General features: G+C 35.6%; 5 protein-coding genes and 1 pseudogene across 9 annotated transcripts; 4 read left to right on the top strand and 2 right to left on the bottom strand.

Annotated features, from left to right (window-relative positions):
* Positions 1–7,741: 7,741 nt before the first annotated feature.
* On the bottom strand, positions 7,742–16,267 carry LOC132620297 (protein SPA1-RELATED 4-like). 2 transcript variants are annotated; one of them, XM_060334968.1, is made up of 7 exons: positions 13,488–16,259; positions 13,217–13,374; positions 11,386–12,319; positions 11,164–11,310; positions 10,722–11,033; positions 10,363–10,422; positions 7,742–8,294 (listed from the first exon to the last, which is right to left on the bottom strand). In XM_060334968.1, exons 1-7 carry the CDS (start codon positions 14,247–14,249, stop codon positions 8,106–8,108), a joined length of 2,562 nt encoding a protein of 853 aa, XP_060190951.1. In that variant the 5' UTR covers positions 14,250–16,259; the 3' UTR covers positions 7,742–8,105. The 2 variants fall into 2 exon arrangements, with proteins under 2 accessions (XP_060190951.1, XP_060190952.1); XM_060334969.1 differs by lacking the exons at positions 7,742–8,294; positions 10,363–10,422 and having other exon boundaries at positions 10,876–11,033; positions 11,118–11,310; positions 13,488–16,267.
* Positions 16,268–26,061: 9,794 nt separating this feature from the next.
* LOC132620364 (probable serine/threonine-protein kinase At1g54610) lies at positions 26,062–33,215 on the bottom strand. The gene is made up of 8 exons (XM_060335029.1): positions 31,762–33,215; positions 29,483–29,767; positions 29,052–29,369; positions 28,689–28,916; positions 28,306–28,406; positions 28,031–28,145; positions 26,664–27,134; positions 26,062–26,580 (listed from the first exon to the last, which is right to left on the bottom strand). Exons 1-8 carry the CDS (start codon positions 32,143–32,145, stop codon positions 26,374–26,376), a joined length of 2,109 nt encoding a protein of 702 aa, XP_060191012.1. The 5' UTR covers positions 32,146–33,215; the 3' UTR covers positions 26,062–26,373.
* A 12,982-nt stretch (positions 33,216–46,197) lies between these two features.
* LOC132617235 (glutamyl-tRNA(Gln) amidotransferase subunit C, chloroplastic/mitochondrial-like) lies at positions 46,198–46,827 on the top strand. The gene has a single exon (XM_060332197.1). The coding sequence runs from the start codon at positions 46,280–46,282 to the stop codon at positions 46,670–46,672; it is 393 nt and encodes a 130-aa protein (XP_060188180.1). The 5' UTR covers positions 46,198–46,279; the 3' UTR covers positions 46,673–46,827.
* LOC132619364 (glutamyl-tRNA(Gln) amidotransferase subunit C, chloroplastic/mitochondrial-like) lies at positions 46,672–47,774 on the top strand (annotated as a pseudogene).
* A 7,660-nt stretch (positions 47,775–55,434) lies between these two features.
* On the top strand, positions 55,435–63,702 carry LOC132617112 (probable hexosyltransferase MUCI70). 4 transcript variants are annotated; one of them, XM_060332020.1, is made up of 11 exons: positions 55,435–55,699; positions 56,529–56,693; positions 56,932–57,481; positions 58,445–58,684; positions 58,869–59,082; positions 59,198–59,307; positions 60,185–60,384; positions 61,528–61,631; positions 62,578–62,765; positions 62,843–63,042; positions 63,257–63,702. In XM_060332020.1, exons 3-11 carry the CDS (start codon positions 57,226–57,228, stop codon positions 63,461–63,463), a joined length of 1,719 nt encoding a protein of 572 aa, XP_060188003.1. In that variant the 5' UTR covers positions 55,435–55,699; positions 56,529–56,693; positions 56,932–57,225; the 3' UTR covers positions 63,464–63,702. The 4 variants fall into 4 exon arrangements, with proteins under 4 accessions (XP_060188003.1, XP_060188002.1, XP_060188001.1 ...); XM_060332019.1 differs by having other exon boundaries at positions 56,927–57,481; XM_060332018.1 differs by lacking the exon at positions 56,529–56,693.
* Positions 63,703–64,431: 729 nt separating this feature from the next.
* Positions 64,432–67,757, top strand: LOC132618387 (cytochrome c oxidase copper chaperone 1). Its single transcript, XM_060333447.1, has 2 exons — positions 64,432–64,558; positions 67,120–67,757. The coding sequence occupies exon 2, from the start codon at positions 67,132–67,134 to the stop codon at positions 67,456–67,458; it is 327 nt and encodes a 108-aa protein (XP_060189430.1). The 5' UTR covers positions 64,432–64,558; positions 67,120–67,131; the 3' UTR covers positions 67,459–67,757.
* The last annotated feature ends 4,332 nt before the right edge of the window (positions 67,758–72,089 follow it).

Raw genomic sequence — 72,089 nt, 5'->3', positions numbered from 1 at the left:
AACCCACCATCTCTCAACTCTGGGGGAGCTGGATTCGGTCAAGTCCGATGCTACGAGCATGGCCGAGAGGTATCAGTTGCTTGAATCTAAGAGTGCCCGGTACAAAGAGCGTATGAAGGTGTTTGAGGAGAAGGCAGAGAACAGGGCCCGGATATGTGATGAGCTAAAAACCGAGCTCGAGGAGACAGTCGATGCTAATGACCTTCTTAAGGCCGAGCTTGAGTCGGCCACTCAAATGCAAAAGGTCCTCGAAGAAGATCGGGACGTACTGGTGGCAAAGTTAGCCCAGGCCGAGACCGATTTGGAAGAAGCCCGTAAGAGCGTGGAGGCTGCCGAGGCTCATACTACTATTGCTATGGAGTATGAAAAGTGGAAGTCTCAGAGGATCACCCTTGAGCAAGACGAGCATGGTTTCACGGATCTTCCGGCCCTGATACTCGAAGCTAAAAGGGTCGAGGAAGAGGCTAAGGGAGCCCTCGGGGCTGTACTTAGCTTTTTGTTTTTTGTCCGACGACTCTGAGCGGACAGTGTCCGAACACTCCGGATCCAGCCATACCGGATAGACCAGGGCCTGTACTTAGCTTTTTGTTTTTTGCCTTGGTAGGGGTTTCCGATGTAAAAAACCTTCGTATAAATGGAACATGCATTTTTCTTGATTTTCTTTATTCTTTTGTTTGAATGTTAGTTATGACTTTTGCCCGAATTGTTGGTCCGTTTTAAGGACAAGCAGACTCGGAGTCGTTATTCCGCACTGTGCCTAAATTTTGGCTTTTTCTCTTCGTCAGGTACGTTTGTCCGGGGATTTGATCGAGTTTTTGCCCATGGGACTTATCTTATGCTTTGTGAATCTAGACGTCTCCGAATCACGAAGGGCATTTTTAGGGCCGGTATTTTTCGGCTATGTTTTAGGGCCGGTATTTTTCAGACACCTGAATCCCAGCCTTAGCAAAATTTGATATAACAGTCCCCATTCGTGGGAGTTTAAAGATTTTGGCTTGGTTCACTATGACCTTGTTGCCTTTGTCGAATTTCGACCGTACTTCCCGGAATAGGGTATACGAATGAAGCGATGCCAAAATACGGCGACAATCACCGGGGTAGGTGTTTTAACAAAAAGATGTTCGAAATATCGTAATCCGAATTTTTGATAATTTTTGTATTGCAAGTATTTTGTACATACATGATATGATAATTTGTTTCCTTCTGCTTTTGCCATAGCAAGTACTAAATGGACGTGATTCATTCTAATCGTTTGGTCCTTACATCGAAACCTAATGTAGAAGGTCCGGCTTTGATTTGTTGAGTTCCTCCGTTTGCTACTAACCGGGGTGAACCTCGATATGGGTACAATAGTCCCCTAGTGCTTATCCAAGCTGCAAGACCGGGTAAGCGCTATTAAGTCCCCCACTCATAGGATGTGACCCCGTATTTCTGGGCATTTGTCCTTGTCTTTGTCAAGTAACACGTTGTACTCGTTGCCTCATTAAAAACCTTGTCAGAAAACCCATTTTGCGACAAAACCGTACTAAGGAAAAGAGTGCAACACGTGTTTTCAGACCTAGATTCTAGCTTTACTCGGTGCTCGATTTCCTGCAAAAAAGAAGGGTTAACAGTAAAACACGAGGTGTATATACCTTAGCAGGTATCTCTTCAAATGAGCCACATTCCAGTTGTTGCGCAACCGTTGCCCGTTCATGGATTCCAGCTGATATGATCCTTTTCCCGTTACCTCGGTTATCTTGTACGGTCCTTTCCAGTTCGGACCCAATTTTCCTTCGTTGGGATTCTTGGTGTTCAAGCTAACTTTCCGAAGCACCAAGTCCCCAACTTGGAAATGCTGAAAATTGGCTCTCCGATTATAGTACCTCTCCATTCTCTGCTTCTGGGCTGCAATACGGACCAACGCGTTTTCGCGAAGTTCATCCGTGAGATCGAGTTTTACGACCATGGCCTCCTCGTTTGACTCATCGGTGGTATACCTGAACCGAAGACTCGGTTCACCAACTTCTACGGGAATGAGGTCTTCGGCCCCGTAGACCAACGAGAAAGGTGTTCCCCCGTACTTGATTTTGATGTGGTTCTGTAAGCCCACAGTACCTCTGGTATTATTTCACTCCAGTGATGCTTTGACGCTTCAAGTCTTTTCCTCAGATTTTGAATTATTGTTTTATTCGTGGATTCCGCCTGTTCGTTCGCACACGGGTGGTATGGAGTTGATACGATTTTCTTGATCTTCAACCCTTCGAGAAAATCATTGACTTTGCCGCCCACGAACTGAGGACCATTATCACAAGTTATCTCGGCCGGGATGCCGAAACGACATATGATGTGGTCCCATATGTAGTCAACAACTCCTTCTCTCTAATTTTTTCGAAGGCCTGCGCTTCAACCTATTTGGAGAAGTAGTCAGTCATAAACAGAATAAAACGGGCTTTACCTGGTGCCCATGGCAATGGACCAACGATGTCCATTCCCTACTTCATGAAAGGCCAAGGTGACACAACCGAATGCAGCAACTCCCCGAGCTGATGAATGATCGGGGTATGTCTTTGACACACGTCGCATTTTCGGACAAAATTCTTCGAATCTTCCTCCATCCAGTTCCAGTAATAACCGGCTCTGATAATCTTTCGGACCAGGGCTTCAGCACCGGAGTGGTTGCCGCAGGTCCCCTCGTGCAACTCTCTCATCACATACTCCGTTTCTCCAAGACTCAAACACTTGGCCAGGGGTCCGAAGAAAGACCGTCGATACAGTTGGTCGTCTACCAAGCAGAAACGCACAACTTTTGTCCTTAGTAACCGTGATTCTTTTGGGTCACTCGGGAGCTTTCCATCTCGCAAGTAGTCGATGTACTTGTTGCGCCAATCCCAAGTTAAACCCATTGTGTTTATTTCAGCATGTCCGTTTTCTATCGCCGAATTCATCAAGTGCACCATAGTCCCGGGGTTGATCTCTTCCCCTTCGACTGAAGATCCCAAATTGGCCAATGCATCGGCTTCGCTGTTCTGATCCCTCGGTACATGCTGCATGGTCCACTCTTTAAACCGGTGTAGTATCACTTGGATTTTTTCCAGATACCTTGTCATCCGTTCGTCCTTGACCTCGAAGACGCCATTCACCTGGTTAACGACCAGAAGGGAATCACACTTTGCCTCGATTATTTCAGCCCCCATACTACGGGCTAACTCCAAACCTGCAATCATAGCCTCATACTCGGCTTCATTATTAGTCAATTTAACAGTTCTAATGGATTGTCGAACGGCATCCCCGGCCGGGGTTCTAAGGACGATTCCTAGCCCGGAACCTTTGAGGTTCGAGGCTCCGTCCGTGTATAGCGACCAAATACCCGAAGCTTTTTCCGAGGTTAGCAGAAGTCCGCCACAAAATCGGGAACTTGATGACAGGGGTGAAGTCCGCCACAAAATCGGCCAAGATCTGGGACTTGATGGCCGTCCGAGGCTTGTATTCGATATCATATCCGCTAATTTCTACGGCCCATTTAGTTAATCTACCCGATAATTTCGATTTATGCCTGATGTTTTTTAGGAGATAAGTAGTCACTACACATATTGGATGGCATTGAAAATAGGGCTTGAGCTTTCTAGAAGCACTTACCAATGCCAATGCTAATTTTTCCAAGTGGGGATAACAGGTCTCCGCATCCCCCAAAGTTCAACTTACATAATATAGAGGGAATTGTGTACCTGATTCTTCTCGGACCAAAACGCCACTTATCGCTACCTCGGAGACAGCAAGGTAGAGAAAAAGCTGCTCGTCCGCTTTTGGTGTGTGCAACAGCAGTGGGCCGGACAAGTATCTTTTTAATTCTTGTAAAGCTCTTTGACACTCCGGTGTCCAAACGAAGTCGTTCTTCTTCCTCAGTAAGGAGAAGAAGCGGTGACTCTTGTCCGAGGACCACGATATGAAACGACTAAGCGCCGCTATCCTTCCGGTGAGCCTCTACACTCCTTTGACGTTATTCACCACCTCGATATCCTCGATGGCCTTGATCTTGTCCGGGTTGATTTCAATTCCCCACTTTGACACCATGAAACCCAAAAATTTGCCAGACCGGACACCGAAGGCACATTTTTCCGGGTTGAGCTTCATGTTATACTTTCGGAGTACATCGAAGGTTTCCTGCAAATGCTTTAAATGGTCCTCTGTTTCCAGGGACTTGACCACCATGTCGTCAATATAAACTTCTATTGTTTTCCCTATTTGTTCTTCGAACATCCCATTAACTAGGCGTTGGTAAGTTGCACCGGCATTTTTTAATCCAAAAGGCATGACATTGTAACAGTAAGTCCCATATCGGGTAATAAAGGATGTTTTCTCTTGATCCTCCGGGTGCATCCGGATTTGGTTATACCCGGAGTAAGCATCGAGAAAACTTAACATCTCATGCCCGGCTGTTGCATCGATCATTCTATCGATGTGAGGCAACAGAAAAGAATCCTTCGGGCATGCTTTTTTTAGATCCTTATAATCAACGCACATTCGAAATTTATTACCTTTTTTCGGCACCACTACTACGTTAGCTAGCCAGTCCGGGTATTTTACCTCCCGGATAGAGCCTATTTTTAAAATCTTTGTTACCTCGTCCTTTAAGAATGCGTGTTTTGCCTCTGCCATGGGCCTTCTCTTCTGCTTAACCGGGGGAAACCTCCCGTCTAAGTTGAACTTGTGAGTTGTTACTTCCGGTGGCACACATGTCATATCTATATGGGACCATGCGAAGCAATAGACATTAGCTCAAAGAAATTCAATTAACTTGTTCCTGAGCTCCGAGGTTAACCCGGTGCCCAGGTATACCTTTCTGTCCGGTAGATATTCGAACAAGATGATCTGCTCCAGCTCCTCTACCGTTGACTTGGTTGCATCCAAATCATCCGGCATGACGAATGATCTGGGTACCCCGGATCCAACCCCGTGTGATTTGATTGCTATTTGGTGTCCTTTCCCCCGGTTGAATCTTCTTCCTTTTGATCTGATTTTTTGGGTTGAGGTGTCGCTTCCTTGACCGCGAACATCTCCCTTGCAGCGGGTTGTTCACCCCGGATGATTTTTATCCCCTCCGGGGTCGGGAATTTCAGCATCTGATGCAATGTCGATGGCACGGCCCTCATGCTATGTATCCAAGGTCTACCCAGCAATGCATTATACTTCATATCTCCTTCGATTACATTGAGCACCATTTGCTGGATGGTGCCATCGATGTTTACCGGCAATGAGATTTCTCCCTTTGTGGTTTCGCTCGCCATGTTGAACCCGCTGAGTACCCGGGCTACCGGTACGATCTGATCGAGTAGCCTTAGTTGTTCGCCCACTCTCCACCGAATGATGTTGGCCGAGCTACCTGGGTCAATCAAAATACGTTTAATTTGAGTTTTAAAAATTAGAATAGAGATTACTAATGCATCATTGTGTGGTTGAATGATGCCTTCTGCGTCCTCGTTGATGAAAGAGATGGAACCCTCGGGTATATAATCCCGGCTGCGCTTCTCACGCACAATAGAAACTTTGGTTCGTTTCATCACTGACCCTCGTGGGGTGTCGGTACCCCGATTATCATGTTAATTATATGCTGAGGCTCTACCGGCTCGGCCCTTTTATAAGTCTCCCTTTCCTTGTAATGACCTTTGGGTCGTTCACTTAGTAATTCTCGGAGCTGGCCATTCTTCAGTAACCGAGCTACCTCCTCTCTTAGCTGGTGACAATCCTCAGTTCTGTGTCCATGGGTTCCATGATATTCACACATCACGTTCGGGTCCCTTTGACCCGGGTCTGACCTTAGTGGTCTCGGCCATCTTACGTCCGCGATACAGCCAATAGCCGAGACGAGGTCCGAAGTGTTGACGTTGAAGTTGTACTCCGATATCCTCGGCAAGTCTTTGTTGCCAGCCGAGCTTCCGGCATCGCTCCTGAATGAGAGACCTCGACTGTTCGATGGGCGCTCAACCTGTTTATCACCCCGACCGGAGAAATGACTCGAGCCAACCCTTGATTTTTCCGACCTGAAGCTCGGTTTTTTCGAATGAGAATATGGCCAATCCCTTTCCCTCGATGATCTGGCCTCCGGTTCGTAATTCTTCCTTGGTCTCTCCAAACTTTTGTTCATATTTACGGGCCCCGGGGGAAGCTCGAGTTGGTCATCCTCCACCCGAATCTTTGACTCGTATCGGTTATGGACATCCGCCCAAGTCACAGCCTCATATTCCAACAAGTTTTCCTTTAATTTGAACGAAGCCATCGAGCTCCGAGGATTGAGCCCCTTTGTGAAGGCTTGTGCAGCCCATTCCTCCAGAACCGGAGGGAGCTCCATTCGTTCCCTTTGGAATCGGTTGACAAATTCACGCAGTAACTCATCGTCTCTTTAGGCTATACAGAAAATGTCTGCCTTACGGGCCTGCACCTTTTTGGCACCGGCGTGAGCTTTTATGAAAGCATTGGCGAGCATTTCGAAAGAAGTGATCGAATGCTCGGGCAGATGATCGTACCAAGTCAACGCTCCCTTTGACAGAGTTTCCCCGAACGTTTTTAGCAACACGGACTCAATTTCATCCTCTTCCACATCATTGCCTTTTATAGCGCATGTGTATGAAGTCAAGTGTTCCTGAGGGTCCGTTGTGCCGTCATATTTCTGGATATCCGGCATTTTGAACCTCTTCGGGATCAATTTCGGAGCCGCACTCGGAGGAAAAGGCCTTTGAATGTACCTCTTCGAATCCGGTCCTTTCAGAATAGGCGGAGCCCCCGGTATTTGATTTACCCGAGAGTTATATGTTTCCACCCTCTTTTCGGTCGAGTCTACCCGCTTCGCCAATGTTTCGAGCATTCTCAGTACCTCGGTGGATGAACCAGCTCCGGACCATTGCTCTCAACCATCCGTGCCTCATCCCTTCTGGGTTCAGCAACACCCTTCGCCTTCTCGGGGGTCGTTTTATCTCTTCTGTTTTGCAATTGGGCTATTGCGATTCCTTGTTTGACAATCGCTACTCTCTGTTCCTGCAACATTTCAAAAATTAAACGTAAGTCAATATTATCATCCGGGGTATCCGGTTCTGTCCGGCCCTGTGTCTGGGACAAAGTAATTGAATTGTGAGTATTTAAAGGATCGGTGGCCGGCTGGGCGGCATTCTCCTGGTTCACGGTGTTTTGCCGGTTGAGGCCCTCCCTCGAATTAATGGGGTTTGGGTTCGCAGGGTTTGCTGGTAATCCTCGTGGCCCGCTGTCTTCATTTTCGGCCACAATAAATTTCTTAAGTCACAAAAAAATAATTGCATTCATCAAGTGAAAAAAAAAAAAAGGAGGAGGAAACGAAAGAAAAAATATATTTTTAAAACGGTTTGAAAGAAAGAGAAAGTAAAAAGTGAATATATACATTAATGGTGGTAACTCTTAAAATTGAGTATTATTGATATTTTAGGAATGTAAGAAGTTGTATTTTGGTAATTAAAAAGTTAAATTTTTGAATAAGTTGTATTTATGTAATATTTATAAAGTAGTTGTAATCTTTTTAATTACCATTTTTAAAAAATTGTATTTGTGTGAGTTTTCCAAATGTTCACCCATCACAAATAAAAATAAGAGCATCTCTAAGAACAACCAATGAATTCTCAAAAACATAAGTAAAAAAGAACTCTTTTAGCTATTACCAATGCAGGTTATTGAATATATTTTCGAAGAATCGATCGAGCAGATGAGATCAAGATATAACCAATATGAGACACATGGATATCTAAATGCTGCTTGTATTCTTCTTGAGATCACATAGTTCCTTCTAAAACTACATTCGAACTCTGGAAATTACAGAATATACAGAGCAATTCATATTTGCATTGCATCTTTCCCTTTTATATACAGCATTTCACAATAAAACCAATATATGTTCTCATATTTCCAGTTGAGTTTACTTCCCACTATATGAATTACTAACAAAAATCTTGGTTACTTGATAATGGCAATTTCCTCGTTCTCTATGGTATCCAATCTAGTTGACCTCTTCGCAGCAAGCCAGCCAATCACCAATGCAGAACCCTTATCTTCATGTCTTTATATCCCTAAGGCAACTCCCAAACCTTTGGAGAACATGAATCACATCAAACCATCTCCAACAGCTTGATATTTCCCATAGAATTCGCAGCAACTAAGGTAGAGGACTGACCACGCCAACAAACAGATGAGATAAACTGTGCTTGGTCATCCACTACATCACCAGAAAGCGGATCTGTGCTATTAAATTTAAATGATAATGCAGGCATAGGAAAAGCTTTGTGGTAGACGAAAACCTGCATCACAATCCAGGTCACGCCGTTACATAAATACGAAAAACTCATAGCTTTTAGCTATTTGTAGAACAATACATAAAAGTATTAAGATAGTTCTGGAAGGATGGCCGGAAATAGGAATACACAAGCTATGCAATGAGCCAACGATATAAGACTCGATATATAATCATTTAAAGGAGATACACCGGAAAGTCATGCCATTTTCAAGGTTCCTTCACCACCTTTTTTCTTTGATAAGGTATATTTCACCCTTCTTAAGTACTCCCGTAAGCATCTTATCTATAGGCACTACAATACTCTTCCTTTCTATAGTATTCCCTTGTGCCATTTGTTCCCAGGTTTTCTAATTATTGGTGTTTACCAAATATGACCAGTAGAATGCGGGCACGGTGAATATCAGCTAATTAGCAGTAATATATGATAGGCGAACGGAGAAAGGAGGATTACCTAAGAGATAGTAGAAGCAAGTTTTGCAGGAAATTGTCTTGGTATCAATTGAGTCATCCTAAATTATCTAGCTACTTTATAATCAACGTCGTTTACTAAATTAATCTAGACTATCAAAGGTAATGGCCAGAGACTTATTGCTAGTTGGCAGCATGCCAAAATGATCTCCGAGTTCTTAGTATGTATATCTTTGCTTGTCAAACAGAGTTCAAATATTATACCTCTTAGAAATATTTCATTTTTCCTAAATAGTTATTGAGGAAAGAAGTGTTGCTCCAACTAATGTTGGAGTTGATGCTTAGTTGATTGATTGATAGTGTTCCCAACAAGTTTTCCTAACTGCTAAAACAGAAATAAGTGTGCTTGCAAACACACAGGTATGTATGTATCAAGCGGACTTCATCCGCTCCCCTATAAGGATAAAAATGCAGAAATAGTGCTTAGTTTTTCTTTTTCTTTCTTAACTACTACTGTTTTTGGGACGGAGGTGGGGGAATGTTTCATCTTATGAACTCTGCATCAGCTCTTCTTCAGTGTCCCAAGTATCTAGTTTTGTTAAACCACGATCGGATCCTCAGCTCTGCTATTCTTCAATTTATTTCAGAACTAACTAAGAATATACTGAGAAAAGACAAAGAATGGAAGACAAGTTTTAACACAAAACACAAACCAATTCATATGCACCTGCACAAGAAATGTAGTATGTTGCGCAACTCACACTTTGTGGTACGTGAAACACAAATCTGTGCCGAGGGCGTCACGTTTCATTCTGTATGTAGTTTAAGTGAATGTTTTCCGCAGTCTATGCTTTCTATTAATTCTTTAATATTCTGTTTCTACTCTTAAAAACAGTTCCCTCTCTGGATGCACCTTTAAAATCAACTAAATGTACAAAACACAGCTAACTCAAGAGCATGAGTCGTGAATATGATAAAAAATGTTGGGCGTACCCTACCTTGAATTAAAAAACTGCTGCATCACAAGTCTATCTACTTGGTCTTAAATTTCTACAGGAGCAGAGTCTGTTTAATTTAAGCCATTTGGATGATAATTTGGTAGTTCTTTAATCATATGTTTGTATTAAGATCCAAGGTTCTATTGATCCATTAGAACACCCTTTCATTGCACAATTAAAATAGTAAAGAACTTCCATTGTACATGAAGTGGATTGTTTCTAATGAATCAGCAATTTCATAGCGCTATAATGTAATGTTTTGTGACCAAATGGCAATAAAAGACCATGTTTATGTTTTCTTCTCAAACAGATAAGGGCAGTAGCCGATTGTTTGTCACAAATGTAATGGAACATCTTTTATACTCATAAAATAAGAATCTGTGAGTCATTCATTTGATTATTTACAAACAACATTAACCAAAATGATTAGACACAACTAGAATTTAGAAATATTTTTGACAAATAGCTTGAACTTAGAACATTGAGGCAACCCCATGTCTCCAGCCTAAATGCATATGCTCAATTTAACCAGTATCCAGAACTATTTTTTCCTCAATGCAGACTGGACAAACATTTTTCATCACAATGTAACCATTACTAATGACTCATCTACGATGAAATCAGTAAGCAGGTAATAATAGCGATATATGTGATAGTAAATCATACCTCATTTGTCTCCGATCCAGTAGCAATGTAACCTTCAGATACAGATAACCCAACAAAGTTCTGAAATGCGAGAATGTTTTTATCAGCAAGAAAGGATTTTCAACCACACTTAATGTTCCATCTCATTCACAGTAAAAGCACATCTAAACACAACTGAAGTTCAATCTCATTTCTAAGAAATTATTTCAGGGATGATCTTCTATGTTAAAAGGCTATGGATTGATTAAGCATTTACAAATCATATGCATTTAAATTTATATTTACATTTGTACGACAACCCATCTTTCTGACTGCAGCAAAGAGTACAGTGAAGACATTAAAGCCAATCTTCTTCAGGTGACAAGAATAAAGAAAAATACCTTTACATTCATGTGTCCAGTAAATGACTGAAGAGGCGAATCAAGAATTCGAGATCCGCAAATTGACAAATCCCATAGCTTTAATGTGTTATCTGTAGATGCAGACACAAGCGTTGTGGAATCTATGAACTTGACATAGCTCACAGTCTTGTTGTGCCCGATTAATGTGCATAGAGGCATTTTTGAGTTACGTAGATCATAATAATATATCTTGTGATCTGCTGAACCAAAGGCAAGGGAACGACCAGAATCAAAGGGGAACTGAACGCAGCAGACATTGGCTTTTGTTTTAATGGTTCCAACACTTACTCCCTGCAGTACCAACCCAGGTAAGAAAAACAACTTATTATACACAGGTTTTATCTACACATCAACATAACTAGATGACTTTAGTACGTTTAGTTTCAAAGCTGACATCCACCAAGTGCAAAAATAGAATTGCCTGATTGATATTCCAAAGCTTGACAGAACCATCATCACTCCCGCTGGCCAACATGGTTGGATCTGCTACAGAAAAGTCAACAGACCAGACGCGTCTTTCATGTTCTCTCATTTCCATGAAAAGCTGACTTCTTGTGACGTCCCATATCTGGAAAATAATTCAACAAACTTCATCCCAATTAAATTAAACAGAAAATCCACCATGATCATGAATATAGCTCACCTGCACCACACCTTCAAAGTTACTTGAAGCAATCTGGCTTTTAATATAGCCATTCCAACATATGCTACTCAGCTTAGATCTACTAGCCATTTCAACAACAGGATAGTGGATATCGCGGTCCTCATTTACAATTGAATTATATTCAAAAACTTTTATCTTCTTATTTACACCAGCAGTTGCAAAAAATTCATCATCACGATCAAAGCCTAGAGCACATACAAGATTGGAAGAATTTAGAAGATCCCCTTGCTTCAAGTCGGCCTTCACTTCCAGCTTGCTATAAGATAGATACTTGCACAGGCCCTCCAGGAATGAATTGATTGATCCACTCTGTCTATCCTCATGGCCCCCCTCTTTTGATGACAAATTACTGAATGAACTTCTTTCGGGTGCTGTAACAGAAGTTCTACAATCCGTACTTACCTGAGAATATCTATTCAATGGCTTGCCAGTTGGTTTGATAACCGTACGTCTTGTCATGAAATAAGCAGCCTCCAATTTTCTGAAGTTCTTCATCAATCGGGAGTTCTTTGCCAAAATGCTCCCTTTGTTTTCATCTAGATTGCCATCGGATTCCTCAGTTATGTGTACAGAAAGGCCTGGCCTAAATCTCTTTCTAGATCCAGAACTCCCAGAATCATCATCTTCACCAATATTTATCTTCCCCGAATCTGAATCCTTTACTGGCTCCTGATTTGATCCCCCTTTGACTTTAAGGGTCTTCTGCATCTTTGAGACCTCTTCTATGTCAGACGATAAAATTGATACAATCTCACGCAAATTGTGCATAGCCTCCTGCTTTCGCTGTTGAAGCAGCAACAAGAATTCCAGCAATAACTCTTGCTCCTCTATTTTTTCTCTAAGCTCTATTGCTGCTTCACGTTCTTCAAACTCATCCCTTGGAGCATTAAGGAACTCACTTTCTAGCAACTCACTGTCATTGATATAAAAAATAGAATCAGAATAATGACAGAGAGACAGGGACATTGCTGTTAAAGACAAAATGAATTAGGATGGAAGTGACAGTTCATTCTTGAAGTGAATCATTATTGACGCCTGAAATGAATCTGATCAATAGGTAAAAGGGCTACCATTTAATGCAAATTAGTAGAAAACTTTGCTCATTTCTATTTATTTCTCTCTCACTAAGTCTTTAGCGCTATTTTTCCATTCTCTTCCTTTTACTCCTAACACAGTGCAGGAAACATTTTGCAGTAACTAATTAAGGTTCAAACAAAATTGTGCAGGTAAACTGCATTAATATGGACAAATTGCCATAGCAACAAGCTGATCAGACATTTCAAAATGCCACTGACGAGGCACGGAACAGAATTATGCAGAGAGAGCCGCAAAGCTGTTGATCAGTTAACTAATGGTTTTGCCTGTAGAGGCAACCAGACCCCGCAATACCCCTACTGAGTAATGACATAAGGGAGTTGCACATCCAAGAAGTAACCTTGGGTCATCTCAGCAACCAAAGAGAGAAAAAGGAACAAGTTCATGCTGTTGCAAGAAAGGCAAGCATGCTTTGCCACATTTTCCTTCTTTCCCGTGGTACGAATTATTCATACATGCACAAAACTTAACATCCCATGATTCTCCAGATAAGAGAGTGCGTACCATAAACTCTATGACAGTGTACTATTTTATATGTCAACAGTAACAGCTTGGAAAATCAAGGATTACTGGAGTATGAGCTGCAGATTTTAACTAGGCATAAGAAGACTGACAACAAATCGATCAGGAATGAAACAAATGAAGTATGAATTGCTGTAGGGGAAAATTAAGGGAGGAAAAAAAGATCCGGTTGACAGGTAAGAAGAATGCTCACCCCATTTTCGGCCTACTGCTTGGTTCCGGATGCAGTAACCATAAGCAATATGAAGCTTCTTTAGGCCATTTTAATAGCAACGGAGGAGGGAGGACACGGTGTCTCAGACTATTCATAGCTGCGCATTTCTCTTCTGGCGAGCTGAAGGTGCAGAATAGCTGCTCACAATTATAATAAGATATCATTAAAACACAAAATTTCATCTTTGCAGGCATGAGAAATATAACTCAGCAGAACCTTTACTGCGACATGCTAGCTAACAGTTTCTAACCTCAAAGAGGAGGACTCCAAGTCGATAAATGTCTGAAGCACAAGAGCTTGGAGCACCATCAATCTCTTCTGGACTAGTGTACCAATTGGTTTCCATGAGCAATATTTGTTTCATTGGGAAGGTATGCTTCTTTTCTTCATCTTGTCGGTTCTTATTAGCTTCAGATACTTCTATCGAAGCTTTTGTGCAAATCTTTTCAAGCTGAGAACTCTGTCTCCCCAGCTCATCAGATTCACGAGGCAAAACTGAGGATGAATCCTTTAACTCAATAGTTTGGCTGTTTAAACCATCTTCTGATGAATCTGACCCTGAATCCGAGCATGATGCGGATTCAATAAAAGCGATACGTTTGAAAGAGGACATGACAAAACATGATGGTCGTGCATTATGAACAACTATTCCTTGTGAATGTGCCAGGTTTACAATCTCCACAATTTGGGTGAATATGTGAAAACATTCAAGAGCATCAACAGCTCTATCTGGGTTATCCAGCCACTGCCTCAAACTAACATCACTACAGTCTATTTTACGAGTGAGTCGATCCTCTATAACCCCACCTTGGGCTTTAAGGCGATTTATGGGAAGGGACTCAATTCTCTCCCTCCCCTTTCTACCTGGAACCAATTCAGAATCATGCAACACATCATCAGAAGACCTAATGCTACTTGTTTGAAAGCTAGGATTCCTGTCCACAACAGCTGAAGAATTCAAACCCCTATAGCTATCTGATCCCTCCCAGCCAGATTCAGATGAACCCTCCATTGTTATCTAAGTATAATTTTTAGAATCCTAGTACATCCTTTCACTTCCACCATAGCCATATCCAATCAAGAATACATATTTTTCACTAAAAGGCAGGCCAAACAATCATCTCAGAAGTGTCTCAAGTTCCTTGTAATCAAGGTATCAACCTATTTAGCAAAGAAACAAGCAAAAAAGGCAATCTAAGGTCTTCCTTAAAAGAGACAAACTCACCCTAAACAAAAATCAGCAGACAGAAACTCACTCCAATGGCTCATCAAAATGTACAAGGCATGTTATGCTACACGTTTCCATTTAGGAAGATAGATATTACCAAGAAGAAAAGCCGAGCATTTATTTCAACCAGAGCAAACAAAACAACAAGAACCACACACCAAATACATCAACTTTAAAGCAAAAAACCAAAAAGAGGGTGTTTTATTCTAAGGAAACACCACAGCCTCACAATATAGCCAAAAAAAATAATTTTCCTCTGCAATACAAAGTGAACCCAAAAAAAAAAACATACAGTTGTTGTTCCAGACCTGAAGTTACAAAAATGGGTAACAACTGATTCTGTTTTGGATTACTCTAAAAAACAAAAAAAAATTGTTTCTTTGCAAAGACACTAGGTTGGGACAGTGGAAAAAAGCTACCATTATCTATAATCCACTCGTTTGCCTCTTCTATTCTTTTCCATGTACGTGGCACATTCACATCCTCAAAGGTTTTCCAATAAAGAAGAAAGGCAAAATGGTATTTTTAGTCACAAAAGAATATCTATATTAAAAGGTGTGTTGTTTTTATGAACAAGAAGGATCTTCTTTTTCCAACAGTCATCCCCAGATGAGGATCTTGAATTAACCAATTAATTTTTCCATTTTCGGTATAGAATCAGGTTATGATTACTTAAATCTTTGTGATCTTCTTGGGAAGTATAAAAATAAGCATAAAATAATCAAAGATTGTGTAATTTAATATTATGATACACAGTGATAAAATGAATTAACAAATACAAGTGCTTACATCATTATCAAGATTCGACGCTTCATCAACTCGAGAAAACCCTAAACATTATGCAATTCAGTAACATTAAAGTCCTTAGGACCCGTTTGGCCATTAGAATTATTCAATTTTTCCAAAAAAAAATCCTTTATTTGAAAATCAGCCTTTGATCATGAAAATTTTAAAAACAATTAAAATTTTATTTTCACTTTCATTAGAACACATTATTAATTTGTAAAAACTATAATCAAACACAACTCCATCCTCAACTCTAATGTCAAAAATTTCAAATAAATTGAAAAATATTTGGTTTGTAGGGTCAAACGCCTGTGAAATCATTTATTAAAATTATTTTTAAGTCAAATCACTGATTATAGCATTTCAAAGGGATCAGTTTAATGGATTGAAAATGGGTTTTCTCAGTTTCAACTTCAGATTTGACAAACTCCATGAAAATGACAAGCTCAATAGACAATACCCAGATATCATTGTTTAATGTAAAGTACAAAAAATTAACTATGACGATCATAACAGAACCGACCCAATTACTTTCACGTAACTAATCAATTGAATAGGTACTCAAATTACAATACAAGCAATTTATTGGCTTTATATATATTGAGAACTAAATATAAAAAATATATTGTCTGATGGGAATAGAATCTAGGACTCTAGAGATAATTTTAAATAACCTGAACCGCTTGACCTAATCTTTTGCATTTGCTCAGGTTATTCAAAAGTTAATATATATACATAAACATGGTAAAACTATCCTATCTATGCATAATAATTTTTTGCCGAAGGTGGTCGGGTGAAGACTTTGCCCCCTTTAAATCCGGCCCTGGTCGTAGGTAGAGCTAAGAGGTGAGCAAGTGATTGATTTTTGTGGCGCATTGTAAAATAACGTGTGCAAAGGAGAATCAAACAGTTATTCCGAACTTTCAATAGACTGAATCTTGATTAATTGGGCGGCTATTCATGCTAATACAAACCAAACCGTCTTTTTTTTTTTTTTTTTTTTTTTTGGCATAGACGAGTAGAAATACGGTACAGTGGAAGAGAGCGCCAAAAGATTCCGCCATAAATTCAGAAGCATTTTTGTATAGCATTGAGAAAGAGACAAAAATCTCTTGTTTAATCTTGAAGTAAACGTTTTTAACACTCACAACGGAATAAATACCATATTTACCTTGTTCTATCCATTTCTATGTGGTATTATTTATTTATAAGTTCGTTTAAAAAAATGTGAAAATAATTTAATTCAAAAAAACAATTATTTTATTTTTTAATGAGAAATTTTCATAGTTAAACAAATTTTATCAAATGTTTAAGATGGTAAATTTTAAAAGTTTTATATCATACAAATCTTATGACATATTTATGTCTATAATTTTTTTAAAATGTTTTAAAAAAACTATACATGTTAAAACTTTGCACATAAATTGAAACACGAGATAGTAATTTATCAAAACACTAAATATAATATATTAAGCACCAACAACAGCAACAACAACATACCCAGTATAATCCCATCATGTCGGGTCTAGGGAGGGTAGAGTGTACGCAGACCGTTTTCGATAGATCCTTGGTTCAAGAGAAGGTGCCGATACAACAGTAATACTCCCCAGTCCCATAATAAGTGTCACCTTAGCCAAAAATATGCATATTAAGAAACCAATGATGAAGTGTAAAGTTTACCAAATTACCCTTATGTAAAAAAAAAAAAAAAATCCTCCTGATGATTAGAGCATGCACAAGTAGTCCATCTTTTGACATTGAGAATTCAACCATCATTATTTAGAGTACTACTTCTTTTGCCTCATACTAATCTTATTTTCCATAGGCCAAAACTTTCATTTTTACGTGAAACCTAAAATTTGATATTGTGAATCCAACTTTTGGTCTTGAATAAAGAAACTTGTCATTTTTTGTCCAAGGGCAAAGATGGAAAAAACTAGTCAATATATGCATTGGTATCCTAAGATGACCCTTATTATGGGAAATTTTTTTGGCTAAGGTGACATTTTGTGGGACGGGGGAAGTAATAGATAGTAATAGCAACATATAGTAAGATAAATGCAGTGAAAGAAACAATCATCTTGTATTAGAGATTTAAAAAATAAGCAAATGAACAACGATAATAATACTTCTAATACGGAAAAGAAAGGGGCCTTTCCTTTCCAGCTTAGGTGGAAGGCGAAGAAGGCCTCCTTCCGGGGGGCCACCTACTATACCTCTACCCTGATACTCGACCTTGACGCCCTCCTATCAAGGGTTATGTCCTCAGTAAGTTGAAAAAATATGCTTATATTAAGCGTGTAACACCTGAATTTATATAGTACTCCAATAATTAGTGTAGTTTATACTAGTGGTAGAAAATTCTAAGAATTATTTGTTTTATTTTTCAAGAAACATACACTTGTTTAAGTTGTTATTATGTTTGCTTTATGACATGATAGAAGAGCTATCAAAACGGGTTGGCCCAGCCCATTCGGGCTAGCCCACGCGGCTTTAGAATTTGACGGGCCAGGTCAGGCTAGCCCAACCCATCACTATGTGGCTGCGGGCCTAGTCTGGCCAGCCCACCTATTTTATAAAATATTTTCATAATTCTTTAATTTAAATTCTAATATAAAAATGTTGACATAAATATTTACATTACTACTTGCTAACCAAGTCTGAAATACACAAATAAAATTATTCTAATAGTGCTTATTAAGTTTGGCTTCACGTACATTTGATTGTATGGCTTCGTTATGAAATCTCTACCATTCTATGCAAATATTTTTTGTACAACTGAACAAGAAAACAATCTTTTGGACCAAACCTTCTGTGAAACTGAATAACTTTTGAAATTGTTAACACTTAACATATTAATAACTGATATCACTAGAACCAAATAGAGATATTAATAGCAAACTAAACAGTTATGAGTAGCAATACAACTAACTAAATAGGAATATTAACCTAAATAGGAATATTAACCTAACTTTGTTCCTATAGATCTCAGTAAAACGCAAAAGAAAATGACAATATTTCATCCTTTCAAAGTACAAATAAACTTATCAAAGAAACTTCTATGACACTTATGACGTATCCAATACCAGCAGGAGCGGAGCTAGGTGGAGGGAAGGGGTTCCCCTTTCGTCGGAAAATTAAGCCATATATCTAAGGTCGAATTTGAGTTTTGTCGATATATACACTATAATGAACCCCTTTGATACAACTGAGAAGCTTAGCTCAGCGGTCAAGGGGGTTCAAATTGACCCTAACGCCGCATGGTCGATCCCCGATAGAGCACTAAGAATCCTTCATCTTTCAAATAATGGAGCTCATTCGGTCCCAACTATTCTATCTACAACTAACAATGTATACGGTAAAAATCGGGTCAATGTGTGACCGGTGTGACCGGTGAGACCGGAGCCGAGGATAAGTCCAAACGAGCACGAGCATATTCGATCTTTTCTCCACACCGCGAGTGTCGTACCGGATGTAATTGGCCCGAGACAAGATAAGTGTGTCCGTTGGTCCGAATAGACCGAGCCTAAATCAGCGTATCCATTGGTCCGAATAGACCGAGCCAAAATCAGCGTGTCCGTTGGTCCGGATAACCGGTTGTGAGGTTGCCACGCGTCATGAAACCGTTCCGTCATTTGCGTTGACGATCGTACGGGTGTCATACTCGGTCTAAATCAGCGTGTCCGTTGGTCCGGATAACCAGTTGTGAGGTTGCCACGCGTCATGAAACCGTTCCGTCATTTGCGTTGACGACTGTACGGGTGTCAGACCGTACGGACCAACCTTATCTTTTTTAGGGTTTTCTATTCATAAAGGCTTTTGTATTGTATCCATGGCCCATGAAGCATACCTATAAATAGAGGACATTCCTCCCCTTCTTTTTGTTAGATCCCTCTTCATATCACAATATTGTAATCATCAAATATATAAAAGCTCTCTCTCAAAGATATTGATCCGGATTTTGTGGTGTTCTTCCTTACCTTGCTTATCCTTTCAATATTACTTAATATATTTGACATAAATCATCAATCACAGTACACATACATATAGCACAAACACGTATTCATAAAGATATAACTACAAACAAATCCATTGACACTTCACACCAACCAAATAGATTAAAGTTCATCCACATATCCTATACCTCACTTACAAATCTAATTGTTACCCAAAATTCGAGGTTAACAAACAATATATTCCACCTTCCATTAAAGTTCATATTCTCTAGAAAAAGGAAAAAAAAAGAAAAATTAATTGCTCAGCTAGCTCTTCCGAGTTGGTCTTTTTGTTTTTAACTTTTTAAAGTTGTTGCAAACAAGGCTTCATCAACTTTTAAAATTCATCATTATAAAATAATAAAGGCTTTATCAACTTAAAAAATCTGGGCACATAAGATTTTGCAAATTGATTCTGAATGTGGTTACTTTTACGCTATTGTTAAAAGGAAATCTCTTTGAATTATATTGAATGGTTAATCTTATCAACATGACGCATTTGTGGAGTACTTTTCCTATTTACTTATTTTTTATTGGGTATTGTATTATAATATTAGAAATTCAATTCTTACATATTTTTTAGAAACCTTGGCTATTTTCAAAGTAATATATAATTGAAAGGAAACTTATTCAAAAGAAAAAAAAAGAGTTTAAAATAAAGTAGAACACTGCAAATTGACAAGGAAAAAAATAAGAAATTTTAAGAAGAGCTCTACAGTGCAGGGCAAAAGTAGGAAGAGATGTTATATGAGGCATGACAATGCGAGTTAAAATTAGCGGGTTAAGATTAGTCTTGCCCTTCGCTGCCTCGCGTTGTTTTTTATCCTTTAATTTTCGCGTGCTTACTTCTTCATATTCTGAACCCCCTTGGTGAAAATTTTGCCTCCGCCACTGGACACCAGCACATCATCTTCATTAAGCACATCTGAATTTGCTTAATATAAGGTTGTCTTAACATATTCACTTTCTTTCTATTTATTTTTATTTTTTATTTGGCTCACGGGCCGGCCCAACCCTCGCACTCTCAAGCCCACGGCCATCGGGCTTACTCGGGTCGGGCTAAAAGGCCTCGTTCTTAAATGAGCTCCAAAAATTTAAGCACAGCCCTAGCAAATCATGGGCTGGATTGGGTCGGCCCACGGGCCTTAGCCCACATTGACAGCTCTACATGATAGTATAATTTATTTATTTTTGAACAGTCAGTTATACAACTTAATGGCTTAAGTTCTGAAAGTTTTTAGAATAATGTTTAATTAAAATCGTCTAGTTATTTAACCGGCAGTAATAAGGTATTTTATTTTTTTGTTTGCCAACTAACAATTACTCCAGACCATTATTTGTAGTCAATTTTAAATAACCTAATTCTAAAAAAACAAATTATTCTATCAAAGCGAGAATGTGTTTACAACTTTACATTACCCATCGATCGTGTTCATTTTTTAAGTGTATATGACTTAAACTGTTTTAATATTCTATTTTCAAGATAATTGTGGAGTGGTAAATGGTGTGTCAGCCATGGCTTTGCATTTGATGTGTTGGTCCAATTGATTGACATTGTTTATTCATGAACACACACCATCTAAATTGTAACCACCTATATCAACGTTATTGCACCTGTAACACGTTCATTTAACTTCGATATGATTTTCCAGATTGGGGTGCCATTTAAAGTATATACTAATATTCCATATGAAACAAACTAGTTTTTCTTTTTCTTTTAAGGAAATAAAATTTGATGGTCGGCACTCATATAATTCCATTTTGAATAAAACATTGGTCAATGCCACTTAGCTTTGCCCTAATAAAGACAACTTTCAGTGGGTCTCTGATACAAAACATTATTCTGACCCGATAGAATTGATTACTTGTTTATGTTGAGTGTTAACATTATGTGGCAGATTTCATAAGCTAGAAATGTTGGGTGTTTTAATTAAAAAAATGTTAGATAACTGACTAATTGTTATAAATATTATTTATTATTGTGCATGTCTATCTTTAGGAGAAATATTAGGGTTAGTGACTGGTTCGAGCCGTGGAAATAGCCTCTTGCAGAAATGCAAGGTAAGGCTGCGTACAATAGACCCTTGTGGTCCGGCCCTTCCCCGGACTCCGCGCATAGCGGGAGCTTAGTGCACCGGGCTGCCCAGTGACTTTGGATTCAATTCAATTTTCCCTATAAATATAGAAGTTCTCCTTCATTGTAAATCAATCCCTCAAGAGAAATAAAGAATTCTCCTCTCTTCTTTCTTTCTCTGCAATGTTCTTCTTCTAGTTTTATTTATTTTATAACACGATATCAGCACGAGTGTCTAACAAATTTAGATATCTACTTCAATAGGGTGAGTTAGACCATTTTCTTTCGGATACAGAAGCCATACAGGTATGAACAGTTTCTCCCTTACAGAAATAATACGGAGTAACATGATTCATGAGATACTTTGAGTTCTTTTTAATTTTGTTTAAATCAGTAGTCACACTCATATATTATGTAATCACCATAATTTCTCTATTTACACGGATAAGCATGTGATGGTTACCGATTACTTGTTAATTGTTTAATTGATTTGCATCAACAAAATACGAAAATAAGTAATCATCAGTAACCTTAAGTCAATGAAATTATGCTATCAATTTTCGGACAATGATAGAGCACAGAAAATTGTTTATCGGGCGGCTGTTTTGGACGAACTTTTTGCTGGCACTACAATCGTATTTACTGTTACTGCACAATTGGTTTCAACTCATTGTTATAAAAATTAGATTAACTATTAATTGAAAGGGAGAGGAAAAATCCCGGCGGGGTTATATCTAGAATTTTGTAAATTCAAGTTGAAAGAGTAGTATGATAACATGAGTGATTATATTTTACTTGTTTCATTGTAATTAAATTTGTTAATTATCGAAAGTGGTAATATTATTATCGGCTTGTGATTAATTGAAGATATGTTAGAGAAAAATTCACTTATTTATATCTCGATTTACTCCTGAAGTAGCAATATCTTAAAAGAGGTTGTAAGCTATTATAATTTGATATGCTTAAGACACACTTAGATGATTCTATTTCATTCCTGAGAAAGAAAAAATTTTGATAAATAAAAATACAGATCCATTCCCAGAAATAAATGTGATGATATTTAGTAAAGATTATAAATACGGTCGTGCGATTAGTTGTGAAGTTATCACGACTCACTTCCAGAAGATGTAGAATAATTGAGAGAAAAATATTCTAAATATTTTATGATTTACTCCCGAAGTAGTAAACTCAGAAATCTGCTCCCGAAATAGCAAATTTTGAACTCTACTATTGTCTTTACATGTCCATTTAATAATTGTTTATCTCTGACGCCCGCAGTGTTTAACTAAAATTTCTTTTATAATACCAGCGATATTTAAGCAATATTTGGTAGTACAAAATAAATTATCAAGGACTTCAGAAGAGCTAACTATTTATTTAGAAGACCATGACACCGGTATTAAAAGCTCCCGAAGAGCCTATATATTATTATGTCATTCGTTCTAGAATGTAATATACAAAGGTGTTATGATCAGTGGCGGATCCAGGATTTTCATTCAGGGTGTTCGGAAAAAAAAAAACTAAATATACACTGTAATTTTTTGCTGAGGGTGTTCAAAAGTTAAAATATGCACATAAATACAGAAAATTTACCCTATATATGAACACCCTCACTTACATGTAGATCCGCCCCTGGTTATGATCGAAACACAAGTTGTAGTAAACCCGAAGTTTACTAAAGTAAATGACTATCATATTGAAGCTATAAATAATTGGAGGATTAAATATCTTCAAAATCATATTGGGTAAGAAATATGTATGTGAATGGTTTTATTCTCCAAATTATACTACACAAATATAAGCATGATGAAATCACATGTTACGTTAAACCAGAAGTTTATCGGTACAAAAAAAAAATCATGTCATAGTAAACCAAAAATTTACTAAAACAAATAGCACATGACATGGTAAACTTGAAGTTTACTAGTATAAATAATTTTATTAGTCGGCATGAGCGGTTTTGCCATCTCGATTCAAATATGATGTGTAGATTGAGTATTTGACATATATTGAAGAACTAGAAGATTCTTCAAGAATTTAATTTTGTTGCTTGTTCTCATGATAAGTTGATTATACTGGCTAATGTTGGAATTGAATTCCCTAATTTTTGTAAAAATAAAAGGTGAATATGGGCCCGTTCACCTTTTATGTGATGTCTTAAATAGATGCATCGATAAGACAGTCACATGTGCGTTTATTGTCAACCCGCAGTTTGACATATGCAAAGTTACTTGCTCAAAATAATTGAGTTGAGAGCACAATTTTCAGATTATGTAATCAAGATAAATCATCTTGTTAATGTTGGTTTATATCAAAGCTGGTTTGGCATTGAATGCCTCTAATAAATAGCTAAATCATTGCTTATGAGAACAAAGCTTCATATGCTGGTCTAAGATATGATATATTGTATACAACATCACTTGTATGCTTCAGATCAATAAATTATGATAAATTCTCCCCTCACAATTGGTTCAGGGTTAAGAACCACATATTTCCATCTAATAATATTTTATGTGTGGTATATAACTAATTAATCTAGCATGATGCACAAAGATGGATTCCCCCGAAGAAGATGAGATATACGTTAGTTTTTCTAACATAAGGGGCAGAGAATAAGTAGCTAGAAAATATGTTGCGAATTATCATTAGTATGATCCTCATTCAAAAAGTAATTCAAGTTAAATGCTAGAAGCATTTGCTGATTCAAAACTAGTTTCATATTTCGCTGCAAAATGCTCCTACTAACATTAATGTCTCTGAAGGACAAAATATACAACATGCATACAGCATGGTAGATCAATCGGTTCCAAATAAAATAATCCTTGAAAAGGGAGAGCACCAAATGATCAATGATTGTTATAAGGAGGCAATGTGCTCTTAAAGAGCCTACGACATAACATTTCATGAAACCTCATGAGAGGTTTAGGTACCTAAAAATAATGGAAGTGATGAGATCTCAATAAGTTATGTCCTATTGCAAACCGATGCAAGAAAATATATCATCAACGATGTCTTTGGTACAATATAGCGCAATATTGTAAAAGATTGTGAAGATCTGAATTCTATGTCTATAAAGCATGCTAACATAGAGATTATTATCAAGTGAAATGACGCAGCTTGGTAAGCGTAAAGCTTATTGGACCTGCTGTCCAGACATCAGAAGATGTCACATCATTTAAATTGAAATAGATGTTGTCACAGCCTATATGAATTACTTGACAGAATTATATGAAAATTCCTGAAGAATTTTAAATGCCTGAAGCATATACAAGTTGTAGAAATTTGTTCATAATTTTTATATGAATTAAGTTAAGCAATGTGAACGCGATTTTATCACCTTAATGAATATTCATTGACTAAGGGCACAAATGACTCTATTTATCCTTACGTCCTTGTGGAAATCAAAATTTGTCATATCGTTGGTGCAAGTTGATGACTTGAATATTATTGAAACTCTTGAAGAGTTCTCAAAAGCGGTATATTAGCTGTTGAAATGAGAAACTTGCAGAATTTTTGGTCCTGAAGTGTCATATCTTTATGCAATTGATGCATTTATATATTTTGCTATGACTATGAGGGATTAGAGTCATACGATGTTGTTCTACATAACAGTCAAATCATATAAAGATAGCATCTGTTTATAAAGCAAGTCAAGAATGCACTTGGAGTGATTTCAACAAATTTATATGCCGATGCAACTCTAACCAAAGACTGAAGATGTAGCAGCATATATAGGCCAAAGGACAAGGCATAATTCACCAAAGTTGTTCTTCACACACGATTCCAGAAGAATGGTAATATCAACGTGCAAGAGATTTGTTCGAGCGATAATATGACTGATTTATTCACCAAGTCTCCACCAACTGGAACTTTCGAGAAGATGGTGCACAAGATTGAGATGTGAAGATTCAAGTTTTTGGATTGAAGTTTTCATCAGGGGGAATTAATCCGCGGTGTACTCTTTTTCCCTTTCAAGGTTTTGGTCCCATTGGGTTTTTCCTTGTAAGGTTTTTAATGAGGCAACCAAATGACGTATTATCAAAAATGTGTACTCTTTTTCCTTCACTAGAATTTTTCTCACTGGGTTTTTTCTAGTAAAGTTTTAACGAGGCACATTAGCTATCAAATAGACATCCAAGGAGGAGTGTTATAAATATTATTTACTATTGTGGATGTCTATCTTTAGGAAAAATATTAGAGATAGTGACTTTGAGATCAAGTCAGTTTTTCCCTATAAGTATAGAAGTTCTACTTCATTATAAATCAATCCCTTAAGAGAAATAAAGAATTCTCCTCTGTTCTCTCTTTCTCTACAATGTTCTTCTAGTTTTATTTATTTTATAACACTAACATTATAGTTAGGTCCTTGTTTGAGGATCATGAGTATGAAGACACTTTAGCAACTTGCTGTCGTGCTAGTACTATATTTGATACCAGCAATAATCGTGTTTTTGAGCTATCCATTTCCCGTATACTATTGTTTAAGCAATAAGTTTTGGCATGCTTTGAATAGTGATAGGAGACTCCTTCAGGCTTCATTCCTATCGATCCCCAATTTAGTCTGTTGAGAAGGTCATGATCTCCAATCAAGTTGATTTTACAATGATTACTGAATTCACAATTAAGTAGATTTTTCTAATATTATGTATATATAGAATCTGACGAACAATTTTTCCCAAGTTGGGTCGTAAATGATATAATGGGATCCTTCGTATACTTATAGGACCCGTTTGGACAAAAGTTTATTTAAGCACTTGAACCTGTGACTCTTGCACATCAAGTATCTTAGTTGTGAAGGGTGGAGATAACTACAAGAATGACTCGATGTCTAGAGAGAGTTGCATATTTTTAACAGCAGAAAACAAGGGAGATTTTCCTAATAAATTCTTCTACAAATGTGGCTTAAAAACGGCCCGTGCTATCCTTGCTTGAACAACCTCTATACAAACTCCCCTCACCCTTTTCAAATAACTCATTTTACAAGATAATACTAACTACTTATGACTTTTCTATAGTCTCGCTGTTCTTTAGCCGCTTTGCTCTCAGTTGAAGGTCAACGGCCAGAAACGAATAATGAATTGGCTGACAATTTGTTCCCTTCACTCTGAATTTTCTTTGCTTTTGCCTTGTCCAAGCGTGCCCGTCTTACAGCTTCTTGGATGTGGCGATCGTGATCTTTCAGCACTTGATCCATTTTGCCTGATGGAACTAGTAGTGGTCCAGAGTAGTGAATTTTGTTGCCTTTTGATCCATATCCCAGCTGGACATAAAAAGTGAGCAAATAAGAGCATACGTCATAGGATTTGAAAGCATACAGAAAGAATATGTCGATAGGCTTCTTACAAGAACAGGATCATTGTTGCTGGTTCTACCGTCCTCATTTTGATGTGAGCTGATGAGTGCATGATTTTTCTGCTCTTGTTTCATTGCGGAATGTGAAGCCTCTTTGAAGGACCCCGGAAACCTGGCTATAAGTTTCGGCACCTCCTGTTTGTGTGGACCCGACTTATCAGACCGATCTTCAGAAAACATGCTTCTCCTTGCAGCGACTAGCCCGGACATAGCTGACAAATCCGCTACAGAAAGTTTTGGGGCATCATCCATATTCTTTCCAGCTTTTGCCCAAGCGGCTCGGTGAGCCAATGGCCCAGAATGGGAACCTCGCTTAAGCAGCTGCGCCTGAGGATCGTTGCTTGTTTCTTCCACAACCTGAGATGGTCTAGGAGGGTCGATTGGAAAACCAGAGGCAACTTCTTCGGGATGAGAGTTGAACATCTCACTTCTGCTTTTTGAATTGGATTGACCATGTCTTTTCTGCAAAGGGAGCACCACATACAGAATTAACAAGAAGTGTATTTTCAAGGTTTGAATGGGCAAACCAAAGGATAGATGTGCGATTTCGATAACGCGAATACCAAAAGAAGGCATAACTCGGAATGAAGCTATGATAGAAGTACACATTTACACACTTATATTGTAGTCAACAGATTTATGGAATTGGTCAAGTGACCTATTTTAATATTTTGTAAAAACACTGGCTATTAAACTCTGAACAACACAAAACTTAAGCTAAAGAGAGAGGAAAAAGGCTGATGAAGATGCTAAATCTGTAGAGTACTGCTGTCTAAACAATGTCGGTGTACAATTATAATGTTTATCAATTGATCAACTGTCCGCTTCTATCCTCTCATGTTCTAAAGATTAAATGACTAGATGTCATATGCTCAACCTTCTTTTCCCAGACAAAAATTGACTGTTGCGACAAGATGTTGAAGTGATACATGCTCTCTCTGTTGCATTTTATGGGGCACACTTTCTTTTTTAGTTTGTTCCAAAAAATGGCACCGTTCAATATTTCGAAACAGTTTAAATTTCTCATTTTACTTGGGGTTGGCGCCCACATAACGGATAGCTTGCTTGCCAAGCCATCTTGGCTTTCACTCCTCCAATTAGACCCTTTATGAGATGAGTTATAGCCACACACATGTCTATGGCTTGTTTTTAGACCACAAGTTTCAAAAGTCTTTTGTTTACTTAAATTCCTTTCACAGTCAAACACCGTCACATAAATTGGGACGGAGGGGGTAGTAATTTCATGGCGAAATAAGAAAAGATTCCAAAGTTACTTGATTTACTCAAGTCTAGGACTCCGAATGTGCAGTTCTACTCCATGACAGCTCAATGTCAACAAACTTATATAAAAAATTTACCTGCATAGAGGAAACTAATTCAGCATTGGCTTCAGGTGCAGGAACTGCACGTGATTCCCTCGTTCCTCTCCTTTCTGGGTCATATCTATGAACCTTACCTCCAGCAGCCGCTTGCCTAAATAATTACAAAGCAGTGAGATTATCTATACATATACAAGAGCACATTAATAAGCACAATATCAATTATGTCTTGGTGCCCATTTGTTGCTGACAATTGTGGAGCACAATAAAATAAAGAATGGGTAAATCATATTTATGTTTTCTGCTTCTTTTACCTTCGGGCTTCTTCATCTCGCACTTTTGCATCAAATTCCTTGCTCGGAGGATACTTGGGCAAGCTTGAAGGATTACAAGGAAGTGGCTTTGTTGTAAAGAACTGAAATAAGCAGGTCTTTTTTAGAGAGAAAAAAACAGGTTTCATAATGAATATTCGTTAATCATTGTCTAATCACGGCTATCGGACTCCATAGCATAGAAAACAATAAACAAAATAGGTGATTGTTAAAAAAAAAAAAATCAAGAAAAAGCACCAAGGAAGCACCATCATCAATTAGTGTTTGAGCACAAATGACAGATCCCCAGATGGAAAGTCAACAGCTCCGATAAAGAGAATGTCCTAGTGATACGAAAAGATTTTCTCTTTCAAGAAACTTCATACCTCACTCTTCAAGGCAGAGGCTGAGGACCCACGATCAGCAGGATCTATGGAAAGTAAGGTTTCTATGAGTGCTAGAGCTGGTGCAGGGAACTCTTTAAATGTTTCCGCAACACAGCGCCTATAAGGTTGTTGGGGCTTGAAAATTGTTGCATGTGGCAACCTCGATTTCCTCCAGTACTCCTCAGAAGGTGATCCACACAGTTTGAATATCTTATGAAGCTGCTCAACCTACACCACAGATTATGCACTTCAAATTTATTAACATGCTAAGCTAGAATACAAGATCAATAGAGAGACAATCATACAAGTAATACAAGAAAAATAACTACAGATAGGATAACAAAAGATTAACAAAGATTGTACCTCTGTTCTTCCTGGCATTATTGGCTTGCCAGCATAAAGTTCTGCTAGTATGCAACCAGAGCTCCACAAATCAACAGCAGTCCCATAGTAAGTAGCACCAAGTAGCAGTTCAGGAGGTCGATACCACAGAGTCACCACACGGCTAGTAAGAGGTTGGCTTTGATGTGGATCAAAAAAGCTTGCTAGACCAAAGTCAGCAATCTTTAATATGCCATTATTGTCAATTAAAAGGTTAGAGCCTTTTATATCACGATGTAAAACACCACGACTGTGACAATGATCAAGTCCACATAAAAGTTGTTGCATGTAACATTTGACCTACAAAAGACAAATATGATTTTCCACTTAGTTGGGCAAACGTAACAAACCCTGGAAAAGAATTAATGAAATGAAAAGAGAAAGAGATACTGCAAGTGAATTCGAATGATTACCTGTGACTCAGTAAACCTAAGACCAGGATGTGACGCTAGCCCCGCCAGATCGTGCTCCATGTACTCAAATACAAGGTACAGGCTGCAAGACATCCTAGAAGTTACTAAACCTTCTAGTTTTATAATGTTTGGATGATCAAGCCTCCGTAATATGTGAATCTCCCTAGCCATGAACCGAACACTCTCAGGTTCTAGATTATCAAATCTCACTTTCTTCAAAGCAACGATCTTCCCTTGATCAAGATCACGAGCACGGTAAACATTGCTGTAGGTGCCCTGACCAATCTATGGAAAAAGGAAGCCATAATACCAAGTATCAAGATAGCCTCGTTCACACATCAAGTATATCAAGAAGTAAACAGATCACAATATACCCTTTTTTTAAGCTAGTGTTACCACAAGAAAACAATTTTCTTTCAGTGCCCAAGATCATAAGAAATAAGATACGCAAGTATATTTTATGAAGTTTACAATTTTGTTATGAAGAAGAAGATGTGCTAGTATTATCCTTCTCATTCCCCATGTAGATCACACTGTTCGCATATATCAGAAACATACCAATAAGATTGTTTCGTGACTGTGATCTAGATGTTAAAATTTATTGCTATGGACTATCTGGGTGTTACAACAACTGTCGTGAACCAGCTAAGCTTATGAGGGTAGGTAGCTTGTCAAACACAGGTACAACACCTCAAAATGAGCATGTGATAGTCCTGCAGAAAGACCATGATCAAAATGTATAATGATCTAGAAAAAAAAAAAGAGAAGGAGCAAATTCCCGACGTGTCATCGGCCTTCATGACCGGAGGGATTGAAGAGTTAATGACTTTATAGGTTTGAAATGTATCTGGTCTCAATGGTTTTATGTAATATGCAAGCAAAAAGACATTAAAATTGGAAAGCAATAGTCCTAGATTAACTTGTTAAATACTATCTTCTTCACTGATATCATAATTCCAAGTAACAGAAAATATGCATCATCCAGAACTACCAATATTCTTTGTAAGGCTCCTGCATATAAAATTGCAGGACGGAAAGCTAAAGCCAGCTTCTTGCATTCCGCAATCAAAGGGAAAATCAGCAGCCAATCGCTGGAATTCTTTTTTTTTTTCTAGATAAGGAAATGCAAGTATTGCAGTAACTGTAGCATTTTTCTAGGATTACCATCTGAAACCATGTATTTAAAATATAAAAGGAGAAGATGTGAGTTGTTTCATGATATCTGAAACAACTGAAAGATCCGAATCCGACCGGCATAGCAGTGTTCTCTACATTGGGTCAAATGTAGCAAAACGGTGGAGAAACCAAATCAGGTCTATCCAACCCTAACGAATACATATACTAGTTCACGAAAGAAAGACATTTGAGACAAATCACTCGATCAATTAGCTTTGCCTCAATCCCAAACTAGATGGGGTCAGTTATGTTAATTGTGTACATTCTGCTTATTTGGGCAAAGTACATTCCAATACATCCCTTTCCCATTTAACACTGCACATGGGTGCCGATGCAATGCATGCCTAAGAGAGCCATCCCAGTGAATACAATATTTGATTCGTGATATTTTGACAATTCCCTTCACTTCTTTTTGAACTTTGGATCAGCTATCCAAAACTCACATTTTGAGGTCGAGGCTCGAACCACCAAGCAGGCAAAAGCGGGAAAACCACAATTGGCTCTTGGTAGAAAGGGTCTAGAGGAGTAGATTTACCATAATGGAAAAACAGATTAATTTCCCTATATTTATATCAGCACAAACTTGAGATAGGCTATATAATGCAAACAAAAAATTCAGCATCAACTCTCTGCTTGTCAAAGTCTCACATCGGCTATGAATGGGGTAATTGAGCTAGCTTTGAGGCTGAGCTACCCAAGGTTCATTTCTTAACATGGTATCAAAGCTAGACTCATTCCAATTCTTGGTTTACTTGATCTTGAGCCCCGTGTTCTATTGTGCACGCCCCAAATGGGTAATTAGTCTCCTCATATGGTCCTGGACAATCCTAAACTCAGGAACTATTGAGGCTGAAGAGAAACATTTCCCCTTTTTGGACAATTAACACTTAGCAGAATGCTAGTATGAGTCAGTAAGGACAAATTACATGAGTCGTCACCAAATCTCTACCAATGACATAGAAAGTAAAGACTCACCTTTTTTGTGGGGGAGAGAGAAAGAGACTATTATGTAACCATTATCATGAAATGTTTGAAGTTCAACTGTAGAATTAAAAATCAGAGACAAAAAAAATAAAAAATAAAAAATAAAAAAAGGAGCATACTTTATCCAATTTCTCAAAAGAATCTGCTCTCCTAGGCACCCATCCTCTAATAGCTTCACCAGCAACAGCAGCAAGCCAAGGTGGCCATCCAGCAGCAACCTGTTCCCCTTCACTACTTTTAGGTAATATCCCAATTCCAAGATGATTGGTGGCAACAATAAAATCTTGCTTCTCTCTTTTCCTCTCATTTACTTGTTTATCAATCAACATTGCCTTTCCATCAATACTATCTAAACGATCTTTAACTCTATATACTTCCTCTCTTCTTGATGAACCACCAGCCCTTTGCCCTCTTAAACTTGCAGCACTTTTACTTGACAATCTCTCTCTTGGACTATCTCTACTGTCTTCAATGGCAGATGGCTTACCACAAATACAACCCATTACAAAATACCAAACTAAAAAAGCACCAAAACACTTCAACCCCACCTCTAAAAATCACATCTTTTCACCATACCCCTCCTCATTTTCAACGAAACACCACTTCCAATTACTACAGGACAACCAATTATCAAAATTTAAAGAACCCCATTTCCCAAAATCACTTTTATTTCACCAATACCCCTCTTCATTTTCAACAAACACACAACTTCACAATTACTACACAACATCCAATTATCAAAATTAAAAGAACCCCACTTCCCAAAATCAAATATTTTCACCAATAAACCTAGACTCACTTACCAATATCAAAGCAACCAATTTTAACAAGAACATTAGACTTCAGTAAACCAAGAAAACAGTTGATATACACAGAGTATAACCAATTATCAAAAACCAAAGAAACCCCACCTCCCAAAATCACATCTTCATTCCAATAAACCTAAAACCAACTTCAACAAGAACATTAAACTCATACATGGCCAGTCTCCCAATGTTTCAGAAAACCAAGAAAACAGTTGATATACACAGAGTATATCAACCAATTATCAAAAATCAAAGAAACCCCACTTCCCAAAATCACAGCTTTTAACCAATAAATCTAAAACCAACTTCAACAAGAACATTAGACTCATACATGACCAGTCTCTCAAAACCAAGAAAAACAGTTAATATACACAAGAGTACAAATGTACAGCCACTAAAATAAGTGAAATTATGCAACTGTTCAAAACAGTTGAGCTAGAAATGTGTAGTTGAGTGGAAGAGAAAGCATGGTTGTGGATCTAGGGCAAGGAAGGATTGAGTTTAGTGAATACATACAGAAAAGAGAGAGATAAAGAAAGATTAATTTTGAGAAAAAAGGGTGTTTTTACAGAACGAAATATTGTTAGGTGGATATATTATATATTCTGACTGCCGAAGAGCAGCTTTTTTAATAAATATACACTACACAGTACTCAGTATGTGTGTGTGAGAAAACAGAGAAAGGAAGCTGGGAAGACCGATGTTGTTCCGTTGTGACATTCTTAACAATGTTTAGTTGGAAAACCACGCGCATATTAAAACAAAGAAGCTACCAGCTTATATTTAAGTTACATTTCTTATTTGGCCTAAATCATCTCCTATATTTTAATGACTCCCTCCATTTCAAAATATTTGTCTGTTTTGATTAGACACACAGTTCAGAAAAGTTAAAAAAAAAAAAAATTTGTTATCTTAAATTAAAAATATGTAAAATATATTAAAATATACTTTATTCTCGTAGTCTTAAAAATATCATGTGAAAAGTTGCATTTAAAGAGTTGTCAAGAAAGGAAAGACACATTTTTTATGAAACACACTAAAAATGAAAGTAAGATAAAACATTTTGAAACAAGGAGTATCTTTTTCTCTGATTCAGTTTGTACGCATTTTAAATAATTTTATAAAATACTTAGTTTTCGTCTGCATAGATATCGGGAAACTCGATTCACCGAGACTTGGACATATGATGAATATGAGTCAGCTAGTGTTTTTATTTCGGCTGAAATTTAATCTCGAGACTTCATCGTAGTAGGTTTTAACTCACTTCATTAACCATTAGGCCACATACACTTGACTCCAAGTAATTCTATTTAAATTAAAAATGTGGATAGCATGACACCGTAAAATACAATAATATTAATTAAGTTTAGGTCTCAAACTGTTACACCTCGGAAAAAATTCTGTTGATGCACAGTGAATGGGCTAACAAAGAGCACGAAGTGTATGGTATTCCAATAAGTAAATAATGACATTCGATGACCCTAAGTGAGATTTCAAAGACATCCGATGTTAGACGAAAAAGTTCCCAAGAGAAGGCAAGGCATATGATAGGTATCGAACAAGAATTATGAGTAACGAGTTAATGAGGACTTAATGATGTCTTGGAGAAGAGTTATAACGTCCCTTAGATTGGTAATGAGGTGTTAAACAAGTGCTAAGAAGGTTCCATAAGGATTGGAGGTCAAACGAGTCGACGAAATCGAACCTCGGAGAATTGGGGATTATACGGCCAAACATACTGGTCGTATAAAACATACGGTCCGTATGTTGGACCGTACAATCAGCCCAGATTGTCACCATTCTCTGGACCAATTATACGACCAGACATACGGTCAGTATATTTTATACAGACCGTATGTTGGTCCGTATGTCTGGTCGGGATCAGATTGATTCATTAAATAAGGGATTCAAGTGTTATTTCATTTCATTTCCATATACACCCCTTCTCTCTAAAACATCTCTCTACATTTATTCCACAAGAATTCAAGAGGTATTAGTGATCAACAACATAAACTAAGTGAATCAAGTGTAAGAAAACCCATTAAAGTTCATCTAAACAAGAAATCCAAGCGAAGGTAAAACTAGGGTTTTTCTCAAGTGAAGTGTTTGCACCCAAGGTTCATTCCTACACCATCTGAGGTAAGTTTTATGACCTTTCCTTGTTATTTAACGTATTTGAAAGTTGAAACACTTGGATTATATGAGAAATAGGAAATGGGTCATGAATGTGGGAATAGTGTTGCTTTTGAGTAAATGTTTGGATTAAGTTATGATTCTTGATACATTATGATTATAATCATGTTATAAATGACGTTGAGAACATGGAATAGACTTTGTATATGAATGAACGAAATTGTGTGATATGACCATGAATATGGAAGAATTGGAGAGAAATGAGAAGTAAGGATAATGTAGGTGAATAAAGGCTATTATGATGATATTGTGAATATTATTATTGACGTTTGGGAGTTGATATATGCTATGGAGGAATGTAGTATGAACAAAGGAGATGTTATCCGATTTTTTCCTAGCTTTAGTCATGAGTGCTAAGCTATCAATTCTCTAATGTTAGCATGCACTTTAATGAAGGTAGAAGCGTGAGCATTGAAGAAGAACGTGCAAGTGTAGAATAGTTGAACGGAAAGGTATGTAAGGCTAACCCTTCTTTCATAAGGCATGGTTCTTTGGCCAATCATCTAAATCTTCTATAAGTCTATGACGTATTCCAAATGATTCTATCTTCAAAAGCTACTAAGCTTATGATTCTCGATATGTATTACGATTGTACTAAGTTCCTCGTATGACGAGTAATCCTATAAGGATAGATGTAATGAACGACGATGATAGTGATAACGATAACGATGATAATAACGAAAACGATAACAATGATAATAGCGATGACGATAATGATAGTGATGATAGTAGTAAGATGCTTATAAGCTTATATGTATGTGTGCCTATGTATGGCTATTATGAAGCCCCGAGCTTATATGACCGGGTAGAATATGTAGATGTATATATATATATGTATGTGTATGACGATGCGCGTGCACCACTGCAGTTGGGTACGAATAACCCTGAAGCCTTAGTAGGGCCAGGTAGATGAACCCTGAAGCCTTAGTAGGGCCAGGTATGTGTAACCTTGAGCCTTGGTTGGCCAAGTATGTATGAAACACCGATCCTTCACGGTCGGGTATGTTATATAAATGCTATGTATATGACATCAATACGAGTACGAATATGATAGGTATATGTAAGTGTTGTGTAAAGGTTATGTATATGCAATGTATATGAGATGCAAACGATATGAATATGAGTATGAATGGAAATATGAATACAAATACGAAAATGGGCACGAAAGGTAAACGAGTACGGATATGGATGTATGTACACGGATACGCAATAGAAATGGAATGTCCCTATGGAAAACAAGTAAGTGCTATGACGATGATATTATTATCCCCCATCCTATGCTATCTCATATGTTGTCTATTACGCTTTCATATTGATATTAATCATGCTTTACATACTCAGTATATTTTTCGTACTGATGTTCTTTTATTTGTGGACGCTGCGTCATGCCCGCAAGTGGCTAGGGAGACAGACTTGATCTATAGCTTCATTATGCAGGGACTACATAGCAGAGCTTCATTTCATCCGGAGTTGCAGCTTTTGGTATAGATTCTTTTGTGTACATATTTATGAGCACGGCGGGGTCCTGTCCCGCCTATATGATATGACGTATTCTTCTTAGAGGCTCATAGACATATGTATATGGGTAGATATGTTTGGCCTTGTCGGCCTATATTTTGGGATATTATTTTGATAGCCTTCTCAGCTTATGTACATTGATGTGGCATAGATGACAATGATGATATGAAGGTGTTGGTTGTCCAATGAGACTAGTATGATGGATGAATAGAAATATATGTTTTATTATGTGACTCACCTAGATGTAAGTGTAAAGGTACGCTAGGGGGTGCCCGGGTGGGCTAGCACCGGGTGCTCGTCGCGGCCCTCCGGTTGGATCGTGACACAAACAAATTAAGTCAACATATTAAAGGATTAATGTAGCATTATATTACTTTTTTACCTACAATGTTAAGGTTTAATGTAGCGTATATTACTGCTTTACTTATCTTCATTATTAAAACTACTTGTTAAAATGCACTTATCACAATGAGATAACCTTTTTATGTTTATATTAGAGAAATTCGGCCAAAATAATCTGTTTAATGTAATGCAGATATGTAGAAATTGAGCTACTAGACTGTTAAAGATGCTCCTAATACAAAATGTTAAATTACTTTGAACTCCATTCATCTTTTGGCATAACATTAAGGGCTCGTTTGATACGAGGGATAAGAATAAATAATCTCGAGATTAAATTTAAGATGAGTTTATTCCACATTTTAATTGGGATAAAATCACAGTGAAACTAATCCCGAAATTATAGTATTATTTTATCCCCGTGAAAATGATTGTATAACCAATCTCATGATAAATAATCATGTTATAACTTGTTTCCCAACCAAACGACCCCTAAAGAAACCAGTACACCGTATGCATCCATGCATCATTAGTGTTAGATGAAAGTTCAATATTTACTCAACAGTCATAAATGTTAGTAGTATTTGGTACCTTTTAAACTTTACTTATCTATTTTATTTTTCACTATTTATATCATCTTCTTACTTGTTTCGACTATACATACGATAATATTACATGCAAATTCATCAACTTATTATATTATATTATCTAATATATAATTTCTATTATATATAAGCAGCTAAGGGGATACGAACACAGCTGCTCCAACTTGTACCAGCAGCTTTACGAATTGAACACGCAATGAATGTTTGTACCATAAGCTAAATAACTTGTACACTTTATCCAACTATTTTTTTAGCCCACGTGGACATATGTCATAGTACTTAATATTTATTTCCTTATCATGTATAGACGTATGCACTTCAATTTTAATTCTCTGACACATTTATTTGTTTATTTTTGACTTTTTACGCTCTTGCTGAATATTTATTCTCTTACTTTTACTTGTTCACTTTTGACTTTTCACGTTTTTGCTAAATATTTATTCTCTTCTCATGTATACATGTATGCACTTCAATTTTAATTATCCGACACATATTTATTTTCTCCGTGCACTTTTACTTGTTCACTTTTGACTTTTCACATTATTTAAAAATTAATAAAAGAAGTACTCCCTCCGTACAATATTTCTTGGCCACATTATATTCCCTTCTCATGTGTAGACGTATGCACTTCAATGTTAATTCTCCAACACATTTATTTCCTCCGTGCACTTTACTTGTTCACTTTGGACTTTTTACATTCTTGCTGAATATTTATTCTCTTCTCATGTATAGACATATGCATTTCAATTTTAATTCTCCTACACAAATTTATTTCCTCCGTGTACTTTTACTTGTTCACTTTTGACTTTTCACGCTCTTTAAGAATTAATAAATCCCACATGGATATATGTCATTGTACTGAATATTTATTCTCTTCTTATGTACACACATGTGCACTTCAATTTTAATTCTCTGACACATTTATTTCGTCCGTGCACTTTTACTTGTTCACTTTTGACTTTTCAGGTTATTTAAGAATTAATAAATGAAGTACTCCCTCCGTCCCATATTTCTTGGCCACATTACTTGACTTTTCACGTTTTTAAGAATTAATAAATGAAGTACTCTCTTCATCCCATATTACTTGGCCACATTACTATACTCGACTTTTCACGTTCTTTAAGAATTAATAAAAATGAAGTACTCCCTTCGTCCAATATTACTTGGCCACATTACTAAAAATATATATTTATTTTTCTATTCTATATTTTTCTTCTTCTTCTTCTTCTTATATATAAACGCCCAAGGTGGACGAACACAACAACAATAAGTTGTATAAAAAGCAACTGAAATTGTACTCTAAACAGGGACTAACATGTGTACATTTCAGAAGTTGAACATTAATTCTACCCCTTGTGTGTTTACTTTTAAAGTCCTCGCAGGTCTGCAGTGTCTTAATTATCCTTTCATTTCCTTCATTTGGCATGTACTCCCTCTGTCTCAATTTAAGTGTCTACGTTTGACTAGACATGGAGTTTAAAAAATAAAGATAAACTTTCAAATCTTGTGGTTCTAAATTAAAAATGTGTATAATATAATAAAATATCCTTTGAATATTGTGATTATAAATTTGACATGTAGGATATTTAAATTGTCAACTTATTAAATATAAAAAAGGCGAACATAACCAAAATAAGATAATTTTTTTTTTAACAAGAAACGCCCAAGTGGACGAACACAACAACAATATGTTGTACAAAAAGCAACTAAAATTTTACTCTAAGCCTGGACTAACATGTGTACATTTCAGAAGTTTAACATTAATACTACCTCTTGTGTGTTTACTTTTTAAGTTCCCACGTGTCCGAAGTGTCTCAATTATCATTTCATTTGGCATATACTCCCTCTATCTCAATTTAAGTGTCTACGTTTGACTACACACGGAGTTTAAGAAATAAAAATAGATTATCTTGTGGTCCTAAATTAAAAATGTGTATAATATAATAAAATATCATTTGAATCTTGTGATTATAAACTTAACATGTAGGATATTTGAATTGTCAACTTACTAAATATAAAAAGAGGCGAACATAACTAAAATAAGATAAATTTTAGCAACAATTGAGAAATTAAGGGGAAAAATAAGATGAAAGGGAAAAAAATATAGAGACTCACTAAGAAAATTCGCGACATCTTTTGCATATAAAGACTAACTAAATTAATTATATTGGGCTCCATGCATAAGCACAAACAGAAAAGTTAAATTTATCAATGCTTCTGGTGCAAAAGTCCAACTTTGTTTGGTACCTATTACACATGTGATTAGCCGACTTTTTCCCAATTGTCAAATTAGTTTTGTCCATAAGTGTTAACTAATCTTATTCCAAATTTGATCTATTGGGCCCCACTGCCACCTATTCGACTACGACTGTCGTGTAAGCGCGTGTTAATAAGGCGCGTGGGATATAAGGGGTTTACTGCTGTCTCTGGTTTCTGCACAAAGTAATGTGGCTTTGTTCAGGGACTGAGGGGAGTGAAGAGCGAGGTGGTGGGGGCTGGTTTGGTTTACTTTTTAAATTGTGGGGTCATCACGCATTAATATGATAAGTTGAGACCTTTAATTGCAATTATTATTGCTCATTTACCCTGCTGAGCCACTTATTTCCCCCACTTTTTTGAAAAAGCCATTAATTATGAGTTTATTACACTCCAATAAAACCAGTTGTGGTTCCATCCTCTTAAACTCAATGCTTCATATTCCCTTTTTTTTTTTCTTTTTTTTTTTATTTTATACTGTTAACTTTCTGGTGTTGGATATTCATATTCATATTCACTAATCCGATCAATTTAAATTTGTATTACATCAAATCTATTAATAGGAAAAGAGCTCTCCTCATAAAAATCATCTATTTTTCTTGGCCTGTATCTCTTTTTGGGATAGTATATTTGCAAAGAGTCTCTTTTAATTTCTTTTTGACTTATGATTGATTTTAACCACGATCCAAATTTTTTCTTGAACAAATTAAAATTTTTATGAGAAAATATTAGATCGTGATTTAAATTATAATGAGTTATTTTAAATGTTAGACGATATTTTAATATTTTATCTATGAGACGATAATTTGATATTTTATCTATAAGTTTGAGTAATATATGAACAGATATTACACTCGAGCTTAACATTTTCTTAAAGGCTATTTGCATAAATTTTAAAAGTAGAAACATAATCTAAATGGTGGCCCCAAACAGAAATATATGCGGAGATCAACCCAAAATCTTTAGTTAAATGTGAAGGATTTAGCAAATAAATTAAAATGAAAGTATTTTGGCTTGCTATCCCACAAAAGATAGAAATAAGATATGCGTACATTCCATCTTTCCTAAATCTCATGTTATAAAATTACATTAGATATGTTATTGTATTTTGTCTTGCTACATTTCATTAAAAATATCATTATGTTTTACTCTTAAATGTTAAATCAGGTCAATTCTATCAAAAGTGTCTCGATGTGTGAAATATGAGAAGCTACTAGACAATTTATGGATGAAAAAGTAAATTTTAGTCTTATCATTAATAAAGACTAAATAATACTCCCTCCGGATAAAAAAAAAATGTCTCCTTAGCCATTTGTACACCTTTTAAAAAAATACTAACTGTTAAATAAAAATAGACTAATTAGACTAAACTGCTCCTAATTAAATAGGTATTGGGATTTAATCACATAACACTTAATAGGGGCAAATCTAAAAAAATAAGATTCATTATTTTTTTATTTGATAAGTGACACTCTTTTTTACCAAAAAAGAGAAGTTTAAGTGGATACTCTTTTTTATACCGGAGGGAGTACAGTAGTAATAGATATATTAGACAGGTCTAAATTCATCTTGGCCTTGGTAGACATGTGAAGTATTCATTGCATTATGGATCTTCAATATAGTATGCAAATGTAATAATTTTAATCAGTCAATGTAAAATATAATTATTGACGTCATTATTATTTCGTGAAGGTGAGTTTTTAACGTATGAAACCAACATAAAAAAAAAACCTGTTCCAAATCAAACTTAAAAACCAAATCAAATAAAAAAATTGATTTATATATATACATATTTTGTTTAATTCATATAATGCACATCCTTAATTAGTGCGGGCCAGATTAACAACTGTTCAACACATGCATACTTCGGGATGAAAAAATGGGGACCGAATTCATGAAAATCTCTTAACTAATTCGACTCAATTTTTCTAAAAATAATTGTAATGAGTTATGATGAAATAAGAAAGCTTTTAAGAGTTTATTTAAAGCATTTTATCCACATTATTCATGTGGTTTAGGGATTCTGCGTACTCTATTCATTATTAAACTATTTAATTTAGGAATTTAAGAAAGTATTAATGTTCTAGGCAAATCCAAATTCGATATAATTGAAACTTGAAACTAGCTAGATTAGTGGCCCTTCATCATCAAATTCTCACATAAGCTGACCTATTTTAGCTTTATAGTATGATCAAGAATTGACTCCTTAATTAACTCTTTTTCCTTGATTAGTTGATGCTGATTGCACAGGTTCAACCCATTACTAACTAATATTTTTAAAGTCAATACATGAAGAAATAAGACAGACTCCGTGTCATGTCATTTTTAAGAAGAAAAAGATTACTCGCAGCCTATGTTACCTCATCAAGTCAATAATTGAAAGCAAGATCCGTTAATCAACCATAATGGCTATTAAAGAATAATAAAATTCTATATACAACATAGTGAAACGCATGTCATGCATTTATTCAATTGCATAGCCAATATTTTCAGTTTATGAGTTTTAAATTATATTTTTTTTACTTAATGGATTCGGCGTATTTGTATATACATCTTAAATGAATTTTTCAATATAAATATAGAATTTGAGTCTAAGCTATTGAGTTAGCCAAACCCGCAATCACAATTCACAATGCTGACCGCCCCTGCATTTACTTACTTGATAAAAATTCGATAATGAGGGTAAAGTTTTATCATCTGAATGTAAATATTGTCACGTCTGTTATTATGTGATATATGCCTAAATTATCTTACTTTAGAATTGAAGACAAAAATACCAAAGACGAATAAGGTTAAGGTCAATGGAGAAGAGAAGCACATGATCATATCCTCCATATGACATTTAATAATGAACAGTAATGCAAGTAATAATGCATGCATGAAATTGATGGCAATGCCTTGTGTTTTTCAGACAATGCAACGGGTGAGTAGGACCAGCCACATCAAAGACTTTAGTTCTATCTGTGGTTTTGGCCCTACTCGGTTTGGATATAAAATCGAAAAATAGATACGATCAACATTTTTAGTTTTTCGATTTATTGGATCAATTCACAAATGCTTTTAAAAAAGTCAATTTTCAGTTTGGTAATCTATTTCAATGTGTCGTTTTCAGTTACAGTTTTAAAAAGGTTTTCGAATGTGAAGTGCACAAATAATGATTTTTAGGATTGCTACGTAACAAATAGCCAAAGTTTACAAAGTTTTCAGAGTCTAACCATCTCAGAATCAACTTCGGACCTTCAGATATGAAGTTTAATATTCGATTCAGAATTTTGAATTAGCAGAACTTCACTTTAGACCTCGTGAGGTCTGGAGTTTGAACACAGTTCAAGATTTCGAACTTTCAAGAGGAAATTAGGTTCTTAAGTTTTAGTTTCACCGTTCAAAAAGGCCTGAAGTTAGGCTTTAAAACTTTAGCTGAAAATTTGAGATGGTAACACAAAAGGTCACTCAACTATGAGTAATGATTTCTCAAGGTCACATTTCTTTGTTTTGTAACAAAAAAGTCACCCAACTTTCCCTATATCACATAAAAAATCACCCAATAAATATGACAAATAAAATATGGGCATGGCATTTAATTTAGTCCACAGACTTTTGTTTTTTTTCCTCAGTCCACGTAGCAAAAAGACCCGACCCGACCCAAACCCAAATTGACCCTTATAAACCCTATTCTATCTTAATTAAAATATAGTTTTTCTCTCTCTCTCTCTGAGAAAAAATTGGCCCATCATTTTATTAAAATCGAGTCGTCTTCTTTTTCCTTCTTTAACACTTCTTAGACTTCTTGAACTTAGTACTTCATGACTCTTTTCTTAATAAAAAGCCTGCCTCCTTTTGAAACACCCTCCATCACTCTGCACACACATAACACTGTAAAATGCAATTTGTTCATTATTCACACTCTCCGTGACTTCAACTTGTTCGTTAAGGATACCTTGAAAACCTTCTGTAACGTCAACTTGCTCATTAGTCACGCCAAATATATAAGAGAAGGAAAAAGAAGATGACACGATTTTAATAAAATTATGGGCTAATTTTTTCATAGAGAGAAACTCTATTTTAATTAAGAAAGAATAGGGTTAACATGGGTTAACATGGGTTAATTTGGATTTGGGTCGGGTTGGGTCTTTTTGCCACATGGGCTGAGAAAAAAAAAATCCATGTGGACTAAATTAAATATCATGTCATATTTTATTTGCCAAATATTTATTGGATGACTTTTGATGTGATATAGGAAAAGTTGGGTGACATTATTGTTACAAAACAAAAAAACGTGACCTTGAGAGATTATTAACCATAGTTGGTTGGGTGACCTTCTGTGTTACTGCCTTCTGAAAATCTGGAGGAGAAGGAGAAGCGACCACCTATTGCTATGTTTACGGTTTTCAAGCCTAACTTCGGGTAGGAATTACATCAGATATCTACTTCTACATATGATATTTAGAATTTAATCCAATTTTTAAATATTTAAATTTTAGCCTGAAGTGACAACTTCAAACAAGATCAACATTATATAATTTGTTTAAGAATTGCCATCTTGTTCACTTAGAAATCCTATACATGAAATACACGAAAGTCTGGACACAAGATGTTGTCATTTTGCACTGATTGTTGTAAAATTCCAATTGAAAAATCAAAAGTGAAGTAAGCATTTTATGGATTACTGTAAAAAGGGATAAAAACAATGGAAATTCCAAAATAAGTCGATAAAAACAAATTTGAATTTCCTAATTCATAAGTTGTTATATCACATAAAAGCCGTTAGACTTCAATTGAAGGAAATGACATTCTTCTATTGATAATATAAAGCAGGAATTGAGTAGTTGATGGGTGGGAAACAAAGAGGTTGAGCTTTAGACATTTACTTATGAAGTTATCCTAAACTAGTTCTCAATTTCAGATTTTTTGGGCTAAAAGTTGTTGGGCCTTTCAAGCTTAATTTTAAACTCAAAGGTCTGAAGTTCGAACTGCACGTACAATATGCCAACTTCAGACATTTGAGTCTGAAGTTAAGCTTGAAATTTTTTGATTTTGAAGTGACTAAACTGTTAAAACTTTATAAATTTTGGTCATTCTTTAAACAGAGGGGGTCCTCTAAGCGGCTATTTGTGCACTTGTCCCAAGCCTCGTTGAATATTTTTGCACGGATTGGCCTTTAAAGACACTAGTCTTTAATTTTTCTCCCTTAAATTGCTGGTCTTTAATTGTTGTCATTCGCTTAAAAAAGTGGTCGAAAAAATCTCAAGGTTATGACTTCGAACCCCCACTCAGGAAAAAAAAAATCGTAAGATAAAGTTTCGTAGCAAAGTAGGTCTATTCGGACAAAAGTCTACCTTAAGGCAGATTTTTTTTTTTTGTAAAATTTTTACAAATAGCTACCTTTTAGCTGCTTCTAACAAGTTATAACTACAAGTTCATTATTTACAATTCGTAGCTGGTTTTTCCTATTAGGTCCTGGACGCGTCGCATAAATATAGTCAAAATATAGACTAAATACACAAAACTGTTGAGCAAATAATGTCTCTATTTAAGGAAAAAAAATCTTTTTCAAACTAAACAGAAATCTGTTTTTAATGTTCCATAAATCACGCAAATCTCATTCTCTTCCATATCTAATCACATATCTCATTCAACATCTAATCATTCACATAAAATTTGAATTCAAAAACTCTCTTCATATTTTTTCCCAAAATATAACTAAAAAAAGTCTCTTTTTAATGTTCCATAAATCATGCAAAGCTTGATTTGTTCATCAACTGAATTACACGTTTCACCGTGTAATTGCAACTTTTTTATTTTTTATATTTTTCTGAACTTTTTAGTTGTTTTTCATATATATTTTGGCTATATTTTTAATTGTATTTTGATTATTATGTTCAATATTACTTATTCTGGTTTCTGTTGACTATATTTAAGATATGTTTTTTTTTATATATATATTTTGACTATATTTAGAAAAATTTCAGAAAAAAAAAAAGTTACAGTGAAAACGTTGCTACCTCAATTATGAACTCAATTATGACTATATTTTGGCTATATTTTTTAATTATATTTTGATTAATATGTTCAATATTACTTATTCTGGTTTCTGTTGACTATATTTCAGATATATTTTTCATATATTTTGACTATATTTTTTAAAATTTCAGAAAAATAAAAAAAATTAAAAAGTTGCAGTGAAAACGTTGTTACCTCAATTATGAACTCAACTTGAATTCGATATTTCAACATATGAATTCAAATATATATTCGTCGTTTAAAACACAAAAATAACAGAGAATCTTACATATTTAAGGAAATAGAGTTGAATTGTGGGGGTAAAAGGTTGAAATTAATGAGCAGTTAATACCGAGTAAAAAAAGGAAGTGAAAGAAATCAGAAACTGATTTGAAAAGCACGAAATTAGGGGAGATGGGGAGTTAGAAACGTGTATATTTAGGAAAAGGGGGGGAGAGAGAAAGTGTGCAGCTAAAAAATAGGGGTGTGGGGAGTGGGGAGTGGTAAGTTAATTGGTAGAAAAGTGGGTAGTTATAAGTTGTAAAATATAATATTATAGCTACTAAACTTAATTATTAAAAAGTATAGTTATGTTCCATTAAATATGTAACATAGTAAGTTATGCCAAGTAAAAATTACTTTTTTTTTAATAGGCCTACTTTGCTATGAAACTCTGCATTGATTTTTTTTTTTTTTTTGTTGAGCCGAGGTTCGAACTCAGAATCTCGGGTATCATCCCCAAATAAGGGCCCGCCTCGGTTGGTTCCAGCCTCCAGCCCAAAAACCAAATGGCCCAAATCCATAAAGACTGAACTCTAAAGCCCTAACCCTTTGACCTACCCCTATTCCATTCTAATACTACACTGTTTCACAGTTCCTTCATATTTTTGCTCATCGTCGTCATTCATCAAACTCCATCCATGGGAAGCATCAGAACTTTACATTTACTCAAACCAAATTTCACTAAAAATGGCATTTTCCCATTACCACTGACTCTTCGAAGCTACGCTATGAAATCGACTCTTCTAGAACCTCCAAATGTTCCACGTTTATCGGAAACTGCTCGAATTTCACTCACACCCCAAGAAATTGAAGAATTTGCTCCTAAAATTCGACAAGTTATAGATTGGTTTGGACAACTTCAAAATGTTGATCTACAGAGTATTAAGCCAGCAATTAGAGCAGATACTGAAGGAGATAATTTGCGTGGAGATATACCTGAAAAGTTTGAGAATAGAGAAGCACTGATTTCTGCTGTTCCAAGTTTTCAGGAACCTTACATTAAAGTTCCCAAAGTATTGAGTAAACAGTGATGTTGTTGTTTAGGTAGTTTTCATTTTTACCCCGGTTTGGATGGTTGTTTCCCGTGGTTCATATTCTATTGTTTTCATTGATCACGTTTGTTTCGTTGTTTTTAAAATTATATTATATGATGTTGTAAACACGTTGCAACTCCGTTCGTATATAATCATGAAATCCGTTCTTATATAATCATGAAAAAACTCAATTTTGTAATCACAAATTTGCTGATTTTTGCGTGGCTACAGTAAAAATGTTATTAAACCACAACAAACATACAGTCTAATCCAAACATTGCATTCATTAATATAATACTATACTAGTATAGTTGTGGCAGTGTTTGGTTGTTTGAATGTACTGAATGTGAAAAAGACAGTGTTTCATTGATATCATGTTTGTTTCATAGCCAAACGCTGATTTTTAAATAAAGTGAAAAAAATTCCGACAAAGTGAAAAGTTCTCATGGCCAAACGGGTCATAAATTTTTTGAAACTATACTAGGAAAAATGGAAAAAGGAGAGGGGTAGATCGCATTTTCCCATTACCAGTGGCTTTTCGAAGCTACGCTGTGAAATTGAGTGTTCTAGAACCTCCTGATGGCTGATGTTCCACATTTATCCGTAACTTCTCGAATTTCAATCACACCACAAGAAGTTAAAGAATTTGCTCCCAAAATTCGACAAGTTATAGATTGTTTTGGACAACTTCAAGATGTTGATTTGCAGAGCATTGAGCCAGCTATTAGGGCAGATACTGAAGGAGATAATTTGCGTGAAGATGTACCTGAGAAGTTTGAGAATATAGAAGCATTGATTTATGTTGTTCCAAGTTTTCAGGAACCTTACATTAAAGTTCCTAAAGTGTTGAGTAAACAGTGATGTTGTTGTTTAGGTAATTTTCATTTTTTTCTTTAAGGGGAAGACCATAATTTTCATTTCATTAATCCAAAATACTTTTCAAGATGTATTTTTGTGCAAAGCATTTTTTTTTTTTGTTATATACAACAGATTACGCGAAAAATTAGTATGGCTGAACTTTTTTGGAATAAGCGATTGAATTGTGCTATTGAAACCTCTGCTCTGAGAAGTAGTACTCAGATTTGGTAGTGATTTGGATTTAGATATGCTATCTGGCTGTTAATGGGCAAATTGCAAGGTGTCCCGGGCCTTTGGTTCAAGTGGCCAAGGTCGAAGGACTTGTGACTTAGATCCGAGATGCTGGCACAGTGGCGGAGCCACACTATGCCGAGGGTGTTCATCCGAACCCCTTTGGTGGAAAAAAAATACTGTTTTTACAAGGTTAAAATTATTTTTTATGTATATATAGTAGATGTTGAATCCTCTTAGGCTTCTTCGTATGTTTACTTTTTTATATTTTGAACCCCCTCAGCGGAAATCCTGACTCTGTCACTGGCTCGGCATGTGAACTAAGTTGGGTGTTTAAGTGGAAAAAGACAGAGAGCTCATTATTCCGAGTTTCGAAGACTATGATTGATTTTAAGAATTAGTTCGAGACAAATTTCTTGATCATAGCAACAGAAAATTTCCTTGCAAAATCGACTATGGCATTAGCTTTGTTGACGCCAAATCAGAGATCCTCGTGCATGTCCCATGGATATACACGAGGAGATTTCTTTCACAACATGTATATGTCAGGTGTGTAATTGAGAGTGACTTTGTGTGGACGGGGTGTTGTGTATGACTTAAATTTCTTTATTCGGTGTTTGTTATTCGCTTAGGGGTTTGAATATTCCGAATTCGAATAAAAAAAATTCACTTTGAGGGTAAAGTGTTTATTACTAAAGATAATTTTACCCACAGAATTTAAATCCAAAATCTTTAATTTAATGGAAGGATGTTTACCCTCCCACCAACTTTTGAGGGTCGTATTTGACTTCTTGTAATATCTAAACATTATAAGTAACATATATCTAGAAGAGGAGTTTGAAGTTCATGATATATTAGGAGTGAAGCATACAATTCAAGCATGACACAAATTAGTGTCAAGAAAAGATAATTCCTATGAAGAATGTGGATATCAGTATATGTTATATTCACAACTTTTAAATTTTAAAAAGGTTTAAGTTTAAGTGATTTTAAAAATACCCTTCCATGTCTTTTTATTCGTTATTTTTATTGTATCTAAAAATAGATAAATAAATAAAATATTGATCAATTGCTCTTGACTTTGAAGTCACTAGAGATGGGATATCTATCCTCGCAGGGAAAGTCCAACAATCAAGATATTTTAATTCGAATTTGTTATAAAATAATCAAGCATGCAAGAAGAATATTGTGGTGCAAGAGAGAAGAGAGGAGGTATCTTTATTTATCTTGTTAGGGATGTCTTTATAATGAAGGAGAACCTCTATATTTATAGGGGAAAACTGACTTGATCCCAAAGTCACTAACCCTAATATTTCTCTTAAAGATAGACATCCACAATATATAGATAACTATTCATAACACTCCCCTTGGATGTCTATTTGATAGATGATGTGCCTTGTTAAAACCTTATTAGAAAAAAATCGAGTGGGAAAAATTCTAGTGAAGGAAAAAGAGTACGCATTTCTAATAATACGCCATTTGGTTGCCTCATTAAAAACCTTACAAGGAAAAACCCAGTGGGACAAAAACCTTGAAAGGGAAAAAGAGTACAACGCGTATTAACCCCCCCGATGAGAACTTCAATCCAAAAACTTGAATCTTCACATCACAATCTTGTGCACCATCTTCTCGAAAGTTGCAGTTGGTAGAGACTTGGGGAATAAATCAGTCATATTATCGCTCGAACAAATCTCTTGTACGTTGATATCACCATTCTTCTGGAGCTCGTGTGTGAAGAACAACTTTGGTGAAACATGCCTTGTGCTTTTATGAATCCTCTCTTTAGTTGGATTATGTATGATGCTGCATCTTCAGTCTTTGGATAGAGTTGCATTGGTATATAATATTATTGAAATCACTCCAAGTGCATTCCTGACTTACTTTTTAAACAGATGTTATCTTTATATGATTTGACTGTCATGTAGAACAACATCATATGACTATAATCCCTCACGGTCATAGCAAAATATATAAATGCATCAATTGCATAAAGATATGGCACTTCAGGACCAAAAAATTCTGCTAGTTTCTCATTTCAACTTCTTTCAACAAATAATATATTGCTTTTGAGAACTCTTCAAGAGTTTCAATAATATTCAAGTAATCAACTTGCACCAACAATATGACAGATTTTGATTTTCACAAAGACGTAAGGATAAATAGAGTCAGTTGTGCCCTTAGTCAGTAAATATTCATTAAGGTGATAAAATCGCGTTCACCTTGCTTAACTTAATTCATATAAGAATTATGAACAAATTTCTGCAACCTGTATATGCTTCAGGCATTTAAAATTCTTCAGGAATTTTCATATAATTCTGTCAAGTAATTCATATAGGCTGTGACAACATCTATTTCTCATCTTCTGGTGTCTGGACAGCAGGTCCAATACATTTTATGCTTACCAAGATGCGCATTTCACTTGATAATAATTTCTATGCTAGCATGCCTTAATAGAAGTTGAATTTAGATCCTCACAATCTTTTACAATATTACGCTATATTGTACCAAAGATATCGTCGACCATATATCATTTGTATCGGTTCGCAATGTGACATAACTTATTGAGATCTCATCACCTCCATTATTTTTAGGTACCTAAACCTCTCATGAGGTTTCATGCAGTATTATGTCGTAGGCTCTTCAAGAGCACATTGCCTCCTTATAATGATCATTTGCTCCTCTTTCTTTTCAATGATTATTGCGTTTGGAACCGATTAGTCTACCACGTTTCATGCATGTTGTAGACTATGTCCTTCAGGGACATGAATTTAATAGGAGCATTTTGCAGCTAAAATTAGAAATTAATTTTGGGTCAGCAAATGCTTCTAGCATTTGAGTTGAATTATCTTTTGAATGAGGATCATACTGATGATAATTCATAACATATTCCTCAGTTGCTCCCCCCCCCCCCCCCCCCTATGTTAGAAAAACTAACATATATCGCATCTTCTTTGGGAGAATCCATCTTTGTGCATCATGGTAGATTAATTAATCATATACTACACATAAAAAACTGTTAGATGGAAATATCTGGTTCCTAACCCTGAACCAATTGTGAGGGGAGAATTTATCATAATTTATTGGTTTGAAGCATACAAGTGATGTTGTATACAATATATCATATCTTAGACCAACACATGAATCTTTGTTCTCATAAGCAATGGTTTAGCTATTTAGTGAAGGCATTTAACGCCAAACTAGCTTGGATATAAATCAGCATTATCAAGATGAATTGTCTTGATTACATAATCTGAAAATTGTGCTCTTAACTCAATTATTTTGAGCAAGTAACTTTGTAAATGTCAAACTGCAGGTTGACAATAAACGCACATGTGATCATCTCATTGATGCATATATTTAAGACATCACATAACAGGTGAACTGACCCATATTCACCTTTTATATTTTTTCAGAATTTAGGAAATTCAATCCCAACATTAGCCAGTATAATCAACTTATCATGAAAACAAGCAACAAAAATAAATTCTTGAAGAATCTTCTAGTTATTCAATATATGTCAAAATACTCAATCTACACAATCATATTTGAATTAGGATGGCCAAACCGCTCATACCGACTAATAAAATTATTTATACTAGTAAACTTCAAGTTTACCATGCCATGTGCTATTTGTTTTAGTAAACTTCTGGTTTACTATGGCATGAATTTTTTGTTTTGTACCAATGAACCTCTGGTTTACTGTGACATGTGATTTCATCATGCTAATATTTGTGTAGTATAATTTGGACAATAAAGAGGGTAACCATTCACATACATATTTCTTACCCAATATAGTTTTGAAGATATTTAATCCTCCAATCATTTATACCTTTAATATGATAGCCATTTACTTTTAGTAAACTTCGGGTTTACTACAACTTGTGTTTCGATCATAACACTTTCATATATTACACTCTAGAACAAATGACATAATACTTTATAAGCTCTTCAGGAGCCTTTAATTTATTCTCCGTAATTACATATTGTTTGGACACTACTAGTGTCATGATCTTCTAGAGAAATAGTTAGCTCTTCTAGAGCCCTTAATCATTAACTCTGTAAACATTGTTTAGATACTGCAGGTATCATAAAAGGAATTATAGTTAGACACTGTTGGTGTCATGATTAGTACTGTCATAAAATACAAAGTGAAAACTAAATATATAACAAACTCCGTCATATATTTAAAATTGATTAGTTTTGATGAGTCCTGTTAAGTATAACAACTCACTTTATCTGTCTTAATAAATATTGACACTAAATTGATAAGTCCTATTAGGATACAACAATTTACTCAGTGACTTATAGGGTCAATATGATAATTTAATAACATATAATGATAAAGTGTGAACAATATGATTAAATGTATATGCATTGTGCTAGTAAAACTTAACCATCTACAATACGAATGTGATCAGAATGTGACAAGTCCAGATAATATAGAAGGATCAAATAACAACTGTAAGCATAATTAACGCAAAAACTAATTACAAATAATGGAACACAACGCCATATATAATCATCAAGTATATATGTAATTTGCTATTAAATGATAAGATCAGGTTAAACTAAAATATTCCAGTGGGTACCCATATCTTTGGTCATAAAATACATCATCTGCCTTAGAAAAGTTTTCATCATTTTAATTAGTATTTTACCCATGCATATGGTGGTTTTATGCTCAAAACGTGAGCAACTTTACTCTTTTATTCAGTAAATAAGTAAACTAACACTAATATTCAAGCATTCTACAAGATATGTTTCAATTTGCCTTAGAATGATGCTTAATATAAAATAAAAAAATAACCAATATGCTTTTACGTACTACAGACACGTGTTGCAATAACTTTTATACCACGAGAATAATATATACATCCTTTATTATTCCATCTCTGCAGGAGATAATTTGTGGTATTTCTTTCATTCACTTCGGGGAATCAAGTCTGGTCATTTAGATGCACTTTATAATAGCTCATCATTTTTCTCAAGTACAAGAAAACATTTCTTCAAAATAATGTCTCAGATATACTACCAATTCTTTCTGCTTCAGGAGTAAAGTTGCAGAGTTTTACTACTTCAGGACTAAAGTTTAAAGGTTTACCACTTCAAAAGTAAATTTCAAGGTCTTACTACATCAAAAGTAAATTTCAAAGTTCGACTACTTCACGAGTAGATTTCAGAATATTTACTACTTCAAGAGTAAACTTCTTCAGGAGTAGATTTCAAGGTCCTACTACTTCGGGAATAGGATCAGAGTCTTACTACTTCGGGAGTAGAGCTCAAAGTTTACTATTTCGGAAATAGAGTTCAAGTTTGCTACTTCATGAGCAAATTTCAGAGCTTACTACTTCGGGAGTAAAGCACAGAATATTCAGAATATTTTTTCTTCAATTATTCTACCTCTTCTGGAGGTGACTCGTGATAACTTCACAACCAATCGCACGTCCTTATTTATAATCTTTGATGAATATCGTCACATTCACTTCTGGGAATGGATCTGTATTTGTAACATTTATCAAAAGTTCTCATTCTTCAGGAATGTAACAGAATCATCTCTACGTATTCTGGGCATATCAAATTATGATAGCTTATAATCTTTTTTAAGATATTGCTACTTTAGGAGCAAATCGAGGCATACATATACTATAAGCCTGTAAAATTATTATCACTTCTGGTGATTGTATAATTATTATGCACTCTGTCGGAGTTCACGCAGACCATGAAATTAGTGTCATAATAACGAAAATAGTATATTTACGGCAATGGACAACAAATGACTTGCTAATATCAAATAAAACTTCCATCATATTAATTAGGGGTATTCGAGTAAGTACTAGATCATTGTAAAGAATCCTTCACATAATATATTGATATCATAATACCCAAAGGAAGATCATGTTCACATAAGTGGGATAATCATATATATATATATATATATATATATATATATATATATATATATATGTATGTATTTCTCCTTTTGGGATCTAATTTAGATATTGTTAATAATTAATGAACACGGTAATAAGTGAGGGAGAAACAAAATTATATTTTAATCTCTAGTAAATTCCTTTTCATGATAGAAGCTTTAAAGAAACCTTTCCACTCCAATATGTCACTGCTTCTACAGAAGCAAGATTTGATCAATATTTTATGTGTAGCAAGATTTGATCAATATTTTATGTCTTCTCTTAGCAAAATTGTTCCCAAGTTAGCCTTTGAATAATGTAACTAACAATAGATCTTAACGTGTAAAAGAGAACAACTAGAGAGCTTGCAAATATAAAAACAAAGCAGCATTGGAACAAATTACCTGATTTACTTCAATTGATGGTAAAGCAAATCCAAAAGTTGTTTAATCAAACTTTAACTTTGAAAAAATTAGAGATTCGTGCTAATAACGTGTTATAAAATAATAAAGCAAGCAAGAAGAATATTGTGGTGAAAGAGAGAAGAGAGGAGATATCTTTATTTCTCTTGTTAGGATGTCTTAACAATAAAGGAGAACTTCTATATTTATAGGGGAAAACTGACTTGATCCCAAAGTCACTAACCCTAATATTTCTCCTAAAGATAGACATCCACAATACATAGATAACTATTCATAACAGAATTATAATTTTAAGAGTTGAATTTAGTAGTAAGTTAATAGGGGGGAAGATTTATCCCCATAAGGAAAGTCCAACAATCAAAATATTTTAATTCAAATCGCAGTTTTACGAGTTGAATTCAGTAGTAAGTTATCATAGGGAAGATTTCTCCCCAAACAGGAAGTCCAACAGTCAAAATATTTTAGTTCAAATTACAATTTTACAAGTTGAATTAAGGAGCAGTTTGTTTCCTTAGAGCCCGTTTGGATTGGCTTATAAGTTGCTTATAAGTTGTTTATAAGTTGTTTTCAGCTTTTTTGAGTGTTTGGCTGGCCAGCTTAAAGTCATTTTGTGCTTAAAATAAGCTCAAAAAAATAATTGGGCCCATTTGACTTAGCTTATCTAAAGCAGCTTATAAGCTGAAAACAGCTTATAAACCAAAAAAAATAAGTTAGACTACCCCAACTTATTTTTTTTAGCTTATAAACTGCAAACAGTGCAGCTTATAGGCATAAGCCCATCCAACCAGGCTCTTACTCCGCTTATTTGGCAATAATCTATATTATTGTAAAAGCAAAATCCTCTTTGAAGTATTGACAGACTGGATTACTTTTTGCATTTCATGTTGGATAAAATTATAATTATAATTAACTTTAAAAGACTTCATTGTTCCCTTTATTTATAGTTTGACCTTTTAAATTAACTAAATAACCTCATAGCTCATTGTTTGTGACGTTAGGAATGCAATAAGTTTTTAATTAACAAAAAAAATTATTATTTTCTTGTACGATCACATAATAATAACAGTAAATATTTCTTCAAATTATTCTCATTTCAATTTATCGAGTTTGCATTAAAAACGAGAAACTTTCCAAAAATTTATACTAACACTCAGATGTTTATATCAAATTAAATCTGCATTAATTGATCATGATTAAGTGAAGATATTTAAGTGTAAATATTAAATACATGTCATACTTATTAGTAATAAATTTGATATAAATGCTAAACTTTTTGAAACTTTACGTGGAAAAATGGAAAAGATAAAAGGGGTAGATCTCATCTTTTTCCCCCAAAAAACAATAGAGACATCCATATGATTTTATCATAGTACATACAACAAAAATAAGGTTATCACTCTACATCAAATTTAGCAAAAGAATAATAAAACCAGAAGGGAATTGAAAAATAAAAAAAGGCTGAGGGGGAAAGGGTCGTAGAGAGAGAATTATCAAAGCAGGCCCCAAATAGGAAACTTTCTATTCGAACGAATAGCGCAATTTCAAGCCCTATTGGATTCTTACAACACACTCACACAATTTCGAATAATTACAGTCTGATTAAGGTAAGCCAAATCGTTAATCATTAAACCTCTTTTTGGTTCGTTTAAATTGATCCAGATTTGAATTCTGTACTGCATTATTCATGACGTGTTAGTAGTATATGATTGGAATATATTTTGTTCATGAAATTAGGTGATTTTTTGCGTATGGATGTATGTGATTGAATTTGAAGTTATACTGAATCAAGCTTTTAGTGAGTTATTCGGTTCTGTTTTGAGATCACAACATTGATAATTTGTTACTACTTTTTAGTATGTGATGTGTTTTTTGGTCCAGATTTGAATTCTGCACTGATTCATGACGTATCAGTAGTATATTGTTGGAATATCTGTTGTTGCGTTTTTTAAATGAAAATTAGGCGATTTATCGCGTATGGATTTATGTGATTGGTTTAGAAGTTTACTGAATCACCATTTTAGTTAGTTATTCGGTTCTGTTTTCAGATCACGATATTGAGAATTTGTTACTTCCTTTGTTCCAATCTATGTGATATTTTTCGCCTCCCGAGATTCAAACTGCATGAACTTTGACCAACATTTTTAGATGTATTTTTCACCAAATTGATATGAGTAAAGTTACAACTTATACTACTTTTCATGTAGTTTTTCAATATGTAAATCTATTATTAAAATATTGAGTTAATCAAATCCAATTTAGCTTCAAAGTAAATTGAATCTCGTAACGTGAAAAGTATCACATAGATTGGAACGGAGGGAGTACGTTTTTCGGAAGCATTATTTAATTGGGCTTTGGACTTAGTTTGTGATGTGTTATGTGGTTATAGTATAGGTATATAGTGAATTCACCTTTCAGATTGATTTGGCTCTGTAGGATAGCATTGGCTGTGTAAGAAGAAGGATATTTATACTGATTCGGTATGGTGTGAAGGCTTTGTAAGCCACAACATTGGGAAACTCACAGCGATGCGGAGACGAAATAGTGATTAGGAGTTGTACCTTGAAGAAATTTTTACATTGTGAAGAGTTGGGGAGTATGGTATATTGTTGGAATTTCTTTTTTTTTTTTTTTTTTTTTACTAATGAAATCAGGGGGATTTTTCTCTTATGGATGCATGTATGTGATTGGTTTTGAAGTCTACTTAATCAACCTTTTAGTTAGTTATTCGGTTGTGCATTGAGATCACGACATTGAGAATTTGTTACTTCTTTTTCCAGAACCGTTATTTATTTGGAGTTGGACTTAGTTCATGATGTGTTCTTTGGTTATAGTGTAGGTAGTGAATTCGCTTTCTGATTGATTTGGCTCTGCGAAAGGCAGAAAAGAGGATCTGTAGGATAGCATTTGCTGTGTAGAAGAAGGATAATTTATACTGGTTCAGTACGTCGTAAAGATTTCCTCGCTGCAACATTACGGATCTCACACCGATGCAGAGATGAGACGGCGTTAAGAAGTTGTACCTTGAAGAACTTTTACATTGTGAAGAGTACTTGTGGAGTATAGTGAATGAAAGGGTTTTCAGAGGGAAGAAAGAGATGACTGTTGTTGTTATTGTGTTGTTGGAGGAACAATGACTGGGTGGTCATTGGGTCTTCGGACAGGAAGCGATGGGTCGTTGCAGCAACTGGCACAAAATGGAGTTTTGCACTCTCAGAATTCGTTTGTCTTGCGTAAACCTTCAAAGACATCACTTTCTGGTTCCAGAGAGAAGGAAAGACTTCTTCCCTCTATTTGCAGGTTTTTGGTGCGAAGGCAGGTTGGAATGCTGATTTTGGTTGCATTTGCACTCTTGGCTTTTGTTGCAGGATTTTCCATGGTTAATAAAGGTCCGTTTCCTAAAGTCCGTTTGGTTTCTTTGTTTTATAATAGGGATCTATTTATGTTTTTAACTTTAGTAGCTTTATTCGCTCGCTCTAATACTTTTTCTTAGTTGGACCAAATACATATTGTGGTTAGGTGAAGGAAACGACCAATTGAAATGAAAGTGTTGGTTTTAACACACCTGCCCAAGATTCATAGGATACAGCCACTGAGAAAGGAATTAGAGTCACAAGTTTGAGTAATTGCAAGGAATAGAATAAAGTTTATGTCATATTCTAGACTGTATTCTGACTTTCTGAGAGCAGTGAAGTTTTACTGTATGTTGGCTTCTGGCCTTGTAACTTCTACTCTATTGAAGAAAAGCGTGAAGTTTTGTTCTTGACTTCCAGCTCTATTGGTGTAACCTCTTATCAATGTGACATTTAGTGAAACAATAAAATAAATATGGAGAGACAGGGATAATTCTAGTTCTTACTAATTATATAGTTAAATTAGAGCGGCTTCTGCGCAAGGGTCGTATTTGGAAGTCATAAGCTAAAAGTTCTTCACCTGTTAATTGGATTAATGATTTGATAATAAATTAAAAACATTTCATATTTTATTTTCCTTCGGGGGTGGCGTGGCAGCGAATGAAGTCGGTATCTATCCTGTGTTGATCTGTGAAATGCACTAAGTAAAGTCAATAGTAATTTGTCTCACTACTGCAGTCATAGATTTATAGTGAATTTGTTAGTTTACTCTTAATGTCTTTCTTCTTCTGAGCATCGTTGGAGTATCGATCTATTTCATGTCCAAAAAAGAGAAAAAGGAATTTATGGTAGGTGTGGTGCTTGCCTCATTTTTTTTTGTGAGAAGTGGCAAAACCATCATCACCTGTATACTGCATTTTATTTGGTATTGAAGTTGCTTTTGTAGTTTGTAATGAGATGGATTTCCTGATTTTCGTACAAGATTTTTGCCATTATCAGATGATGCATCAAGGAGCTCCGAATTGGACTTCAAGGATTGGTTTGAAAACAGCACATATCATTTATCTGCATTATTACCCAGGAAGGTTATGGTATGCGGTGAGAATAATGCTCAGCTGCCTCCTCCCCATGCTTTGGCTATGACAGAGGCTAAAGATTCCACTACTTTTCCCGATCCTTGTCGAAATTTTGCATTTTCCCCTCCTCCACCTGGTGATAGGAGGCGAATTGGGCCTCGACGTAAGTGTAAAACTCACTTGTTTCCAACCTGATCTTATTTCTTAGCTGATCTCACAAATTTGTATTCTATCCTTTTCTTTGATCAACACTTCATGTAATGTTATAATCTTGGTTATACTCTCTTTAATTTTCATTCAGCATGTCTTGTATTTATAAATATTTTGCTTGATAAAAAAAAATTCAGCATGTCCTGTATGCTACGTTCCTGTGGAGCAAGCAATAGCTCGTATGCCTAGAGTCCCGTCAGCGTCACCTGGGCTTCAGCATTTAACTTATTTCCATGAGCAAATTCCCATGAAGACTGAACCTCACAGGGGTTCTGCATTTGGTGGGTACCCTTCGTGGGTGGATAGGAATGCTTCTTTTGACATAAAAGAGTCAATGACTGTGCATTGCGGGTAAGTTGCACTTGTCATCTTGACACAGCCACTTGTCTTATTGTTGTTGGCTTTAGTGTTTTGTCCTTCTTCCAGAGTATTTGCTCTTTGCCCATCCCTAATATTTTTGGGTCAGATTTGTCAAAGGTTGTAGACCTGGTGATCAAACGGGGTTTGACATAGATGCGGCTGTTCTAAAGGAGATGGAGCAATTCCATGACGTCATTGTTGCATCAGCCATATTTGGTACTCTATAGCTATGCTCCATGTTTTCATCTTTTTTATTTTTTCATTTTTCTTAAATAAATCTAGCAGTATAAGGTGCAAGTGGATCAGAAAATGTAGCCAAGCTAGAAGTGGCTAGTATCAAAACCTTAAGAACTTTCATCTATCTATAGCACTGTACTACACTGATGCATGAGAGATAATCAGGCACTTATTAGCTGTCACCCATCAGTGCCACCTAGCTATGTCTTAAGAAACAAGTTTGCTTTCGTGCACTGCTTATTTTGATCCTTTCAAAATCCATGATTGGTTAAGTAAAATTTTCATAGGTGTATAACATCCTCCCAATCCTGATTGTGCATGATACAGTCATTAGCAAAAAATTTAAAAAGTATGATTTTGATATTTGAATTTTCCAGAGCTACGCAAAAGATAATATATGAATAATAGGGCAAAGTTGTATTTTTATATATTAAGTTGAACAATAGTGTAAAATATTAGTCTGAATTAGAGAAAAGATGATCATTTTGGTATTGGTTACAATAAATTAGCTTAACTAAAATGACTAGCTGGTATTGTCTTTTTTTGAATCTGGTAATGTTTGTCTTTTTGCCAGCGCTAAAAGAGTTTAGTTTTGTTTGTACGTGGCTGTTCAATTATAGAATTTTATTTGCTTATCTTATCTATGCGCCTAGAAACGGATACAATGCCTAACACTAATGGAGCGGAAATTTTTTTCTGTAATATTTTTGAATTGGATCAGATAAGTTTGCCTTTAAGACTTGATATTTATCTCTTGTGGTTTCTCTAGAAGTTGGAGAATTAGTATTGTGGCATTTGTATCAGGCTGCAATGAGATTATTTATCCCTTACCTCTATCTACACAAATGCTCTACAGGAAATTATGATGTAATTCAACAGCCAAAGAACTCGGGTGAAATTGCACTTGAAAATGTTCCCTTTTATATGTTTGTTGATGAAGAAACAGAAGCATCCTTGAAGAATTCTAGCCTCTTGGACAGCAGAAATAGGGTTGGTTTATGGAGGATCATTCTTGTTCGCAATGTGCCTTATTCTGATGCGAGACGCAATGGGAAGGTTTGTTCTCCTGGTGTTCTTCCAAATCCTCCCATCTCAATCAAAGTTTCTCTCTCAAATATTAAACCTGATCCCTAATCTGCTTTCTTCTAAGGGGTTGAGGTCACGCAAGTGCTTGATGTGGCATCTGGGTATGAAAACAAACTAAATTCTGAGCATGCTGTTCGTAGGAACCAAAAAAAAAAAAAAGAAAAGAAAAGAAAAGCAATGAACTTTTGTAGTCATATGTTGCTTTTGCCTTTTAGTAATATAAGTATCTATTGTGGAACATTGTAATATAGCACCGTAATCACTGTTAAGTTAGTCTTTTACACCAGAGGCGAATCTAGAATTTCTAGAGTATGGGTTCACTATTAAAAAAAGAGCAAAAAAAAATGCATTAAGTGGGGATTGATCCTTGAACCTCTAGGTAAATAACTTAACCTTCAACCAAGTGCACTACTGAGTCTTTTGTAGCATGTGTTCCTACAGGTAATACTAGATATATTTTAAGAAATATACATATAATATACCGAGTTTAATCGGATGACCATGTATTCACGGGACCTTAATTTTACCCCTAAATTCGCCCCTGTTTTACACGTCTAACTGGAAATTAGTGTTAGCAGATTGAGGGATCCTATCTTTTGATTCATGCCATGTTGGCATAATATTCTAAACTTTCCTTTTTTGATTACCGAGAAATCCCTGAGGGTTTCGAAACTCGGTGGGTAATGGGCCACCCCTCTATCCTTCTCCACTTAAATACCCAGTTTTTTTGTCTACGACAAGGTTTTGAACCCGTGACATGCGCCTAAACCACATATCACTTGCTGCACTCTAACCACTAGACCAAATCCTTATGGCAATGTAATAGTCTAGACTTTTCTTCACAAATGGTGATGAGAACAAACCAACACTCCAAGAGGTAATAGAATATATGCGATGTCTTCTTCTTCTTCTTCTTCTTCTCTTCTCTTTTTTTTTTTTTTTTTTTTTTTTTGTAGAGGTTCTGTTATCATTCATCTGACATCAATGTGAATTTATTTTGTTATATCTTTCTTTCGTGGAGTATAATTTCAGAATCTCTTTCGTATGTAAAGTGCTGATTAAAAGTAGAACATATGAATATGGATTTGCTTGAAAGAGATGTATCTGTGGCAGGTACCTAAGCTCCTACTGCATAGGCTCTTTCCTAATGTCCGCTATTCAATTTGGATAGATGGAAAGCTTCAGCTCGTTGTTGATCCCTACCAGATCCTCGAGAGGTACATTTGGTTTTACTGCCTCTTGTGTCCTTGTATGCCCGGTTGAAATACCTTATGCTTGAAGAGATTCTACAATAAAGTTCTAGCAATGGCTAATTATTGGTGATAAGGGAAAACGGTTTTTAATAATGGCTAGCTACTGTACATGGTTTTGATTTGGCAATAGATCTAATTCATTTTCGTTTAAACTTCCCTATATTACTTATCATATTTTTATGCATATCATTTTTCCACGAATATGAGAGAACCAGTGCTAAGCTGATAGCTGTGGGGTGAAGCTGATATATCATGGGTTATGACTGGGGTTTGGAGGCTTGGAGCCGATGAAGAACTGCATCATCTAAAACCAGATTGTTGTTGCTGATTTTTTTAAGTTTCCTGGCTTCTCCGTGCAAACTCCAAAGTGCTAATGCTGTGTAGTAATTATCATTAATGAGTTGATTTTCCAAGGAAAGATAATATACATACTTTTGTTAAGAAAAGATAATTTACATACTTGTATCTGCTCATTTTAGGTATTGATCAAATGATTGTAATAGTGGAAGTATTGAATGATGAATGGTCAATGGCCATAATGCATAACGGTATCCATATTCTATTTGTGGTTTTTACCTTGAATGTGTTTTGTATGGGTACTATAGTAAGACTTTATTAGGTAGGATACTGCAGCCCTAGGGCTTTCCTATGATGCCACCCCTCGGACAATGGCCAATGAGTTATTGATGATTACCTTGACAGAAGCAACAGATTGATAGTTTATTCTCATATTTTTTTTCCTATTGCTGTATATTTTCTTTTCGACATGACCATATTCTATTTGTTGTAGTGGCGGCAGGCGTGTACCTCCTGAACAAATGATTCATTCTTTTTGTAGGTCTATACCTTCTAGTTGCGATATCTCACCTCTACTTTAACTTTATGAGTTTCTTCTTTTCTATTCTCTCAGATTCTTGTGGCGCCAGAATGCTACTTTTGCTATTTCAAGACATTATAGACGTTTTGATGTCTTTGAAGAAGCTGAAGCTAATAAAGCTGCAGGGAAGTATGATAATGTATCCATTGACCACCAAATTGACTTCTACAAGAAAGAAGGTTTAACTGCATATTCGGAGGCTAAGCTTCCTATTACTAGTGGTGGGTCCATAGTTTCATTTTGTGTTTATTTGACCACTTGCTCCCAAAATTTACTTAGCTTAGCAAATTTTCTGCAGATGTTCCTGAAGGATGTGTTATTATAAAGGAGCATATTCCCATAACAAATCTCTTCACCTGTCTGTGGTTCAATGAAGTTGATCGTTTTACCTCAAGAGACCAGTTGAGTTTTTCCACTGTTAGGGACAAATTGATGGCAAAAGTTAGCTGGAACGTCAACATGTTTTTGGATTGTGAGAGGCGGAATTTTGTGATACAGGTATCCCCAAAAGAAAACCTCCTTATTCCACCCAAAACCTATAATTAGCCAAGATACCACTAAAATGTATTTTGATTCTTAAATTGGGAAAAGTTGGATATTACGTGTACGTTTCCACTTTTACGGTTAGCTAGTTATTTTCCTTAAAGTTTGCTGCGCATTACAATCCGATACTTTCTCATAGCATAAGAGTGTCTATACCAAATCTATGCAGGCATACCATAGAGATTTACTGGAGCAAAGGGCTCACATGCAAGTTGTGAGAAGAAGTCATCCTCCACCCGCTTTGGTTCGTGATAGTTCATCTAGTAAATCTCCTGTAAGGAGACCTCCAAAGCGTGGAAGAGGTGAAAGGAAGTCTAATTCAAGGCGACATCGGAAAGCTGGGGCTGGAAATAAGGGTAGCAGTGCAACATTTTGATTTTCTTGTCCTCCCCCTTTTCTCCCCTTCCTTTTTTGGCTGCCAAAAGAAGAGAATCCATTTTTTCAACCTATTTGTTCCTTACTATTATTCAGCAAGGTTAGGACAATTTTGATAGGTACTTGTCAGATGGGCGAAGAAAGAAATTAGTTTTACTTTTGTTTGAGGTTGTGAATATCAATTCAATTAACATTGTAGATATCACTAATTGAAATAATAGGTTGGTCCATTCTTGTTTCTATAGATGTCATATTTTCTGCTATTAACTCTACAATGAAGTTATATATGCTACAAGCAAATGAATGAGAGGGTCATTTGTAAGTGACGCAGACATTCATATTGCACCAGTTGGATATAAGTTTAAACTTGTGATTAGAGCCTTGAATTCTCTCCCACGTATTATTCTTGAAAAGAGCATGTATGTTGTTGATGCTCCAAGCAAGTTCAAATGTTAAATTTTTCATCATATATACTGTGAGATTAATATGGATTTAAGAAAAACATATGTTTGAAGACCTTAAAAAGAAATTGTGATGTTTGAAATTATTATGGATTAAAAAGAAAACACATGTCTGAAATTAACATTGATTTATAAATATCCTAAAATGTTTTTCTTTTGTACAAGCTTGTATCCAATAACTAATTGAATATGCAAATATGTGTGGTATACTGGTATATTAAGAAGAAATAACAGTCGTATATGACTATGTGACAAATAACAATTAAAATATATCCTATTTGAAAGTTGATTATTCAATATTTCTTCACTCTCACGTGCCTAAAAGAGAGGTACCATTTAGCAATTCAGCAAGGTAATTAGAACAAAAAAGAATTCAGATGTTCAAAAAACAAGAGGTATTATGCCAATGAAAAGAAAATATATCTATCAAACCAAAAAATAAAAACAAAAACAGATATAAAAAGAAAAAAGAGAGTAGGGGTAAATTCGTCTAAATGGATCCTTTAGGGGCTGCTTTGACATTTCATAGAAAGTCAATGCCAATAAGCAGCCATTGTTGGAAAACGTAGACAGGAATTTGTCCACATAAACCTCCCAAAAACCCTGTCTTGGCAAGAAGAATAAACGAACCAAAGGTACGTTATAATCTGAATTTTCACTTTATTTTGGCGATTTCAACTTTCAACAAAATTTGCTTTCCATGGTGTCTTTTTTTTTTTTTAAATTAATTTTCTTTGGCTACACTATTAAACCCTTGATTTTTTTATTTTTTTTTGTGTGTGTGCATCGCCTCTTTTGATATTAGGGTTTTATGTGTTTGTTGAGATCAAAGAACTGATATTATAGATGCTTATTTGAGTTTCACAAGTTAGAGGTTTACTATAATAAAATCTTTTAGTACTAATTCTATTTGTTTCTGGTATTCTGTATTCTTATCTGAGGTACTTTGTGACACTTGAAATAGAAGAATTAATCTAAATAGCTGCCCACCCAATCGCGGAAATTGAAAATAGCTGGCGGATATCTAATATGTGTGTAATTTATGTATACTGGCTAGGAAAAGTAAATAGTGAATCCAGCCGGCTATTTGTGTAAAGGTCCCATTGAAATATTCAGCATTTCTGAATTCAGATCATTTTCTGTAATAAAGGCGATAGGCTTTGTTTATGTTAATCGTTTGTCATGTATGCACTTTTGGGCTTTTACCTGTTTTGCTTGGGTTAATGATAATTAATTGACTAGAGAAGTGATACATGTGGAATTTGCATTGTATTGTTAGTGAGTTTGTCATATCTTACATAGAATAATTTAGCTTGTGTTTTTCTTTATTAGTTATTTGATATGATAAATCCCACCCCAAAACTAAGGGGCTTGGTCCCTTGGGGGTCGTTTAGTTCAAAACCGGGATAGTCCAGGATTATAATCTCAGGATTAAAACTAAGACTATAACTTAGATAACTTATCCCAATTTCTATATGGGATAAGTTATACCAAGGTTTGTTATAAAAATAATACTGCTTTTACTAGTACCTCCAACCAGACATGAGATAAGTTTGATCCCAAAATTTAAGCCGAGATAACCCACCTAATCCCTTGACGGAACGGCCCCTTAGTGTCTTGAACACGCAACCTCGTGGTTGGACGTAGAGGTTAGTATTGAACACAGGCTATCCCTTGGTACCTCGCACCACCAACCTTATGTTGATATACTCTTCTATTTATGTCGTTGCTAAACTTACAGGTCTTGTCAGAGTTAAGTTCTTTGTGCTAGAAATATAACGCATATCTATTTACATTTATTGAGATTTCACTTGATAAAGACATCTATAATGCATCCTGTGGACCTGGACAGACATACATTACATCTTGCAATAAGAACTAACATATCTAACGGAAGAACTTATATTGTTTGAGGAATTAGCATTAGTCCATACATTTTGTTTGCTGGGCTTTACACAAAGGAATGGGAAAAAAGGAGGGGGGGGGGGGGGGGCAGGGGGAGGAGGGGAGTCAGCGATCCTATGATTTTACGTGTAGAGGGATTAAAAGATATTTATACACAGACATAGATTAGCGTCCTTATCTTTCTGTCTTAAAGATGTCAGCTGGGAAGGGTGCTAAATAAGGACGGGGTAGAAAGAAGATGTCTTTCATAAGAGAGCTTTGTATATTGAAATTGCTTGGAACTTTTGGAGCGCGTATTGATATTGAGAATTTTTCTCTAGTTCCGATAGCTAGAATAGGTTTCCAATAAGGCGAAAATAAGAAGAAGAGGTGGCACTTTAGAATGCCAAAGAGTGACAATGTAACTAGGGGTGGATGTACTATGTGGAGGTAACTGTACGAAATTTTCCTCTTAATCTAAAAAAAATAATACTAGGCGATTTTCTTCCTTTGTATAAGTAGAGGATGAGCGGAATGCAGTAAGATATGGCAAAGGTATTCTGGACTCTAGAGCCCTTTGTGGAAAGTAAAAAGAGAAAACTGACAGAATATGGTAAAATTCTTGTAATGGCTTTGTATTCTCCTCTTCTACATGTTCTCTTCTTATGGGTGGTGCCATGGTGGCTATGTATTTGAATTGGATTTCATGAGCACTTTTTGTTCTAAATTGATCACGAGTCATTAGAAGTTTGATCATTTTAAAGTGTGATAATGGAAAGTTCAATTTGATATGATAATTGTTTGGGTAACATTGAGCAGCTTATTTGATTGACAAAGTTACAATTTGAAGACATCAGTACTTTAGATAGTTTTCTGGAAAAGAAAGGGACTGAACAAAATGTCCATGAAGACTTGGAGCACTATACCACCTGTTATCTGCTGGACTTTTAGGCTGGAAAGAAACAGAGGGCAAAAGGATAAACATATTAGCCTTAAAACACAGATGTACTGTTTACTGGTGCAACTTGTCTCTTGTAAATAATGTACATGTAACGTTAGACACGACGGAGGAGTTAGAATTTGTAATTTCTTTTTGTAGCACTGCTCAGTACAAGTTTACCATCTAAACTATTTTTCATTAGTTATTAAACAGAAAAAAAGATGGTACATTTGTTGGGGTTTTTGTCCTTTGGAAGGCTTGTTCTATTAAAACCCTTTGGTATATATATATCTTTTGTCCTTCTGGTGGCTGATTTGTGAGTAATGCTAATCTGATAGCCATCATCAATCTTTTATTTCCTAACTCTTGCAGCCTTCTTTGAGAATGGGGTCAGCCGTATCTTCAGCGCAACTGGGGGGTGGACTATCAAAGGAGAGCACTTCAACAGCCATACCTTTGTCGCCACAGGGGGGTGAACTACCAAACAAGAGCACTTCAACAACCACATGTTCGTCACAACTTCCAAAAGATGAAAAGCCAGCTTCCGCTACGGTCCCTGCAGATTCAAAGCCAAAGAAGAAGATTTGTTGTGCTTGCCCAGAGACTAAGAAGGTAAGGGATGAATGCATCGTGGAACACGGTGAAGCAGCTTGTGAGAAATGGATTGAGGCTCATCGGCAATGCCTTCGAGCTGAAGGCTTCAACGTCTGAAATTGGTTATAGAACTAATTCTCCAAAAAAGAAGAAAGCTTATATACTTATGTAGAATGTCTGGTTTGTGCTGGCAGTACAAAAATTAATTAGCTAAATTCTTACAGATTATTTATTCAAAACATTTTTTTTCGCATACTCAGAATAAACAGGGAATAATTTTTAGAAAGATTTGCTTTGTGGGACAGGAAATAGTGCAAATGATTTGGCTTCCGTTTATTTTGTTATTATGAGGATGTGGAAAGTGGACCTCGCATTAGACTTTGGAGATTACGTAGATTTGTTCTTCCCTTTTATCAGTGCATATTTTCTTTTTTTTATGTACTAGTATTTCTTTTAATCCTTCACATATTTCTACACTAGTTCTGACAAATATTTCTTCCGTTTCTTTTTTCACATCTTTCAATGCCATTTATTGTGTCTCTTGGGTGTTTCTTAATTATTTGTTTTGTCATTTAATAGCAGGAAAATTAATACTGAAAGATCTATATATATATATATATATATATATATATATATATATATATATATGTAAAAAAGCTAGGTATAAACAAGGTGATGTGACACGTCTCTATGGCCTCCATTGCTATTTATCTTTTTCTTCTTTTTTGACATTTTTCCCTTTATTTCTCTACATAATCTACTACTTAATTAATTGGATCAACAAAAACAAAAGCTTAATTAATTAAATATTCCAGTGGCAAAAATCAGGCCACGTACAAAGTGTACTAATCCCTCTCATTTTTTTCTCTGGTTTCCACCATAGCTTAATATATTCTTTCCTCTTGTTCCACAGCTTAGCTGAAGCTGCAATTCCAAAAACTACATGCTCTAATCCAGTTTTTTTCACTTCCTTCTCTTGTAGTAAAAGTCTTGTTTTACTATCAAGAACTGAGGCATTTGTAACAGGTAAAATATTTTTACTGCGGGTCAAGAAAGTATCGTCATTACAAGGTGTAGGGGAAGAAAGGAGCTTAAGAGTGTAAACAACATAAGTGGCAGATATGAAAATTATGAACCATACCATAAGCTTAGGCAAGGCAATAATAGAAAAGTGGATGATTTTTTCTGAATCTTTATCTTTGTGGGTGAGTTTCATTGTCATTTTTTCAACCCGAAAAAGAAAATGAAGAACGAAGAAGAAGAAGAAATGGAGAAAGTTTTTTTATCAGATTACAGTGCTATTGGAGTGAAGAGTGAAGAGTGAAGAGTGAAGAGTGGAGATGGTTAATGTGAAGGGATATTTTTAAGCAAAAATGTCGGCTAGTTTTGTTACTTTGGCAATGATTTTATGCGGCATTTCAGAAATTTTTGTTTAGATCTGCAAAGAGAGAATATATTCTTTTTTAAAAAATGTAAAATACAGTTTAGGATTTAAGAAGCATGCATTGGGGCTTTGCAATTGCCGCTATCAAGAACGGTCCTGAATTTATTACTCTTTCCGTTCGTGTTTAGTTATTCTGACTTGGCAAGTCCTTAATAACAGTGACAACTTTACTATGCTAAATCTAATTATTATAAATTAATTAAAATCAATTAAATATACTTTAAAAATTATGTAGTCATTATCAATTTCTTAAAATTTTCACTCAATAATTTATAATAAAATAAAATAAATATTAATAAATCATCTTAATTCTTTAAGCCCGATAAATAAAAGTGGACACCTATTTCTTGGATAAATAAGTAGAAATGGACGGAGGGGTAGCTAAAGATAATGGCGGAGAAAAGAGAAGCTGTTGATCTTTTTACATTTCATAAATACAATGTTTTTGTAATTGTTGTTGTTGATAAATTGTGCAGATTAAATCACACTTCAAATCATATGATTAACTCTGTCTGTATGTCTTTCACGGGAATTGTGTGTCTTTAATGTGTGAGAGAAAAGAGAGGAGTCACCATCCTAATGTTTATAGATACTCATAAAGCTCGTCTACAGAGAACACATAAGTAGGCCTAATTTAGTACACTATTCACGCATGAGTTTTTGTTGGCCTCATCCACGCACGAAATATGCGTGAAAGGCCAAACTTTTATTTTTGCAGTTTAGTCCTTTCACGCACTAAATTAGTGCGTGAAACCTACTTATATATATATATATATTTTTTTTTTTTTTTGTGTTAGTTTGGTTCAATTTTTTTTTTATCCTACAAAAGTCACGGATTCTATGTTTTCCTCCCAATTAACAGACCTTTATTGCAATGTTTTTTTTCTGCTTACACTACCTTCTTCATTTCCCTCTTTCTCCTCCCTTGCTGCAGGCAAAATTCATTCCTTTTGGTCTTTAATATTTTTTTATAGGCCAAAGTCATCGATGGACTCCTGAACTTGTCCTGATTTTTCATTTAGATTCCCCAACTGAAACATTGACCATCTGAACCCCCAAACATAAGATAAATTGTGCCATTTGAACCCCTCGTGCCAGCTGGACACACGTGTGCAGCTCACTTGTTGTGACAGAGCGTGAGAGACCAAATTTTTTCTTTTTTAAAATTGTTAATCATTAAAAATTAATTTTAATAAAAAACTCTATTTTAAAATCTATTTAAATAACTAAAAAAATTGAAAAACCCAACCCATCCTCTCCGATAGCCCACTTCGCCGCTGCCTCTGCCACTACTGCCTCCTCCGCCTCCTCCGCCGCCTCCGCTTTCTTTTTTAAAATTTTTAATCATTAAAAATTAATTTTAACAAAAGCTCTATTTTAAAATCTATTTAAATAATTAAAAAAATTGAAAAACCCAATCCATCCTCTCCGATAGCCCACTTCACCGCCGCCGCTGCCTCTTCCTCCGCCACCGCCGCTGCTCCACTTCAAAATCTATTTAAACAAATCTCCGATGAAAAACGGCACCATTTTTTTAATTATTTAAATAGATTTTGAAGCAGCGGCGGCGGCGGAGGCAGCGGCGGTGAAGTGGGCTATCAGAGAGGATGGGTTGGGTTTTTCAGATTTTTTTTAAATTATTTAAATAGATTTTAAAATTATTTTTTCTTAAAATTAATTTTTGTTGTTGACATGACTTTTTTTTTTTTTTTTTTTTTTGAAACAGGTAACATGACATGGCTTATTTTTATTTGCCTATTTTTCTATGTCACAACAAGTGAGCTACACGCGTGTGCCCAGCTGACACGAGGGGTTCAAATGGCACAGTTTATTTTATGTTCGGGGGTTCAGATGATCAACGTTTCAGTTGGGGGGTCTAAATGGAAAATGAGGACAAGTTCAGAGGTCCATCTATGACTTTGGCCTTTTTTATATTTTGCTTGATTTTCTGTTCCATTCTTTAGTTAATTTTTTTTACTTGTGCCTATGGTTTATTAATCTTTTTAGGCAAAAGTCATAGGTAGTCCCCTAAACTTTACCACATTTTCCTCATGACTACTTAAACTTAATATTGTTCCAATTTGATACCTAAACCACCCTAAATTTATACCACATAGGCACTTTTTGCCCACATGGCACATAAACTGAATTGCACGTACAATAGGCGCGTGGGTCCTCTTGTAAAATCTTATTTTAGTATTTCTTAAATAACTTTTTCCTTTCTTCTTATTTTTCATTTATTTTGATTTTCAAATAATTTGTTTCTCTTTCTTATTCTCTTTCAGGTGCCTTTGCTTTTCAAACCACCATTTTAGCGTGGGTCCTCTTTTGCTTTTCTAACCACCATTTTAGCTACCACATCCTCTTTTATATCCCACATGTTTTATGAAAAACAATTGTTTTCATAACTCCATTAATTCATTCTTAAAATAGTAAGTCCTTTATCCATAAACTATTATGCAACTATTAAATAGAATGTTAGATTAAATAGATGAATAAAAGGGTTTGTCGGAGATAAAATTTCCGGCTAATATCCATGGAAGATTTAACTAATTTTCACACTTTTCGGATCTGCAAAAAAATTTGGTGGAAAATTTTGTGAAAACGAAAGGAACAACTTGAAGGCCACCCAGAAAAGGGTTGGTATGGCCTGTTTTAGCCGAATTTTGGCAGTCAAGCGGCTACGATATCAGGTGTATGAAGAATAAAAATGGGCTGTTGAGTTGATGGAAAGTCGGGAATGGTTTTGCGGGGAAGAAGAAGGGTAGGGTTGTGTTAGGGGGGGTGGGGATGGGGATGTAGAAATGTTTGGGTTGATGAGGAATAAAAGGAGAATAATTGTTGGTGGGGTGGAGGAACGGCAGCTGGGGGTGGGGAATGGCGGCCGGTGGTGGGTGGTTTGACGTGGTGATTGTTTTGGTTGTGGTGGGGTCCGTCATTTGTTTAAAATTACTTCTTTAATGAGTTAAAATAGGTTTAAAATAACATTGTTTTAATATAAAACCACAACTCATTTTTTAATAATTATTTTGAATTCAAATGCCACATGTCCTCATTTAATTCGTCATTCTGCCACATCATCCGCGAGTGGCTTACACCACACTTCATATTTTGCACTGATTGTGCAAAAAGTGCTTATGTGGTACAAATTCAGAGTAGTTTAGGTATCAACTTGGAACAATGTTAGGTTTAGATAGCCATGAAGAAAATGTGCTAAAGTTTAGGGGGCTATCTATGACTTTTGCCATCTTTTTATAGTATATAACATTCACATCCTTCATTGACTTTCTGGAGTTCTACTTCT

Source organism: Lycium barbarum, chromosome 11, assembly GCF_019175385.1.
Source record: "Lycium barbarum isolate Lr01 chromosome 11, ASM1917538v2, whole genome shotgun sequence".
Taxonomy (NCBI): domain Eukaryota; kingdom Viridiplantae; phylum Streptophyta; class Magnoliopsida; order Solanales; family Solanaceae; genus Lycium; species Lycium barbarum.
Note: the sequence above shows the minus strand (reverse complement) of the source record. Positions and strands in the feature narration are given on the sequence as shown.

Excerpts from the sequence above, each read along its gene's own strand:
- LOC132620364 (XM_060335029.1), bottom strand. The coding sequence starts at position 32,145 with ATGGGTTGTATTTGTGGTAAGCCATCTGCCATTGAAGACAGTAGAGAT. Across the intron at positions 28,917-29,051 it reads TAATGCCAGGAAGAACAGAG|GTTGAGCAGCTTCATAAGAT; the intron begins GTACAATCTTTG and ends TCTGTGGTGTAG. Across the intron at positions 28,146-28,305 it reads CGAGATGAAGAAGCCCGAAG|GCAAGCGGCTGCTGGAGGTA; the intron begins GTAAAAGAAGCA and ends GTAATTATTTAG.
- LOC132618387 (XM_060333447.1), top strand. The coding sequence starts at position 67,132 with ATGGGGTCAGCCGTATCTTCAGCGCAACTGGGGGGTGGACTATCAAAG.
- LOC132617235 (XM_060332197.1), top strand. The coding sequence starts at position 46,280 with ATGGGAAGCATCAGAACTTTACATTTACTCAAACCAAATTTCACTAAA.
- LOC132620297 (XM_060334968.1), bottom strand. The coding sequence starts at position 14,249 with ATGGAGGGTTCATCTGAATCTGGCTGGGAGGGATCAGATAGCTATAGG. Across the intron at positions 11,311-11,385 it reads ACTTTGAAGGTGTGGTGCAG|ATATGGGACGTCACAAGAAG; the intron begins GTGAGCTATATT and ends ATTATTTTCCAG. Across the intron at positions 11,034-11,163 it reads AGCTTTGGAATATCAATCAG|GGAGTAAGTGTTGGAACCAT; the intron begins GCAATTCTATTT and ends TTGGTACTGCAG.
- LOC132617112 (XM_060332018.1), top strand. The coding sequence starts at position 57,226 with ATGACTGGGTGGTCATTGGGTCTTCGGACAGGAAGCGATGGGTCGTTG. Across the intron at positions 59,083-59,197 it reads TCAATGACTGTGCATTGCGG|ATTTGTCAAAGGTTGTAGAC; the intron begins GTAAGTTGCACT and ends TTTTTGGGTCAG. Across the intron at positions 60,385-61,527 it reads ATGCGAGACGCAATGGGAAG|GTACCTAAGCTCCTACTGCA; the intron begins GTTTGTTCTCCT and ends TATCTGTGGCAG.